Source organism: Periplaneta americana, chromosome 8 (genome assembly GCF_040183065.1).
Source record: "Periplaneta americana isolate PAMFEO1 chromosome 8, P.americana_PAMFEO1_priV1, whole genome shotgun sequence".
In the NCBI taxonomy this organism is placed as follows: domain Eukaryota; kingdom Metazoa; phylum Arthropoda; class Insecta; order Blattodea; family Blattidae; genus Periplaneta; species Periplaneta americana.
Window position 1 is genome coordinate 48929772 of NC_091124.1, and position 72089 is coordinate 49001860.

Sequence of the window (72089 nt, forward strand, 5' to 3'; positions counted from 1 at the left end):
CAGACGCGCTGGCCGTTACTCCACAGGTGTGGACCTGAGCTATCAATTCGGACATATTCATTATGCAGTGTACATTACATTGTCTACAGCACATTAGCGTACAATGTAGAGAATGAAGTTAAATTTAAAAAAAATAATCATAATATGGATATTTAAACACAATTTTTAAAATGGTGGCCGTTCATTTCAATACAGGCTTCAGTTCTTTTTTGCATATTATCGCACTATAGACTATTGTACCTAATTCCAATTAGCAGTTTCGTCCTTCGTACTAGTAACTCATGTTGAAATAATTCTGTACCTACATTATAAAAGAGTAACTTACGTACTGTAAATTCAATTTTCACTTCTGCCGGAGCTGAAAAGATAAAATTAGTCAGAGATGGTATCTACTGTCCGTCCAAGTGGTTTGTCGCAGGGTCGTAGAAAGGAGGGAAATCACGTGACAGCTAATTAATTAACGAGGCCCTTTTATTTAAGTTATTTTAAACAGTTGTATAATATTACGTAGACGCCCAATTCCTAACAGAAATTAATGTTTTCAGAAAAGAGCTAAGACAGCCCAACCACTAGCCTTTACAGAGGGACGAGCAGAAGCAGATGGGGGAAACCGAGATGCGACGTAGGCAAACGGACTACAGTACCTGGTGCGAGAATATGATTGAATATTGAAAGCTCTTTCGTCACTTGGAAACGCGAACTTATTTCTGGAACGTACTATACTCACTAACTCAGTAATGTTTGTGTTTACTATGACCGTAAGGCGACTTCGATTGTATAGCTTGGTTCTGTGTTGAGAACGGTTGGAAGTTTACTAGTAAAGGGAGTGGGAGTGAAGCACATTCAAAAACTCAAGTAAAATAAAAATTGAAGTAAAAATAAAATTATATCCTTGTATGTAGGGTCTACATTACATGAACATACATACATACATACATACATACATACATACATACATATATACATACATTACATTACATTACATACATACGTACACACTTACACACATATAGTACATACATGCATACGGATGATAAAAGTGTGGTAGTGATTGTGATAATTATTTGAGGTAACGGATGATAAAAGTATGGTATTGGTGGTGATAATTATTTTAGGTAAGAGATGATAAAAGTGTGGTAGTGATGGTGATTATGGTTTGAGGTACAGCCAAAGCCAGCATTTCTGGGGCGAATCCTTCAGTAAAAAGCCAGTCAGCGAGCATTTGTTGCCAATGCAGCTGAGAACGGTACCGCCCAAATACACGTCACGTCAGCAATATGCCAATCAAAGTTTCCTGTTTTATTGCGCACTGACCTTGGCAAAGCGAAGATACCCGCATTTTGCGTTTCTGGGGTGTGTCCTTGAATAAAGTACTCAGCCATTAGCATATGTTACCACTTCGGCTGAGAGTTGTATCATCTCCAAAACAGAAATCACCTCAGCCATCTGTCAATCGCATTTGTCACCATAGTCTGCGGCAAAGATACTACACTCGCTCTGAACGTTCCCATTACTTATTTCACACGCCTTTTAACGGTGGCTTTGGTTATAACTAAAGATGAGGGATTTGTGCGGTTTGTCGTCAGGTTGCGTGTGCATAGACGTTATACAGCTGTATGCCCAGTGCCTGTGTTGACTTCCGACGTGAACAAACTACGCGAAGAGTACAGTCTCAAAATGAGAAATGCAACACTCCGTTAATGTCTAGCAGATGACAATTTACAAATATGAGGAATATGTAGAAACATTAGTATAGTTAGAAAAAGAAACTTGCCTTTATGATTCATCCATAGCTTCAGGGCCATCACAAGCCGAATTGCACTGCACTACTAACATTCTTAAATTATCGAATGTCAAACGTCGTCGTCGATCACTCAAACCGTTTTTGAACTGCGAAAAGCTTCTTTCAACGTCACAGGACGTTAAGTATACTATCCTATCGTCTGATAATTTTGCATTATTCAGCCTGTTACAAATTGTTAAATAGCTCTCATTTTTCTGGTATTTATTCTTTATTCGCTGTGTGCAAGGTCCTGCAGGTCCTTTCTTGATTTTTTCTGACACCTCTTTTATTATTGCTATGCCCTTGGATATTTCCAAACCAGATAGTCTTTACGGAGAATTGTCTGATTCGGAACGCGCTGCTTGGTATATTTTTCCAAAAATCCTCGAACGGAATATTTGCTTTAATCATCATCGCACATAAATCCTTAGCAAATTCTGATTTTGCATTTCATACTGATTTTGATGTTGAGGAAATCACCACCTTTAAAGCGTGTGCAATATTGTCTTTATGTTTTCTGCTGTTACAATGTCTTTCTACGTAATACTTCCTACATAATATTGTAATTTCATACTCACTTGCTGTACATACAATTGTGTTTTCTTGGATGCTGTATCTCCGTAACAAAGTATTTAATTTCACATCCTTTGTTTGCTTAGTTTCCGTCATTGTAGGTAACTACTGCTCACTACGTCCGTTCACCACTGCAGTGCATTGGACGCTGAACGCCTGTGTTCGTTCTGCGTTTTTATGATAAGACGGCAAGTAGGCAAATGGATAGCGTGTAGTTGCATTTCTTTTGGTTGCACTGGTCGTAGTTGTTCACCTGTCCGTCCACCTATGCTCCCTGTCGAGTCAACGTGTTTTTCGTGCTGCGCACAAACTCCTCATCTTTAGTTATAACTGATGGCAATAATGTGGTAGAAGTGTTGATAATGGTTTGAGGTGATGGTAATAATGTGATGATGGTGATAATATTTCGTCGGTGATGGAGATAATGTTTTGAGGTGATGGAGGTGATTGTTCGAGGTGATGATGATAATAGCGTGATGGTTATAGTGATAACGGTTTGGCGATTATGATAATGATTTCAGGTGTAGGAGGTAATAGTTTGAGGTGATGAATGAAAACGGTTTGACATGATGGTTAATAATAATGTGGCGGTGATGGTGATAACGGTTTCGTGATACTAATTCGGCGGTAATGGTGAGAATATTTTGAAGTGCTGGAGATAATATAAAAGTGTGGTGGTTATGGTGATAATGTTTTCGTGATTATGATGGTGATAACGGTTTGGTGATTGTGATGGTGATAATTATTTAGCGGTAATAATGGTGATAATGGTTTGGCGATAGTGTTGGTGATAATGGTTTGAGGTGATGGATATTTGTTTTTTTTAGTAGGTTATTTTACGACGCTTTATCAACATCTTAGATTATATGTGACGGATGTTAAGTATGATGGTGATAATGATAATGGTTGGCTATGATATCGCTGATAATAGTCTGGAACTGGTTACTAGATATGTGGTGGCGACAGTAATATTTATTGTGTGCCTTTTTTTAGTAGGTTATTTTACGACGCTGTATCAACATCTCTGGTTATTTAGCGTCTGAATAAAATGAAGGTGATAGTGCCGATGAAATGAGTCCGGGGTCCATCACCGATAGTTACCCAGCATTTGATCATATTGGGTTGAGAGAAAACCCCGGAATAAACCTTAACCAGGTAACTTGGCTCGACCGGGATTCGAACCCGGGCCACCTGGTTTCGCAGCCAGACTCGCTAACCGTTATTTCACAGGTGTGGACGTGCCGGTCTTAGTGGTAATGATGTGATTATGATGACGAAAAAGGCATAATGGTGACAAAGATGGTGATAATAGTGGTGCACCGGTAATGATGTACATTAGGCCTATTTTTAGTGATGGTTGTAATGGTAATGGTGATAGACAGTGGTGATGGTGAAGATGTTGACAGTGCTGAGGTGACAATGGTGATAACGGTTATAATGATGATGATAATGGTTTAATGGTGACAATGGCAATAGTGATGTTTGTTTTGTCAGTGACGATCACGACAATGAAGGTGATAATTATATTAGTCATGACTCATGATAATGGAAATGACAGTGATGGTGGTAATGAAGAGGACGAATTTCTTTACGCGAACAAAAACGATGATTCTCAACAAAATGCATGATCTCCGTTAGTCTACATCAGTGGTTGCCAAACACCACGAAATTGTGACGTAATAGAAATGCAATCCACACACCACTATAGTAGGGAGAGGGGTGAAGTGGGTGTCTCCTCAGGTAATGTATGAATGGCAATGCAGAGACGGACTGTGACCAAAAAAAAAAAAAACATATAATATTCTTCTTCTTATTAACTACACATACTTTTTCTGTGTTAACTTTTATCCTTCTATTCATTATTTTTATATTATTAATAAAATAAAATATATTTTCTTATTTACCATAAAAAGAACGTGTATAACCCGTCTGAAAAATCATTGCAGACGGCAGGTAGAGTAAGCTTGAACATAAACATGCGATCGATACTGCATTACGTCACCTTGTTCTGACGTACTATGCACAGCGCTGCAGTAAAGAAATGCCTCAGTTCAGTTCGTTCAGTCTGTTAGTCGGTATCGGAAGTGTGTGTGTACACAAGAGCGAATGGAAACTCCGCCGAGACACTCGTCACGCGAAGTCTTACACTCGCAAAGCAGAAATATTATATACAATGTGCTAAAATTTTGTAAAGAAGAGAAAAAGAAAGGTCTGATCATTCCATTAACGAACGCTGTGAAAAGAACAGCAACGGCGGTGGGGAAGAGTGAAAAAACAAAACATACTATAGCTAAGGAGGTGAGGAAGCAAAGCGCATTGGAGGACAATTTTCAACTCCTGGTGAAAGCCGTCCACATCCAAAGAAAAATTGTACTTGATGATTTTGAAAAACTGTGTCATCTGCAGAACTTTTTTGGAGTTTTATGAGAAGAGTAAAGAAATTCCGACTCTACGCAAGATTCTGAATGCTGTTAAGAAAAGGATACAGTTTAATGATGGAAAAGATACATTCTGGAGGCTGTCAGTTTTGAAGCAAATGACCGCACAATCAATAAGCGAAATCAGCAAATAAGTCTGGACAAAATGCTGCCAACCTGTTAAACATATCGAGACGATTATTGGCGTCGTGACGCGTTAATGGAAGAGGAAGTAGAAAGGGTAGTAAAAAATATAGGCATTGTGATTAGTGATGAAGAGTGTAAAGAAGATGAGATGGATTATGATAGGCCAGGTAGGAGCACATACACAGCAGACGAAGGCAGTTCAACTGATAGTGCAGATGAAATTGAGACCTCTGCCACGGGCATACATGTACTTCTGGAATAAAGTATGTTCATATACCGTACATGACAGAAAAAGTAAATTCAACTGTGGTATTGGTAATTGTATTTATGTTCATAAGAGCTGTTGATGTTTTTATTGTCAGACTGTACCAACATTTCTCAGGCTGACTCGCCACGCATCGAGACTGAGCGGATCGCATTCGCGACACACGAGCGCCCCCATCTGAAAACTGCAATGTTTCATCAGACGGGTTATAAAGAGTGCGTCAGAAAGAACGGATGGATTTCAAACTATCGATACGCAACGAGGAGAGAGATATATTGAGGGGGACCACGACTGTTGGGTCAGCCAGAGAATGCAGTTTCAGTTGAGAACATGGTGTTGGTCTGGTGTACAACGTGCTTTCATCGTAGAGACATTTTTGAAAAATGAAGAGTCTGTGATCGCCACTCAGGACTCATTTCGACATCGGATGTCACGCTAGGATTCCAACTCGGAATACAATTTTGCGGTGGGAGGCTTCATTTCGTATAACAGGTTCAACATTAAAGAAGAAATCACCTGGACGAAATTCTATTGCACTGAGATTGTTCGAGGCTACGGTAAGATCTCGCGCCCTGCGACTTCTTTCTTTGGGACCATTTGAAGGCATAAGTTTGTAAACATCGATCACATACACTGGACGAACTGAAGACAGCGATTCGTGAAGAAATCGTGGCAATTGCACCAGCTATGACTGTGAAAGTGATGGCGAACATCAGAAAACGCCTCGATGCCTGTATTGAAAGCCAAGGACATCATATGGATAATGTTGTTTTACATAAATAAACTGCATGTATTGGTGAATATGTTGATAACAATAAATTTTTGATTTGATGAATCTTTACAATTTTCTTGCCATGTGAAATCCATCCGTTCTTTCTGACGCACCCTGTACTTTACATCAGCAGATATTAGAAAAAGCCGATACTTTTTATTGTTTGTTTATTAATGAAATATTCAAATTACACTACATACGTCGAAGAAACATCGAAGTATTTTACCCCGATTAAGACATAGAAGCCGATACTTTTTGTTTGTTTATTAATGAAATATTCAATTTACAGGTAAGGCGTGGTACTCTTTGTAACAAGAAGAATAATGACAACGTGCATTGTTCTTTTATACTTCATTTAAAATTTTACAACAAATTAAATATCTCATATTTTTTCCATCTGCACAAAAGAAATACTGTTCCTCCCATGCTCCTTAAAATTAAGTTTTTACATATTATCTGTTTTCTGTTTTGGAAAAGACATCGAAACATATTATCCTACACATTCGTCACATTACATGTGTACATCCGTCTTTACTTATATCGAAGTGAAGACTGTAAACAGAGGGTGGGGAGTATAATACCATGGTTACGCTTGAGTGGAGGCAGGGGCATGTGTCGCGACACAGCTTTTGGCGATCACTGGTCTACAATGTTTTAATGTGTACAGTTTTAGTCGGTGTTACTATACTCACAACCTCCTGGTCGCAAAGCTAGCCCAAATCAATATTATATTACGTAAATGCATATTCCAATAAATCAGGAGGCCAGTACCCCAATATTTATAGTCTCTGCTTGGTATTCAGTGCGGGCTCTGTAGAACATAAACACGTGATATGTGAAGTAAGAACTGGAAGGAACTGTGGGGTAACCGAAGAATTTTTGTGTTCGAGACAGAAACAAATCGTATTTCAAGAGTTTAATAGCGCTTGTTCCATTCATTTCATTGCATTAGACCTTATAAACATTTTACTCTGAAAGTAGTAGTAGAGGAAGTGTTAAGGTTGGTTCACAATAAACCTGGAACGGAAACGACAACGAGAACGAGAACGGAAATATTGTTAAAATAAATGTATTTAAGTGTTAGCGTTCGCAATTAACTATTATGAATACTCACACTTAAATACATTTATTTTAACGCTAGCCGTACCCGTGCGCTCCGCTGCACCTGTTAGAAATAAATATAAAGTAATTACATAATTAAAATAGGACATTTGATCCAGGCAACAACTTTTACAACAGGGCAAGATAATCTGCTTCGCTCATTATCAAATTTTCTTTTGCATTGCATTTATTGCATATACATTTTAAGTATTTTAACACGATTCAATTGAGCATAGTTAAAATTTGAATTATAAAATAATGGATTGCTAAGCTAACGTACTATTACTGCATACTAAATCAATACATTCTCGTTGTTCGTTAATTCTCTGAGATTAAAATGAGTGTACATAAATATTATTTTAAGAAATATAGAAAACGAATGTACAAAATAGCCTATCAAATTTTCTGTGCATAAGAAAGTATTTTAATCTTACCTGTCCTCGATTTACTCATACGTTACTGTAATAACATTATAGCATTATGTCCATCTAGAGAAACCACACTTTCCAATGGTGAAATAATAATTAATTATACAAATCGGTTAATTTAGCTTCTGATATCACTTCATACAAACACAGAAACATTCTCTATAGGCTATGTTTAATAGCTTTCGATTGTTGATGGCCAAGGCCCCTGTTTCGATTGTTGTTGTCCAAGACCCCTTATAGACGAAGTCATTTGTTCTTAATTCATTGCACCGTCTTAGATGGCGTTATTTTAATTTTAAAACTCATTTATCTCATTAAATATCAGTCCTATCAAAATTGTGTAAAGAATAAAACTTATCGGAAATCATTTTTAAAGAAACTTTTGTTATGTAACATTTTTCACAAAAATCAATAATAAGCGAGATATTTCGATTTATTTAATTCAGGTCCCCTTATAACCCCCCTTTTAAATAAAGTATTTTGAATGCCATATAGCCTAAAATCTAAGTTACAACGAACTTAATTTATATTCCAATTTTCATATAAATCGGTTCAGCCATTATCGCGTGAAAAGGTAACAAACATACAGACAAACATACAAACAAAAATTTCAAAACTGCGATTTTCCGGTTTCAGGGTTGTTAATTATATATGTTAGGACCAATTATTTTTGGAAAATCGAAAATTACCTGAAAAATTTAGGCTACAGATTTATTATTAGTATAGATTATTTATGTTCTCGTTATCGTTTCCGTTCCCGGTTTATAGCCTTTACAAATATGAAATAGGAGTACAAATATGAAATAGTGGGATATACGATCTGACACCTCTGGAAATAGAACTAAGGAAGAGACTAGTGAAGTTCGTTGTATGGAGTGTGGCATTGTACGGAGCAGAAACATGAACGTTAGACGAAGTGAAGAGAAGCGAATAGAATAGAGCTGGGGACGGAGCGAGTAGAACTGTTGAGTTACTCGGTTCTATCGGTTTATGTGCTTGGCAGCGGAGCACCGAAGTTACTCTGTTAACCGTAGCCGTTACCGGTCAGTTCAAACGTTCGAACAGAGTTCACGTGTTTTACTTAATTCTAGCAGGCAACAATGTTATTACCAGGGAACGGATTTATATGGACTAAAAATATATGAAATATGTAAATATATATGTAGTTATTTTTACCAAAATATGGAATTAAATATGGATTTTTACCAAAATATGGAATTAAATATGGACTTAAAATTATAAAAAAATGACTATGTACGTTAAATATTGGTACATTTTAATCAAACTAAACAAAAAATATAATGGACGTACCTTATCTTCCAATGTAGTTTCAACAAAACACAATTTTTATTGTCTGTTACCATAACAATAGGTTACAAACATTTCTTTCAAGTGCTGAAAAGTGAATCTTCTTCTATTGTCTCTGAGGATAGATTTATACTGACTAAAAGAGCGTTCGACGTCACAAGAAGTAACTGGTACATAATTCAATTTCACAATGTCTGATGGGGATAAGTCCAAGTTAATCTTCACTGTTGATTCACCACTCATCACAGCAACAACCTTTTGTAGTTCTTCATATCCAGGGTTTTTTGAAAGTACAGTGTCCACCTTAGCTCTTACTGCATCTGCAACTTTACCTCTACCACGATTCAGTTGTTCCACAGTACTATTTATAATTTCAAAACTTTCAGATAGTGAAAGGTGCCTATTTTGGAGACTTTTGAGCGTTTTTATGATGCATGAAAATGTATGCTGAATGTGAGCTAAGTCATTCTTCACACTTATGTCACAGGTAACTGTTTTCGCAGTATCAATTGAGACTGCATCTTCAGAGTCCAATGCAAGGAGAACATTGTTAATAGAGTCTATATGTTCGGCATAATATTCAACTGCTTCTAGCCATGTACCCCATCTAGTTAAAATTGGCTTTGGTGGCAATGGAATTTCAGGGTACATTTCTTTCAACACGTTAACTCTACTGGGAGCTTTGAGAAATACTTTTTTCACTGATGAAATCAACAAATCTACTTTAGGGAAATTGTCTCTGACCACTTCTGCCACACGATGAAATGCATGCGCCACACAAGTAAAATGAGTCAATTTAGGATATACAACAGATAATGCTTGTCCAGCTTTGACCATATAAGGGGCAGCATCGCTAATAAAGAATAACACATTATCGTACATAATACCCTTTGGCCACAGGATACCCATAGCTTCGTTGAACAGTTTAACTATAGTTTTGTTATTGCACTTTTCTAGAACATCACAATGTAAAAGAATTCGTTCAGAATATTGTTCACTTAACAAACCGATAACTACATTACCAACAAGTCTACCTTCTTTGTCGGGAGTCTCATCAATGGAAACCCAAATTGAACTATCTTTAATTTCATCTATTATCTTCTGTATTGTCTCATCGTAGATGGATGGAGCATACGTCTTCCTAAGTGTTGACTCATCCGGGATTGTATGTTGAGTATATTTTTCAAGGAATTCCCTGAAGACCTTATTCTTTAGTTTGTAGAGAGGAATATCAGCAGAGATGAGAGAACGGCACAGGTCGATGTTAAACTCAGATCTTACATTCGATGTTGTTGGTTGTGTTAAAAACAATTGTCTCTGCTTGGAATTTAGTTGTTTGTTGGCTTGATGTTTACTAGTTGTAATGTGTTGTTGCACCAGGAACTTTTGTGTAGATGATACTGCACACTGACACAAATTACAAAATAATATTTTATTGTCAGTTGATAAACCATCTTCTTTAAATTCTGAAATGTAACTTGTTAGTTTTGATTTTAAATTGACTGAATGACGTACTTTTGGCATATTTACCGTCTTTATAGTATGATTTACAAAACTGAACCTATGTGTACTCTGACTGGCATTTAACTGTTGAGCTGCACAACTGAAGTCTGTTAAAAATTTTAAATTAAATTAATACAGTTTTGTAACTTACTTTCCCATTGTTGATAGGACTGCTAATTTTCAAATAACTCTGATGTTAAAGGGATTACTGAACATGTGTTTAAATCTCTATTGTTGAAATGTATTTTTAAAAGTTAATGGAATTTTGTTTTGTTTTATTGTTAAACCTAATATAATATGGACTGTTTTATATGAAATATGGAAAATATATGGAAATTAACGAAAATATGTACTAAACTCTAAAATATGGAAAAATATGGAAAATAAAAGTAGGATTTTTCAACCCTACACATTGTGAAACATAAAGATAATGCAAAATATAAATTATATTAGCTTTATAAGTAAATATGTATTTACATATAAATCCTTTCCCTGGTTATTACTGTTGTATTTAAATATTTTCTGCTGCAGGACAAATTATTTCCTTATTCCCAAGGCGGGCTGAAAGGCCTCTAGTATTGAAGAGGAGTTCATCCTATTATATGACCTGTCAAGTGGGCCTAATGAACACTGACAATCTGACCATATTACTCTACATAATAATAATAATAATAATAATAATAATAATAATAATAATAATAATAATAATAATAATAATAATATTATTATTATTATTATATATTATTATTATTATTATTATTATTATTATTATTATTATTATTATTATTATTATTATTATTATTATTATTATTATATTAGAGTGTTTAATTAATATTAACATATGTTAAAAAAGGAAGTGCATTATATTTTTCTTCTATTTGTGTTTATTGGATTTGTGTTACCTCATCAGTCATCATTTTATTTGTGTTTATGTCTACGAATTATGTTACCCAATTACTTTAATTTATCAATAATATTACTCTTCACCAAAGAGAACATGGTTGTATTGAAGGCTAATAATGTTATAACAGTAAATTATGCAACGAGCCTATAATGAAGGTAATTAAGAAGTGAGTATGGATATTTATGAAACGGGCGCAAGCGAGTTTCATAATTTTCATACGAGCTTCTTAATTACCATTATAGGCGAGTTTCATACGACTTTTTATGCTCGACCATATTTCTAACTTGATATTATTAATTTTATTGTATCTGACCTGGAGAAATGTCCCGTATGTTGTGAGATGTGCGCAGACGCGAAAGTATTGATTTTTTCCGAGGAACAGATGTCCACAGTGACCTTGCTAGGCCATAAGAACCTACAGAGATAACATTGAAATAAAATTAGACATTGAAAAACGAGATGACAAATTGAATTTATTTGAATATTATTTACAATTAACGCTAATTATTATAGTAACAGAACATAACCTTCTGCGACAGTATTGGATTTCCAGCCTCCGTGACTTTTCGCTAATTCTCTTTCGATTGCATATCCGAGAATAATCGATACTTGCGGTTTTATAACGGTAGAAAGCTGACCTGTCATTGGCTGAACAGTTGTAACCTGAGTCGTCATTGGCTGATAGACCTGACCTTTAATGAGTAGGTGTACTTTAATGACATGCATTAAAGGTCTGCTACCAGGTGTATAGTTACTACATTTCGGCATGGTCGAGCATAAAATAAATAAACATTATGTTCTTCAGTTTAAGATTCCATGTTTTATTGATTATTTTATCCACTTTCCGTAATAGTAAATAATTCTGTGTGTTATTTTTAAATGTTTTAGGCAGCGCTTCATGGAGCCCGTTTCTTTATATCTTCTTTTTTACTTAGCTGCAGCGTTTAACGTTTACCTCACATGTTAATTTATTAGCTGTTAGTATTATAAATTATTTTATCAATTTTATTTCGTCTGTCATATATAACAACACTGAAAGTTAAATAGGCCTTTCATACAAAATAACTCCGCAAATAATTGTAATCACGCAAATGAAATTTGCAACCGCCATTTTGCAATGAAGAGAAGCACTTTTTTCTCGTCAATTGGCAACGCGAAAGCGCTTTACTACAACGCTTTTAAAACACGCTTGGTTTCACTTTCAAAGCATGTTCTAAAATCGACTCAATCTATCCAAATTTTAAATCTGCCGCCACAAATTTATACTCGGTGCTGTACTCGGTTCAACCGAGTAATGACGTCACAGTAACTGCTCCGAACCGAACCGCTCCGTCTCCAGCCCTAGAATAGAAACATTTGAAATGTGAATATGGAAAAAACTGGAACGTGTGAAGTGGGAAGACAGAATAAGAAACGAAGTTGTGCTGGAAAGAGTGGATGAAGAAAGAATGATGCTGAAACTGATCAGAAAAAGAAAATTGAGTCTCTGGCTGAGAAGAAACTGCCTACTGAAGGATACACTGGAAGGAATGGTGAACGGGAGAAGAGTTCGGGGTAGAAGAAGATATCAGATGATAGACGACATTAAGATATATGGGCCACCGGCGTGGCTCAGTCGGTTAAGGCGCTTGCCTGCCGGTCTGAAGTTGCGTTCGGGCGCGGGTTCGATCCCCGCTTGGACTGATTACGTGGTTGGTTTTTTCCGAGGTTTTCCCCAACCGTAATGTGAATACAAGGTAATCTCTGGCGAATCCTCGGCCTCATCTCGCCAAATATCATCTCGCTATCATCAATCTCATTGACGCTAAATAACCTAATAGTTGATACAGCGTCGTTAAATAACCAACTAAAATAAAATTAAGATATATGGATCATATAAGGAAACAAAGAGGAAGGCAGAAAATAGGAAAGATTGGAGAAAGCTGGGTTTGCAGTGAAAGACGTGCCCTTGGGCAGAACACTAAATGAATGAAGACACAAAATGATCTCGCATTTGATACAGCATCGTTAAATAACTGATATGGAATAATTCAAGTGTTCGGCAAAGATTGTGGTTGGAGTGGCAGCAAAGCTCTGTTCAATTGGCACGGTAAGGAGAAGTAGCTCGTAACGTTGACTGTTCTGGGAAATGCAAATGCCTGACAAGGCAAGGGTCAGCCTTCGCTGAATAGTGGCTACTGACAATTGCGTTTCACGGTCGGACGCCTAGAGAACGCTCTGCTACTGCCGCAAATAAAGAGATACACTTCTTTCATCAGGAACCTCTTTGAATGGGAGCTCAGCGCATGGACATTTCTTTTTTGTGAATCGTGTTTCATCCCGCGTAACAACATTGTTATACAGCAAGTCTAAAGAATATCTCGGCCTCTTTCGAGCAGGCTTCTCAGATAACTACAGCTACTGCAAGTGGCTATGGATCTTGTGACTGCAATTTTTTTTCTCTCTCTCTCTCTCTCTGAACGTGATTCTTTATTCCTAAATTCCCATTTTGTCTTACTTTCCTACCGTTATTTTGTCCCTTTTCTTTCTTTCTTCGTTTATTACATATTTATTTCTCTTGCGTTCTGTCCGATTTAATTAATTTAGAAATCTTCTCACCATTCGTGAGCTGCCACAAGGGACAAAAAGTACTTAACCATATAAATGTTTACAAGTTCAGTGAACCATTAATTTTGTTTTAACAATGAAACTCCTACAAGTACATAGCTGCAAATACATTTTGTGATTGGTGGAAATATACCTAGTTTTAGAGAGGCAAGTGTTACAAAAAAGTAAAGAATGCTGATGAACTTGGTTTCTTTTCGAATATAGGTGATGCTTCAGGAGAGCAATTGATCCTTTCAATGTAGCTAAAGTTACAATCGGAATAATAGATGTAGGTTTCCAAGCCACTTAAACACATCTTTCATGAAGAGAGTAGCGGTACCTCTTGCTCCAACCAGAAGTCCGATTACTTCAAGCTCTTCTAGCTGGTACTTTCGGAGTTATTTCTTTTAATTTTGTCTCCCTCGCCCTGACGTTTGTTTTTTTATTTTTTCTATCTCTCCAACTTTTCTTGTATTTATTTAGTGGGTTATTTTACGACGCTGTATCAACATCTAGGTTATTTAGCGTCTGAATGATATGAAGGTGATAATGCCGGTGAAATGAGTCCGGGGTCCAGCACAGAAAGTTACTCAGCATTTGCTCCTATTGGGTTTGAGGGAAAACCCCGGAAAAAACCTCAACCAGGTAACTTGCCCCGACCGGGATTCGAACCCGGGCCACCTGGTTTCGCAGCCAGACGCGCTGACCGTTACTCCACAGGTGTGGACCTTTGCTTGTATCTTTTTCATTCTCTCTCTCTCTCTGACTTTCTTTGGTTCTTTTTTTCTCTGACTTTTTTCCTTTCTCTGAATCAGTCCTCATTTCTTTGCTTCTCCCTTTCTCTCTGTGTTTTGTACTTCCTTTTTTCTCTCCCTAACTTTTTCTTTCTTTGTTTCTTAATTGAATGTGCGCATGCAAGAAGGTGACTTTTCCAAACGGGCGAGTTTCCAGGAGAAGGTTAAAACTGATTTGTATTCACATGTCTTATTGAACCATTTCTTTATTACAACATATCAATAGACAATGATAATGCCAGCCTTTCTGAGGTATTACAAGCAATGAATTTTATTTGCCTTAAGTATAAATAAAATCAGTTTTAATCTTCTCCTGAAAACTTGCCCTTTTGGAGAAGTCACCTTCTTCCATGCTCACATTCAATTTCACTTTCACTTTTCCTTTGTTTGTTGCTTCTTCCCTCATCATGTCTTTCTTTGCTTCCTTCTCTCTCAGTCCTTCTTAAGAAGCTTCTTTTTCTCCGAGTCCTTCAATGTTTCTTTCTTTCCCGATAAGTCTTCCTTAGTTTCTTCTCTAAATCTTTCTTAATTTCATTCCTTCATTCTAACTCTTTCTTAGTTTCTTTCTGACTTTTTCTTAATTTCTTTCTTTCTTTCTAAGTCTTACTTAGTTTATTTTTCTTTCTTCCTCTCTGACCTTTTTTAATTCAATTGTTTAGACCTTCCTTAGTTTCTTTCTTTCTCTCTCTCTGTCTCTCTCACTCTCTCTCTTTCTTCCATTCTTCCTTTCTCTATGAGTTTTTCTTAGTTTCTTTCCTTCTCTCTGATATTTTCTTAGTTTATTTTTCTCTCAGCATTGTGATGGTAATTTGAAGAATTTCGCCTTACATTTCAAGAAATTAATGCACAAAGAAACTTGTACGAAAATACTCGTCGAAATGAAAAAGGGACTTCAAAGATATGTAAATTATGATGGACAACTAACAATTTGGGCATCTTCTCTGATAAAAGTTTTAGTGTTTTTGTACTGAGTTCTATTGGTAAAAGGTATTTTTTTAAATTTATTTTGTATTACTATATGAGCAAAATAAATAAAAAAAAATACCTTTCACCAATAGAACTCAGTACAAAAACACTAAAACTTTTATCAGAGAAGATGCCCAAATTGTTAGTTGTCCATCACAATTTACATATCTTTGAAGTCCCTTTTACATTTCGACGAGTATTTTCGTACAAGTTTCTTTATGAGAGTGGTGACAGGATTTTTTCTCGTTGCCAAACTTTCAGAACGGCCCCGAGGTTCACTCAGCCTCCTATAAAATTGAGTACCGGGTCTTTCCCGGGGGTAAAAGGCGGTCGGAGCGTGGTGCCGATCACACCACCTCATTCTAGTGCCGAGGTCATGGAAAGCATGGGGCTCTACCTCCATGCACCCCAAGTGCCTTCATGGCATGTTACGGGGATACCTTTACTTTTTTTTTACTATATGAGCAGAACGAATAAAATATTACATATATAACCTAAAAATAAGCTAAGCATTTACTATCCACTTACTTTTGGTTTATCTGTATAACAATAATTAAAGAAATTCAGATACGCTTTAATATTTGTGTGGAGCCGGGAAAAAGGTAAACAAATGCAGTGTCGCCCGTTCTTCCAACAGAAGTTATGATGTTCAAACCAAAAGGAAAAGGAAGTATTGTTAGTTTAGTTCATGGAAACGATCGAGCTATTCCTGAAATGAATAAATTCCCCAGTCTTTGAATGTAGCAGAACTTCATATCTTATCACATATAAATAATATATTTTTCTTCTTTGAATAGAACCTTCAATGTGACAGTTCACACTCTCAATTTACATTACTTCGACTTTTGCTTTGGTTCAACACTAAAAGCGTTTGAGAACAGAAGAAGAACTTCGCACGTGAAATAATCTTTGTCTAGAGAACGGTTTGTATAGTAAACACATGTCTCTTCACACCTCCAGGAATATCCGTGCTCCAAAAGAAATGTGGGCGCTGGAAAAGGAATTTGATTATTTATTATTGATAAAGCTATTGGTTACGTCACTTTCTGCATACGTCCTTTAAGCGGACGACACAGAATCTAGCGAAAACAAGTCAGCTCGGTATCCTAATTTTAAACCTATCTGCGTCATTGAAAAATAAACATACTTAACCACTGAAGACTTCTGGAATGACCATCCAAGGTAGGGGATGTGAACAAACTACGCAATTTAAATACCTTGTTTTGATTTAGTATAGTTCTAACTTTTTGGGGAGAAGGGGAGGAAATCGCAGAATCACTGCATTATGAAAAAATTAATAATAGTAATAATAATCTTAACTATAAGGATTAGGTCTTCAAAGTTTATGTCGTCTATTTGGTCTACCTACATTTCTATGTCCTCTTAGTTCATAGTCAAATATTATTTTAGATAGCCGGTCGTCATTCATTCTTGATATAATGTTGATACCAATTGGACGGAGTTTCGCAATAATAGACCAACCGACAATTTGAAAAAAAAAAAAAAAAAAGAGAGAGAGAGATTTGCACAGATCTGTTGATGGCAGGCTAATTTAACTCGGGAAAAATAAAAAATGCTGCTATTTATAAGCAAAAAGTCATTTATTGCATAAAATTCATTTATTTATTTTGCTTTGAAATATTAGTTCAACTGCTGGTCTCTTATTAAAAATTGGTTAGCGTTTTTTTGGTATGTGTTATTTTTTTGTAATAGTATGAATGTTATAATATTTCTTGAATAAAATGTTTTATTAAAAAATACAGATTTATTTCAATTACCAATATCTCGAAAGAGATTTTTGGCTTTTGGTCTATTATTGTAACTCCATCCAATTATGTTTTTGTTGTATTTTTTTTTCAGTCAAATTGAAAACATTTAGCTATTACAGGATATTTTCGTTCTTTTGATGAACTAAAAATGGGAGACCAACAACACTTCGAAGGAATTTCATTTCACTGATTTCAATTTTTTTTTTTTTAGTTGCCGGTATATGGACCAATTTTTTGAAACATAAGTTAATAGTAGGACAGCTAGCATTTTATAAAATTTTAGTTGTGTTGAAGGTTGTGTTTATTTAATAATAATAATAATAATAATAATAATAATAATAATAATAATAATAATAATAATAATAATAATAATAATAATAATTTCACGGGCGCTTTCCGTGTTTTCCGCGATTGGACCCCACATTTACCTCTATTTTCTTCCAACAGAGGGTATTATCATCAATGCTCAATTTGCCGAATGGCTGTCATGTAAGACGACTATTGAAATGTCGAAGCGTGGTGATACATTAATTAATTGATAAATAAGTTAATGCTCAATTATTGCAATGAACTGAGAAACTTTGGCCCTGAATCTCCTTGTCCAAAATAATGATAAACACACATAATACATACCATATTTCAAAATGATAGTAACACTTCCATAATTATGATTATCTTAGTAAAAAATTAACATGGACACGTCATTTCATAGCGAAGCTTTAAAAGTTTCGGGAAACGTATTATTTCTGTTGCTATGGAATACATCGTTGAAAAATAAAACTGCAACTCGACAAAATAAATCTGTAGCCTGCGAAAACAAATTAAGTAACATGGTACAAATGCTGCTTCTTGTACTTCATTCCATAATGTTTGACAGGCGACGTAAACATTTTCCGCAAAGAGAGAGAGCGAAAAGTAAGTATAATAAAATTTACTATTGAACTAATGGCAGAGGTCTTATTCTACGCTTGTCTTGAAGTTAGCTGATCTGAAGCGTTCTACCTCTGCCTATCGTCCTTGGCCTCCCACATCACCAGACTTGATACGATGTAACTTCAGTATTTGGAAGTATGTAAAGGGTACAGTTTATGTGCCACTTACCCCAAGACCTTAAAGAAGTAAGACATCGGATCATTGCTGCGATTGCATCCTTAAATAGAGATATGTTGGAAAGAGTGTAACAAGAATTTAACGATCGTGTCAACAAGGGGTTCTCACATTGAGTATTTATAACATGCCAATAAAAACTTAGAGAGTTTCTTAAACAAATTTTATGCACCAAGTTATTGTATTATTAACACTCACATTCATTCATACAATTTTCTGCTCAAGGGCAGGTCTTTCACTGCAAACCCAGTATTCTCCAATCTTCACTATTTCCCGCCTTCCTTTTAATCTTCTCATACGCTGCACACATCTTAACGTTTCCTATAATTACATATTTTTTTCTTCCCCGAACTCTTCTTCCATTAACCATTCCTTCTAGTGTATCATCCAGTAGGCAGTTTCTTCTTAGCCAGTGGGTCTAACCCAGTCAATACTTACTTAATAGTTATTAAATGATTGCAATTGAATTTCTGAAGGGAAGCATTATAACCCAGCACTGTTACCTTTCAAGATTTATATTATTTCAATGTACCGAAGTACATATGATATTTCCATGCAGATATTCTGCGTCATCATACGATGAAAGAGTAATGGAACGGAGAAAAATTCTCTCCGGCGCCGGGATTTGAACCCGGGTTTTCAGCTCTACGTGCTGATGCTTTATCCACTAAGCCACACCGGATACAACCCCGACGTCGGACAGAATTGTCTCTGATTGAGTTCCAACTCTTGGGTTCCCTCAAGTGGCCGCCCTCTGCACTACGTCATAGATGTCTATGAACATAGGACCGAAGTCCACACATGTGCTGAGGTGCACTCGTTATGAGTGACTAATTGGCCGGGATCCGACGGAATAAGCGCCGTCTTAAATCACTTCGTGATTTACGCATATCATATATTATTTCACTGTACCGAAGTACATATGATATTTCCATGCAGATATTCTGCTTCATCATACGATGAAAGAGTAATGGAACTGAGAAAAATTCTCTCCGGCGCCGGGATTTGAACCCGGGTTTTCAGCTCTACGTGCTGATGCTTTATCCACTAAGCCACACCGGATACAACCCCGACGTCGGACAGAATTGTCTCTGATTGAGTTCCAACTCTTGGGTTCCCTCAAGTGGCCGCCCTCTGCACTACGTCATAGATGTCTATGAACATGATGAGCAGAATATCTGCATGGAAATATCATATGTACTTCGGTACATTGAAATAATATATGATATGCATAAATCACGAAGTGAATTAAGACGGCGCTTATTCCGTCGGATCCCGGCCAACTAGTCACTCATAACGAGTGCACCTCAGCACATGTGTGGACTTCGGTCCTATATTCATAGACATCTATGACGTAGTGCAGAGGGCGGCCACTAGAGGGAACCCAAGAGTTGGAACTCAATCAGAGACAATTCTGTCCGACGTCGGGGTTGTATCCGGTGTGGCTTAGTGGATAAAGCATCAGCACGTAGAGCTGAAAACCCGGGTTCAAATCCCGGCGCCGGAGAGAATTTTTCTCCGTTCCATTACTCTTTTATCGTTTCAAGATCTATTGCGCTAACCCTCAAGTTCGGTGCATTCCCAAATCCACACCGGCTGACTACATTCAGGTTCGCTGCGTACTCAGGTTTCGAGCAAGCAACCCCAGTCGTCCCTAGGCCAGCCCTTTCAGTGTGCTACCAGCTGGAGATTGGGGAATGCTATGGAATGGTGGCGGAATGGAGAAATGTTGACGGAAAGATGTACATGCCTAATATGGAGAAACGGGAAAATCCTGAGAAACGAGAAAAACCTCAACTGGAACGTTGTATGCCACAAGTGTCACTGTTTAGTTTTAGTGAGAAATCCCAGGTCTGAATTGGTATAAATCAAATTATGGTTTAATTAACGACGCTCGCAACTGCAGAAGTTATATCAGCGTCGCCGGTGTACCGGAATTTTGTCCCGCAGGAGTTCTTTTACATGCCAGTAAATCTACTCACATGAGTCTTAAGCTCACTTAAATGCCATCGACCTGGGCCAAGATCGAACCCGCAACATAACGACTACGCTACCGAGGCCGACGAATTTATTTATTTATTTATTTAAGTTTAAATGCAGAATAAAGAATATAATTACAAAACAAACAAGAGAAATAGAAATAAAATAATACAAGCAATATAAAAAGAAGATACAGTAGTATTAACAAAATTTGAGACCGAATGAGCAGCGCTCGTGCTCGGTCGCAGTTCAGATATAATATTAAAATAAAAAAGTAATAATAATATAAATAAATAAGTAAAATAAAATAGGAACTAAAATATAATTACAGCGGCAATGGAATTTATAATATAATATTAACACTAGAGAAGAATAATATCGCACGTGAAAAGTAGGTCTAATATATATTTCAAAATTATAGAATACAAATATAATATAGGTTGATTAATTCATCCACATAGGCTATAAATATATTTAATCAAATTGAAGATATTAACACGTTTCTAATTTTCTTGTTATATGTTAGTGGGTTACATGTTAGAAGTTCTGGGTGTAATTTAGTTAAAGCATTGTACAACCGAGGGCCAAAATTTATGCTATGCTTTAGACCAGCAGATGTGAGACATTTAGGTTCTACTAATGTTGAATTAATATTTCGCCTTGTGTCATAATTGTGTGTCTGTAATGCAAACTTATTACGATTTTTATGATAAAATTTTAACAGCGTATACTTATAAATTTGTTCAATATTAAATACATTAAATTCAGAATAAATTAATTTATTTGGATAATCGAAACGTTTCTTCAAACAAATTTTAATTATTCGTTTTTGTAATAAATTTAACGGACTAAGATTAATTTTTGTACTTCCACCCCAAACAATTATACCATACTGAATGATAGACTGAATAATGGCCAAATAAACATTTCGTAGAACTCTAATAGGTAAGTAGCATCGAAGATTAACGAATTTATAAATTGTTTTACGAAGCCTCTTACAAAGATAAGTAATGTGATGAGGCCATTTTAAATTCTGATCAATAATGATACCCAGATATTTGACATACGTGGCTTCTTTCAAAGGTGGACATTTACAACTTTTGGGATCTAAACAATTTTCACTGTGTATTATTAGTCTATATTTATCGCTAAATTTTAAATTTTGAACACTGGCAGCTGTTAACGAAAAAGGAGCTAAAGTTGATTTAGATATATTTAAAGAAAGGAATTTGGAATTAAGCCATTTTTTAACAATGTTAGCACCTATATTAGCATTTCTATATGCTTCCTGCCAAGAAAAACCACTGAAAATAACTACTGTATCATCCGCATATGAATATATAGATCCATTAAATTTTTCTAAATTATTGTGTTGGCATATTTCTAAATATTGGTGTATATAATAGTAGGTGAACTTTCTGGTCGTTTATCCTAATCACGATTATTATATGTACTTTTATCATTGAAATTATAAATATACATTGTAATACTACAAATTGTTAGTACATATTTTACTCATTTTTCTGAAAATGTCTTCTTTCTTCCTCATTCATATTTGAACGGCTCAGAGCCAAAGGCGACCAACCCACAATTTAGTATTGTTCATTATTAAGCATTTTTTTCCAAAACTATACATTTTTTGTTATAGATTTATGATATCTTTTTGTATTTATTTAATGTAAACCAATTAAAATATATTGTGAAACCAATCATTTTTGTCAGGATCCTCTTAATATCAACTCTTATTTACTCATTTTGTAATTGTGGGTTAGTCGCCTTTGGCTCTGAGCCCTTCATTTAATCCCCCTTTGTGTGTATGTGTATATATGTAATTTTCCTCAGTGTTGTATAGTTATAATTTACATTTGAATTTGTAATTCTTGTAATTTGTAATATTGGTTCACTTACCGCTTGCATATTCATTGAGTGTAACTTCTAGCCTTATATTTTTTGTAATTATTATTTACTATGTTTGAATTATTTTACTCAACTTGTGCTTGTATGACTATATAAATTTTTTATTAGTGTTCTTTAAATATTAGTCTGTAATTATTAACTTGTAATACTGCAAATTGTATCAGCTTCTTTTGTTTCTGGCTAAGTGGAAGAGAAGGCCTGATGGCATTAACTTTGCTTGCATAAATAAAGAAGTATATTATTATTATTATTATTATTATTATTATTATTATTATTACATGACCCATGCCCACATCTTATGAAAATACTGTAAAACTCAAGACAAAATGAGGGAGATAAGCCTAGACTTCCCTACCGATAATAATGAAGGGTTCAGAGCGTATTGGGCCAAGCGCCATATATTAAACACGGAGAAAACAAGGGTTAAAATTAAGCGATTACCCTAATTTCATTAAACATAGAGCAAGTAATATAAAGTAAAACTAAATGATAATTAAACTATGACATTCACTTAATTTAACACTTGCATTCTCCGTTTTTAATAAATGGCGTTTGGCCCACTATGGCTCTGAAAGTTTCAATTGAAGTTGAGCCCAGTGGACTTGCAGATCGAAAAGCACGTGAGAGTAGTAGAGGACAGAACGTTTATATTTAAGGATTTATTGTGTTCGAGACAATTGGCTTCCAAGTGAGACTCTAGAAGCCTCGATGGGCGGTAAGGCGTTCTCTCGAACTACAGGTTGTCTTGTCCCCTTGAGCGTTGGTTCGGCCTCTTTTCCATGTCCTGACTAAAGAGCACGTGTTGTCCCACGCCGCACCCAGAGCTCAGATCCTGCCTAATCAAAATTTATTGCATTCTCAGCTATTAAATCCTTTAAAAATCATCTTAAAACCACTTTAATTTTTTTCATAATTATTATTTATAATTTATACAGACAGGTGATCAATTCTATACGATGACAATATCGTAATAGGGGGGTAACTAAGGCATGAGAGTAGCCTATATGATACCAAAGAGGTCAAAAAGAAATTCTTACCAACTTCTAGGTATGACTGATTTCTTAGGTTATTATTATTATTATTATTATTATTATTATTATTATTATTATTATTATTATTATTATATTGAATATATGAATATATCTCAGGAAGATATTTTATCAAGCGTTTCAGTTGTCTTTCGATTTGCACATTTCTCACACCCGATCCCAATAATGCCTTGTTCGAACAATTCCTTCACACAACACTACACTATAATGATGATGATAATAATAATAATAATAATCATCATCATCATCATCATCATCATCTACCTGTCTGTCTCTCTATCTGTCCGTCCTTCCATCCGTCCTTCCATTCGTCCGTCCATCCATCCGTCCGTCCGTCCGTCCATCCATCCATCCATCCATCCATCCATCCATCCATCCATCCATCCAACCATCTATCCCCCACCCACCCACCCATCCACCCACCAATAACTTATTTCTATTATTACTTCCACGAACTATTTTCTTTCATAGACATTAATTTTCACAATTTAGCGTTGGCATCACTGGTCGAGTGAACCAGGAAGGAAAACTATGAAAATAAATCCGAAAATGGGAAAGCTCCTGTAGCATTGTTATTGTCTCATAATATTTAAATAATCATACACATTGATTCAGCTCACTATAATCTACAATAATATACCATTTTTATAATGCTATATTAATTCTTACCTCAAATACAGGCTAAAATGTTTCTTGAGGAGCGGTCACAAGAGAAAGAAAAACTTACTGGTCAACCACCTTCCACCGAACAAAAGCTTCTGCAGTCGATTGCTTCTATTCAAAAGGCGGATAGTCAACAGAATTGAAAAGAAGACATCTCCTGGCACCTGTTAGTTATTTCAAAAACTTAAAAGTCAGAGACCACAACTCCATGGCAGTCAATTGAAATTTTATCACGGGATTAGGGGTATCACGGAATTAGGCACCTTTACCCTACAGTAAATCACCCAGGGTCCTAGGTTTAAAATTGTTTAACAATCTACCTGAAAATATTAAACAAATCAGAGAGAAAAGAATATTTAGAAAATTGGTGAAAGAATATTTAGTCACACTATGTCCTTATGATAATAATGGTGTCGGAAATGTTTTAGCAGAATGTATATTTAATATTGATTTTTTGCTTGATTTTTAGTCATATTTTATAGTGTTACGGTCTTACTAATAAAATATCTATATACAGACGTTTAACTTTATACAATGAGTAGCTCGTTTATAAGTCGTGTGTAAATTCCTTACTAATAATCACCTAATAATCACTACATACGTCGTGTATAACAGTATAACTGTTACACAGCTACGTCATAGTTTCGTCATTACTTCATTACGAAAGGTAATAGAACATCTGAGGTTCTTTATTGCATCCGGTAGAGCGCTATATTGTGGCGTGTTTAGTATCGATAGTACAACTCTAATCGATTACCACACTATATTTTGGTCAAAGAGTACAAGCTACAGCAATATTATTCTAATTGTTCTGTGCTCTTTGGTTTGTTATTCTGTGGTTACAAGATAACCATCATCATAAAATGACAGTCGATACGAACAGCTGTTAGAGGGGCGGCCATTTTTTCTCTACATACAACGCTTAAACAAGGGGTTTCGTGTATATAACTACTGCAAGCAATTCCTATTGTATAGTTACAGCCTGTTTATACATCCATTGCTTATGCATGGTTTATTAGTAACGTTTTCTATCTCAACTCTGCATAAGTCTCGTATAAAAACTATACATGGTTTATTAGTAAGACTGTTAGTATTTTAAAACTGCGACTTGTCTTACAACCTTTGGTTTTTTAAGGGAAAACTCCACTGAAAATCATGAAAATTTTCCAAATTTTTTTTAGCTATTTAACTTATTCAGAATTTATATTTCTATACCCCAAGTGGATTCAGCTCAATTCTGATTACAAATACTCGTATGTTTACACTTTTTAAATTAAGGCTGGAAGGGGGCGTGGAATTTAAAGAGCTGTCAAAATTGTTTTTCATCGAAGAATTCTTTTTTTAAAATTTCTGATTACAAATCTAGTAACTTTTTGTTGGCTCCCTGAAGTTACTAGATGAATATAGCGGAGGAGAATATTAATTTACATAAATATTCATTTTATTTTCAAATCTATTTTTCTGTGCTCATTTTTGTTGATTCAACACCAACTTTCTTATGCCAAATATTAATCAATCTGGATGAAATTTTTACTGCAAGTATTTATAAGGTAGCTGCATGTTTCTATGCATTTATTTTGTGAGAAATACTGCTAGTTTATTTTATTAAAGCCTTGGGCAGAAAACTGTATGAATGAATGTGAGTGTTAATAATACAATAACTTGGTGCATAAAATTTGTTTAAGAAACTCTCTAAGTTTTTATTGGCATGTTATAAATACTCAATGTGAGAATCCCTTGTTGACAAGATAGTCAAATTCTTGTTACACTCTTTCCAACATATCTCTATTTATGGATGCAATCGCAGCAATGATCCGATGTCTTACTTCTTCAAGGTCTTGGGGTAAGTGGCACATAAACTGTACCCTTTACATACTTCCAAATACTATGCCTATCCGTAAAGAAAAAAGTAAAACATATTCGAAATGATCTAAAAGTTCTTCAAAGTAATAAAAATGACCAAAATTGTCAAAAAAAAAAAAAATACAAAAATGACCTATTAGTTCAAAAACGTCAAAAAATGCAATATCAGAAATAACTTTTTACGTTGAGATTAACATAGAAAAGATTTTTACATTGATAGGCATCGTCCTAATGTGAAAAATAAGAAGATAACTTTTCATCAACATCCCTCCTCTCCTACTCATTACACTTTGAGGACGACCAGTTAATACTTGCGTAGGAATTAAAAAAAATAATAAGCCAAATCATTTAATAATTAAAAATTGTTACTCTTTAATATTGTGAAATTCATTGTGGCTCTCGGAAAATTACTATTTCTCAGTTTTGGCTCTCCTGTAACTTCTAGCCAGTACCACTGCTTAAGATAGATTCTGGTTTTATTAAAAAAAAAAAAAAACACACACACACACACACACACACAAAGTCTCATAAAATATAATTTTGCTCATATTTAGCAGAAACACGTACACTTCGCTTTTCGTACTCCATTTCTCATTTTATTGTGGTTTGAAACTAGTATAATATAACATTAACATGCCTTTAAATAAAAAGTACTTAGTTTGACAGCATTTGCACACATTTCGCATTTATCGTGACTGCGAGAATTTACCATGTCTAGTGAATACGACAGTCCTCTCACAAGATTGAGCAGTAGAAGCCGGAACTGATCCCTGAACTAGACTTTGATTTGGAGAAGGAGAAGAAATCTAGCGTTTAAGAGCTGTGAAGGGAGGGAGGTTGTGTCAAGTTGAATCTTACTCCAGAGACTGGGAGACGTGTGTAAACAGGAATCGTGTCGCACGAGTCCCCGTGTGATAGTTAAGGTTGTGCTGCACATGGACTTTCTATTTATAGCAAGTGTACAAACAATAGAATCTCGGTCAAGTGGTTGGTGGCGACACACGGCTCGCCATGTTGTTCCGCTTGTTACACGGGCGCTGAGGGGGGCAATCCATTTTACATGCTGCATTTGAAGTATGCTACAGTAACAGCTTCTAACACAATTTTATTTACTGGTAACCAGCTGATTGTAAGGTGCACTCAGAGAGCAATATTACCAACATTTTCACGGTGTAAAAAGCGATGGAACACAGGTACAGGATGTTTCACGAACATCGTGCAATACTTTAGGAACTGTTCAGTCACGAAGCTTGAGTTGTGAGGGTGCTTGGAACAATAGACTGTGGAGGTACTATTTCGCATTGTCTGTAATGAGGCGATAGTAGCGATCCTAGTGATTAGCAACTATCTATGGATGCATATTTACTATAGTAGCCACGTTCAATTAGTAGGCTAGCGGTGTCAAAGAGGACGGAAGCTTTGTAGTTTCAATAATTTTAATTATGTCGCGCAGTCCATTGTCGTCGTCAAGTCTTTTGAAGGCCGCTCCAATACTCCACGCGGAGTGTATAAACCAGAGTTGCAAATTTTAGCAGTGTGTCTTGTTCTACAAATCAAGATTTCAGGTGTAACTCCCTGTAAAGTTGATTTGAATAATTTCGAGGGAAAAATTGTTCCGGAGCCGGGTATCGATCCCGGGACCTTTGGTTTAACGTACCAACGCTCTACCACTGAGCTACTCGGGAACTCTAACCGACACCGATCCACCAGTTCACAGTGAAAATTAATTATATTACAGTTCTTTAAATAATTAATTTAAAGTAAATAATCTAAATAATATAAATAATCTTCAAATTAATTCGTGCTTTGAGCAATTAAGCCTAGCCCATATCCATGTTATATTAATATATAGCAGCAACAAACAAGACGTGACAACGTCGCATTTTCATTTTATTATCGGTGCATGCAATAAAGACCTACAAATCTGCCTAATAATTAAACTAGGCAACTTTACGTATTGAGCTTCGTGACTGTATATACTAGACTGTGATAATACTGTGAAGAGAAAGAAAGCGAGAACACAAATTTTAAAAATTTAAAAGACAGAGATGTATGTTCATTGAAATTACACTGAAATATAAATCAGTTATACTCACTTATAAACTGACTTTTAAAGAAACCAGATGTTCATTGCCGCCCTCACATAAGCCCATCATCGGTCCCTCTCCTGAGCAAGATTACTTCAGTTCCTACCATCATATCTCACCTACCTCAAATTCATTTTAATATTATATTATTATTAATATTATTATTATTATTACTATTATTATATTATTATTACTTACTTACTGGTTACTAAGGAACCCTGAGGTTCATTGCCGCCCTCACATAAGCCCGCCACTGGTCCCTATACTGAGCAAGATTAATCCAGTCTGTACCAGAGCAGTGTATATTGGAGAATACCGCATTCTTTTGATCCGACAAATGCCGACGTGGCGGCCATATTTACTCCTGTGGAGACTCAGTACACCGTAAGACTTGCGTAGGAACACAGGTTTCTAGTGTCATTTTCCATCGTTATCATGAAGAATGCCGTGTTGTTGTGCAGTTAATCAATGTGTAATCAATTGCTGTTGTACTGAATTAGCATTACAGCTTGTTGTCTATGCGGGTGACATGAATATATTAGGAGAAAATACACAAACTATTAGGGAAAATACGGGAACTTTACTGAAGCAAGTAAAGCGATAGGTTTAGAAGTAAATCCCGAAAAGACAAAGTATATGATTATGTCTCGTGACCAGAATATTATATGAAATGGAAATATAAAAATTAGAAATCTATCCTTCAAAGAGGTAGAAAAATTAACATATCTTGGAGCAACAGTAACAAATATAAATGACACTCGGGAGGAAATTAAACGCAGAATAAATATGGGAAATGCCTGTTATTATTCGGTTGGGAAGCTTTTATCATCCAATCTGCTGTCAAAAAATCTGAAATTTAGAATTTATAAAACAGTTATATTACCGGTTGTTATGTATGGTTGTGAAACTTGAACTCTCACTTTGAGAGAGGAACAGAGATTAAGAGTGCTTGAGAATAAGGTTCTCAGTAAAATATTTGGGGCTAAGAGGGATGAAGTTACAGGAGAATGGAGAAAGTTACACAACGCAGAACTGCACGTATTGTATTGTTCACCTGACATAATTAGGAACATTAAATCCAGGCGTTTGAGATGAACAGGGAATGTAGCACGTATGGACGAATCCAGAAATCCATATAGAATATTGTTGGGAAGCCGGAGGGAAAAAGACCTTTGGGGAAGTTTGCGATTCTAAACAATTAGTTGAGTTTCTAGGTACAGATGTAAGTAAACCCGAAACAGAAAGATCTAGTGAAGATGAATCTGAGCAAAAGAAATTAATATAGGCTAAATTTTAATTTAACTGAAAATGGAAATATTGACTTGAGTGAACAACAAGCTCTTTACTATTTGTTGGGATCAGTTTTGTTCAAAATAAAACAAAATAAGTTGTATAATATTTGTGAAAACTGTATTTCATATCTAATAACTGATAACAGGGATGAATCTATAAATTTTATTAGCATATTAGTGACTCTCAAGTCGTACATGGAAATGTCACGTATACCCTTATAAATTCGTGTTTGATATATTCTAAATCCAGAAAAATGTGAAACGTTGGTAGAAAGTGTATTGACACTAAAGGATTTGAAGTCATTATTCATTAACACTTCACCTCATACGTTCCCAATTCGTTATAATATATTTTAAAAAGTCTTATCACTATTTCAGGACTAGAATATATTTATTGTTAAGAAAATTGTTCTGTTATAGCAAATGCACGACAACAATTTGCTAAATTTGGCGGTCGAAATGTTGGCGTGAGAATTGCACTAGAACATTGCTGATGGACATAACATAAATAATAAAGTGTTATCTCTCATGAGTCATTTCGCTATGACAATAATGTTTATTAATTCTTGTCTCCTGTGTTCAATAAACCACAACAACATGTATGATATCGCCTTTAATCACCATCGTTCTAGCATTACTGCTTACGCTTCTGTGCCGAGCAAGGAGTAAATATGGCTGCCGCCGCCGAGAATGCGGTACTCTCTAATATACACTGCTCTGGTCTGTACCATCATATCCCACCTCCCTCAAATCCATTTTAATATTATCTTTCCATCTACGTCTCGGCCTCCTCAAAGGTCTTTTTCCCTCCGGCCTCCCAACTAATTCTCTATATGCATTTCTGGGTTCGCCCATATGTGCTACATGTCCTGCCCACTTTAAACGTCTGGATTTAATGTTCCTATTATGTCAGGTGAAGAATACAATGCGTGCAGCTCTGCGTTGTGTAATATTGTTAGGTTTCGTAACAAGCTGTTTTCAAGGTGATGGATTGTTAGCCCTTCGCCCAACCCCAAAGCTGGAGGACCACCCCTTATCGGCTGTCCACAACTGCTTATTCAATATATTCGCAGCTACCCTGCATATCTGGAGGCCGTCTCCTCTATCCGCAACCTGAGGACCTGAGGACCCACAATACAAATACAATTATTATTATTATTATTATTATTATTATTATTATTATTATTATTATTATTATTATTATTTTCGTATTCCTACGAAGGACATGAGAAATCACAAACTCTTCTATATTAGAAATTCTAAATCTTCCTCGCCGGTCTCCAGATGTATTAAAAATGCTAACTTACATGTAGGCGATTTCGATCCATTCAATGTATAGAATTATTAGAATATGGCAATGTCTTTGCTAATATTATTTGCATAATCCTTATACACAAATTGGTAATACTTTTGTAAGCATCAACACCTTTCCATAAAATTGTTATAGTATTAGACTAGAAGGCATTTCGGAAGGCGGTCAGCTGCTATATGCGCCGTAGCATTTCTGGTATGAGATGTCACAAGCTTGTACAGTAGAACCAATCAGAATCAGTATGTAACAATTACTTCCCGAGTTCGTTTGTTCACGTGTGAGTGTTTCAATACATTGAATAAGTAAAACTAACATTTACTGCGTGTGTGTAAGATAAATAAATGGAAGAAGAGACTGTAAAAAGACAAGTATTGCACAGGCAGAAGCGGAAAATACTGTTAAGGCGTATAATTATTTTAAAAACGTTGACAAGCAGAACGCTGCCGGCCATCTTGATGCTGGGTGCAACATTGCCAACGCACAACAAACGACTGCAGAAGCATGTGGTGTGGGATTGACAACAGTGCAAAGAATATTGTTAGTGAAGGAAAGAGGGTTTGTTTGGTGTCATGCTTACAGTAATCAACGGATAAGGTCATTATTGTCTTTTAATAATTTAAATTCTCTCCTGCGCTATTTGTATCGCACATGCACGTGAAGTACGACGTGGCAATGTTGTACGCTGCCTTGCCCTCTCTATCTGTCTCTCTCGACGCAAACGCTAGCAGACTACCGTCTTCCGAATTGCCGTCGACTCTAGTTCTTGTAAATTAATCATTGTAATAAATGTTTTTCATTTTGTTGTTATCTCAGTTATTTAATTTGTACCATAGTTGTTCATTTTAATGTATTAATTGTATCACTGTGCTGGACTTTTATTGGCCAATGGCTCTTGTCCAGCACACAAATATCAATAAATGAACATATAAATTATTATTATATTATTATTATTATTATTATTATTATTAAATAAAGTAACTGAAATAGACAGAATGCTCTTTATTTTCTCTATAATTAACACATAGTTTTGTGTTGCCTATCTTTTTTAGTTTTTATAAATTTATAGTGAGAGGAGGGAAATTAGGGTTATTCACAAAATAAAAACTTACATGTTCCCCTTGCTTGGTAGTACATTATGAGGGCTAATGAGTGCAAAAATTACCTATTAAATGCTTATATTTACCGTTTAATTGTGTTCTATCATTTATTAAAATTTATGTTAATAAAGATTAGTACTCAATTTTAAGCTGAAAATATATTTTGAAATTAGGAATTATTTACTGGAATCTAGGAAAAAATATAAGTAATTTAGGAATTTTTAGTCTAAACAGTTGGCAACACTGACTGAGAGTTATTATGAATGCAATAGAGATTGTCTCAACGTGCTGGACGATTCAGAACAAAATGAATGGAGGTAATGAATCCAGCAATTTATCATCACTATAGAAACTTGTAAATATAATTTTTAAGATAATCCGCAAGATTTTTCTCGCAGTGATATTCATTCCCTAGAAGAGAGGCTCCTAATTACAGAAGAGAAAAGTAGCTATCATGTTTGAATGTTTTCAAATTGATTTATACCTAAATAAACCCCATACTTTTATACATAAAAAATAACTATAGTATTATTTTCTGTAAGCTTACTTCTTAACAAATTTCGAGGAATTTGAAATCTCTCGTGACTTTTAATAACCCTATATACAGAGTGATTCACGAGAAAAGGCAAAAATTTGGGATGTGAATTCTGATGTCATTCTGAGTCAAAAAGTTAATATGAATATGGGTCCGTTTTCAAACGGTTACGGAGATATGGCTCTTTGATTTCACAAAAACTTCTGGGATTTCATTGTACTAACTCGCATTTAGAGACAGATAACGAACAAATTTAAAGTTTATATTCACGTATGCATAAATACCTAATATTCTAGATGTCGGGGTCGTTGTTTTCGCACATTTTCAAAGGTACCTCCTACTGTTTCAATGCACTGTTGCGTTCGGGTATGAATCGCGCTCATCCTTCGGGAGAGTTGCAAGTGGCTGTTCTTTATGCGGCGTGCAGCATCCAAAATACGGTGGATTAGCGCCTCTCTCGTTTCCACCTTCCTTTGGTATACCAAGTCTTTCATTCAACCCCATAGACTGTAAATAGTCTACTCTTCGATATGGTACTCTTCTGTTCGGAAAGCATCGTTCATATTCAGCGACGGCACGAAGGAACTTCCATCGCACAAACCATAAATATACACAATATCAGCGTATTCTGCAGTCGAAAATTTATAAGGCATCTTGAAAAACAAAACTTAACACTTCCGATAGGTAGCTGATTGAACTGCTGTGAACTGATAAGCGATAGTCTATTTGTGTTATGCGCGGGTTCTGTGTCATTACATCAGATAAAGGCAGGCGATTGGACATTTGTAATGCCCCATCACGCAGCTTGTGAGGTGAATGAACTTATCCACATCGGTCACAATGGAGATTCCAATGTTATGTCATTCATTGCGATCTGTAACCTTGTCTCACATCTCACGTCAGCAGTATATGGTAACGTCTGATTCACATTTGGGCAAGACGTTTTACCAAAAAAAAAAATGCATCTAGCTTCGCCATCGTTCACCCAAAAGGGACCTATGTTTATATGAACTCTTTCACTCAAAATGGCCTAAGATATCGTATACTAAATTTTTTACCTTTCCTCGTGCATCACCCTTTATATAAGATTGATCAACAGAAAGTTGTATTCTAAAATTAAGTTATCTGAACTTTTTAATAAACTAATGTCTAGAAAATAAATCACGTTTTTACAGTAAAGTAATGTGGCTTATTTAATTTCATTTCGAAAGTTACTTTTGACTTTTCGTTTTCCGATCTTCCATGAGAACTTTGGCACCTGACTTCCACAAATACATCTCCTTATTTACAAACAATTTGCGATTATATGTTGAGACTTTCCTTCTGGTATTATTAAGAACATAAACAATTTACTTTTCAACAATCCTCTATCAATAATGAGTGCCTCAAAACCTCTCCTTCTTGGCTGAATATTTAGCCGCTAGCCTTTCTGCCTTCCAATGAGGCGACCCAGGTTCGATTTCCGACTGGATCACGAAGGAATTTGTGTTGGAGAAAGCGGGAACGAGGGATTTTGCTCGGGGTTCTCCCATTTTCTTCCTCTTCCTCCTTCTTCTCCTCCTCCTCCTTCCCCTCCTCCTCCTCCTCCTCCTCATCATCATCATCATCATCATCATCGTCATGTAATTAAGTTGATATGTAATTAATTAAGGTGATATGTAGTTAGTTAAGTTGGTAATAGTTTGGTTTAATAGAAATACTTATGTTAGGTTTACTTTTGCTTATTTATTTACTTATTTATTTATTTATTTATTTATTTATTTATTTATTTATTTATTTATTTATTTATTTATTTATTTATTTATTTATTTATTTATTTATTTATTTATTTATTTATTTATTTATTTATTTATCTACTTATTTATTTATTTATTTATTTATTTATTTATTTAAATCCACCACCAACAGAAGCAAGCTTCCAATTATAGGTGGCTTACATTGATATCTATACAAAATACATAATAATATTGAAGGCTTTATTATAGGATAGTTTTTATTTATAGTCCTAGGTTTATTGCATATATTTATTTATAGTTAGAATTAAATTTACGTTTATTTTATTTTTTATTGCTGTAGTTATTGTAAATCTTATTAATAATTATTGTAATGTTATTATAATTTAATCTCGAAACTCATGTCGCATTTATAGACTTTGAAAAGGCTTTCGATCGAGTAAACAGAAGAAAGCTATGGTTTATAATGAAAGAACAAGGATATTCTCAGCACTTAATAGATGTAGTGAAAAATATGTAGGCTATATAAATTCTAAAATAATCATTAACATAGGGGATGACAGAACAGAAGAAATAATAGTAAATAAAGGAGTTAGACAAGGGTGTAGCATGTCGCCAACCCTTTTTAATATTTATATGAATGACATTATTCAGTAATGGAAACTCATTATTAACCCAGGCATAAAAATAAACAGAGAAAGGAAAATAAATATTTTATTATATGCAGATGACGTGGTTTTAATACAGAAAACCGAAAATGACTTACAATACTCTCTCCATATATTAAATCAGATAGCGAAGAACTACAATTTTAAAACCTCGAAAAGTAAGACTAAAATAATGGCCTTCTTGGGAAAAATGCAAATGAGATCAAAGATTATAATTGATGAACAACCCTTGGAGCAGGTGTCCAATTATAAATATTTAGGTTGCGAAATGAGTGTCTACTCATAAAATTTAAAAGACACTAAATTGTCCAGATTTAAGATGATATGCAGCACCATCCATAATACATTAAGAAATAAAGCAAGAAAAGAAACTAGAATGAAATTTTACAAAACAATGGCAGTCCCAACGTTATTAATTGGAAGTGAAGTCTGGGTAAGTTCGAACAGTACAAAAAGAAAAATTCAAAGTGCAGAAATGTATTTTCTAAGGAGAACCAAAGGTTGCACACTAATGGACAAAGTTAAAAATGAAGAAATTAGAACAGAATTGCAGACAGTTTCTATAAGCGAACAAATTGAAAGCTACCGTAATAATTGGTTATATCACGTAGATAGGATGAGCAATTCGAGACTACCAAAATTACTGTATCAATACCGACCGATTGGAAGAGGGAACGTAGGACGACCAAAGAAGAGATGGAGAGATATGCTGTGAGGACGGAACAGGCATTTTGCCTATACCGTGAAGTGCAGAAGAAGAAGAAGAAGAAGAAGTAATGTTATTACTGTATACTATATATCATTGCCACCGGGTGTATACTCAATTGTAGTGTTAATAATTACATACATACATACATACATACATCATCATCATCATCATCATCATCATCATCATCATCATCATCATCATCATCAGATTTCACCGATTCTTTACAATCACTCTCACTATGCGAGGTCTGCACCCAGGCCTCCAGAAGGAATAAAAAAAAGATTGAAAGTTGTTTAACAAAGACTATTAATAATAATCAGTCACTCTTTTGCCCTAGTCTGATTCCGTCTGTAACTGCTGAGCTAAGTTAACAGGATCGAGGTTGATCCGTCACATTTGTTTCGCCACGGCTGTAATGTTTAGACAATTAAATTTGAAACTCGAAGGTTTCTTCAGCAGTTTAAAATCGAGAGAAAGTGTTTCTGAACCACGTTTTCCAAGCAAAACACAGCATTCTATAGCACAACGTTGTTGCTCCACTGATGGAATACCTAATTGCTTCGCCAATCGAAAATGGTCATATCAAAATGACAATTGCTCAACTTCAGTAATCGAAAAACAAATGAATACAACACAAGCAATGTAAATACATGCGCTACTACATTTTAAGGATCATTAATATTTTAGTTTTTAATTCCCCATACTAGCAACGCGGCCAATTCACTGAATTTTCAAACGACCCACGAATATAAGACTTCGGCAATACCGATAATTCTATTTCAGTGCGTAATTTCATACATAAAACAATAGGAAAAGCCAATAATGACATCAACAGAAATGAAGTCGTTGAGAGCAGAGAAATACATGGAGAAATCATAAACAAATTGGAAACCCACACCGAGATTAACAGACAAAAATTAAATATGTGTAATTGTAAACAAAATTTGATGCAATATAAATGATTATTTAGAAGTTACGAAGGTTTCAGAAGTCATGAAAGCTTGTCAAGAAGTAAGTTTGCAGAAATAGGCCTACATTACAGTTCGGTTATGAATGAATAAGGTTTTTGTCCACATGAACTTCTGTTTAAATAGTTTCACAAGGCTATTTTTGCTATGCTAATTAAATTAAAGAGTTTCCGAGAATGAATGGTGGGGTTTTACGAGTTCACTGTGAAGCATGTATTATGTGTAATGGATCGAAAGCGCTTGTAATTAGTTCAATAACTCTAAAATAATATTAGTAAATTTCAATATGATTAACATTACCAGTACGACAGACGTCTAAGCGAAATTCAATTTCAGCCCATACTCTGACAAGCACATCTGGCGTAATGCTTGTGATTACTTGTCTGATTCTCCGTTTTAGATGATTAAGATTCTCATTTCTTTCACTATAGTATTCATTCTTGACATAGCCCGAAAAGCAGACTGAAGTCCAATGGAGTAATATCCGGACTTCTAGCGGGCCATGAGATGGATCCATTTCTGCCAATCCATCGGTCTGGAAAACGATGATTTAACTCTTCTCGGACATGGTTTGCGAAATGGGACGGTGCTACATATTGTTGAAAGATAATTTGCAACTCTACTTCCATTTGCTCGATTTCAGGAAATATGAAATTCTGTAGCATGTCCATTTATGCGATGGAGTTGATGTTTTTTTTTTTAACAAAAGAGAATGGACCAAAAGTCTTGTTGTGCATTAGGCCGCACCAAACGTTGACCTTAGGAGAAGAAATTTATTTATCTTCATAGTTTTTCTCATCCACGTCAGGATCTTGGTGGTGTGATCGGATTGACATTATGTTTTTATCTTCTGTGATTACTTACGTGAAAGTAACTAATTGAAGAGATGAAATTATAGTCACACAGACGAAACTTTACAGGAGAGTGTATTGAAGGTTTAAAGTCCAATGCTATTAGGTGTGGTATCATAATTTCTTAACCATATACTTACATCACTTGTTGAGTAATTTTTATAATATTCTATTGGTAGCTTCCTCATATGTATAAGAAATGAATTCGCACAAAAAAACCTTTTTTAAGTGTGGGTTTAGACTATCTCATTCTCACCCCTTCATTTCATTATCAAAAATCACTCTGAATAAAAAAAAATAATTTCTGCACAAATATTTGACATACAGTACTTACATAATTATTATCTTAATAACAGCCTACTTTCAACGTACCTACTCGAGTTATGAAAGTCTACACAAAATTTTCAGCTTTTTAACATAATATATTTTTAAGATGTGAGCACTCATACATGAAGATGCATTTTTTAATGTAGTTACGTAATAGCTATTAGGCCTACTCAGTGCCATAGTCAACAGCATTATGTTTTGGATTAGAGTTACGAAATGATCAGTGATTACAGTCTTCATAAGTAAGGAATTTTCTCACGAAATTGGAGCCAGTGTATGGGACCAGTGCCCACCCAGCATCGCGATGAATTTGAGGAGATACGATAGGCAGGAAACACCAGATTCTGCAAAGCAGATTTAACGGCTGAAAGTATTATACTGCTAATCACACGATACCCCCTATTAGTTTGATGATCGTTCATCTCTGCTGAGGAAATGGAGCCTGTTGTGAACTGGACGACTTTGGCCCTCTATGGACTGACGCGCCTAGATGTTGTGTGCTACGTGGTAGGGATTAAATTAAGAAGTACCGGTACTGTATGTATCTAAAAGTTAAGTCTCACGTCTTAAAATATTCTTAAATGATTCTTTATTACAAATTACATCAAATTACGGTTGTAGTTTTTTTTGAGCATTTAAATTTAAATACTGGTAAATGATTAATGATTTTTTCCATGCGTCCACATACTTCCTCAGCAAAACTGAGCATAGATAATCATTAACTTATACATATGACTACAGTCTTGAAATTTATATTTTCCCCGCCATTCATAAAATATTTTGATATGATACCTCTTGCACAAAAGGGGGGATCTATAACTGAAACTTAATTAATATATTTCAGTATTATTTGTATTTATCCTGGTAATAATGAACAGTTTGATTCGTAGATTTGTTTTTCAGCATTAACTTCCCATGATTTTATGAGAAGATTCGAAGAGAACGGCAGTTACGTAGACTTTCGGCCCCCCCCCACTACCATTAATGCATAGCACAATGTCAATACGACGGTTACTGTCGTCTGCGATACATCGAACTTTTCTGTTGATTTTCGAGTTCGTCTTTTTTTTCTGGTTATTATATGCTTATTTAAGTTGTGTTAACTCTCGCTAGTGGTTTTATATTTTATTTTATGCGTCTTAGTATTTATTTTATTATTGTAAATATTTTTGTTTTATTACTATTATTATTATTATTATTATTATTATTATTATTATTATTAATGAATTAATTTGTATTACTATCTTTGTATCATCTCCGTCATGGATATTCTATTATTATTATTATTATTATTATTATTATTATTATTATTATTATTATTATTATTGTTACTATTATTTCTAACATCAACTTTATTATTGATCTCTTTAAAATTTATGTAGACTACTGGACTGTACCCGAACACGAGCATATGCTCATTTCGGGTATATATTCATAAGTATCATTTCAAATGTAAATTGTGAATAAATTTGAACTTGAATTTGAAGTTACAATGATGATAGTGATTGGAATGGAATGGGTGATGGGAATTGGTGATGATTATTTTGATGATAACCATGATGATCTTAATGATAATACAATTTATTTGACTGCACATGTCTGTCGTATTTTTCTTGGCAATATTACAAATACTTTAAGAAATATTGACTTACTGTGAATAAATTTACATCTATAAAGTATTAATATAGTACTATTTTTCTACGTATTATTTCCAGAGATGTCAGCTTCATAGCCGATGTGAATTATCGAAATCTGAATAACCGAAGTCCATAAATAACAACGCACGAAGCTCTGGAACCCATTTGCAGATTAGGAACAAAATAGTGGGGCAATTTTAGTACAAAGAAAAGCTTTAAATCGTATTGAATAATATGGCGCCTTCCAAAGACAGAAAATCATGCACAATGTTTGCCAAATAGCGGAAGTGTAAATCCAATTCCTGACAGCAAATTGTTGTACTGGGAAATGGGAGCTTATTTGCTAGAAACGCAGTTTGCTGACGAGGGGGAACTGAAATCTACGACACCTACAAAAATATGAATATCTACAGGTCTTGTACAAAAGTTCGAGACGCCATACTGGAAGACACTGCGTAAACGACGCCCATTTCCACGGTCTGCGGTCTGTTGATTCTTTTTTCGGACTTGAGTCACTGACCTGTCGAATTTTGCATTTTAAGAAAGGACAAACTGCTATCATTCGAGAACGTACATCTTCTCTTTGGACTATTATTCTCGACTATGTTTACAGCTTTCTCTACATCCCACTCAAAATCTTTTTCCAAATTTTGAGATATTGTTCCCACCTACTTCTTCCCAGTTCCCAGTTCGTATACCTCAAGAAGATGGTTTCTTTAAGAAAGCTACGAGTGTTTATTACTTTCACAGATCTTCAACACATAACCTAGGGTGCTATGCATAGACATTTCGCTAGCCCGCGCTACGAGCGTGCTAAACTAGCCCCAGGTATCGGCTGTTTACTTGTACAGGATTCATATCATATCGTATCGCTAACACTGGTTTATGAATACGAAAAACGTTAGTTCGCTGATCATCCACCGGAAGCCCGCGCTAAGAATGTCTATGAATACGGCCCTTAATGACTAGGGCTCGAAAATTGAAGACCTATAAATTTTCTAAAAATACCTTTAAAAGACTTAAAGATATCCTAAAAAGGACCTGGAGACTGAAAAAAGGGAAGCTAAAAGGTCACCCAAATTAATTATTAATTTCAGTTTTAACTTACAAACTCCTTACAAAGTTTGAAGTCGAAATAGTTAAAGCGGCCAGTAGGCTGGTCAAAAATAACGGGATATTTAGTGTTTTTCGCGGAACAAAATGCTTGGAATCTGAAAAAGTCTTTGGAAAGTAAAACTAGACAACGTGTTTAAAAATAGTTGGAATTGAGACTAGACTCTGCGGATTCTTGAATTGTAAAAATAGCAGTAAAAATGTAGTCGAAAGAAGGTGAAGTTGCAAAAAAAAAAAAAAAAAAGCCATTAAGATCTTAAAAAAGGCTAAAAAAAAAAAGAACCAATAAGCCAAACGAACGCCGAAAAAGGCACAAAAGAACAAATAAAACCCACTATTTTCTGACCTACAATGACCCAAAATGAACATATATTACGTTGGGCTTCGTCTTCGGACACTCGAAACAAAAAGTATTTTGCATCGTGCATCGTGCCTGAGGCATAATACCTAAGATTCGCGTTACGGAATGCACGCTGGCTCGAGTCATCATGGAGGAGGAACTTTCTCATAAAATTTCGGACAGTGTATGGTTTTTATATTTTTTTATTTTAGTAGGTTATTTTACGACGCTTTTTCAACATCTTAGATTATTTAGCGTCTGAATGAGATGAAGGTGATAATGTCGGTGAAATGAGTCCGGGGTCCAGCACCGAAAGTTACCCAACTTTTCCTCATATTGAGTTGAGGGAAAACCCCGAAAAAAACCTCAACCAGGTAACTTGCCCCGACCGGGAATCGAACCCGGACCACCTGGTTTCGCGGCCAGACGCGCTAACCGTCACTCCATAGGTGTGGACGACAATGTATGGAACCGGTGCCCACCCATAATTGTGATGCATTTGGAGAGTTACAATAGGTAGGAAAATTCGGTTACGGCAACCAGCTATAACTGCTGGAGAATCATGGTCCTAACCGCACGATACCTCTGTCCTTGTTGGATGATCGTTGACTTCTGATTAAGTGTGTGCCTTAAGACCAGCAGTCGGCTGGACGGCCCTGGTTCTTAATGAGCTGTTGCGCCGCGGAATTATTTTTATTAATATAGGCCTACTTCTCAACAAAGTTTCCAGATATTAAATTGTTTGTTTAATCTAGAGAAAACTGAACACTTCAAGGTACAGCAACATAAAAATGTATAACTATTATATCGGTTGGATGTGCAGGCAAGTGGATAGGAAGTATAGGCTACTATTATTATCATATTTTATTTAATGACACTCCGCAATTGCAAAAGTTATTGAGTGTGGAAATTCAACGAGGCCCAGAAATGGCCTCGAATTTTATCCGAAGTTCCATGTCACGTGACATAAATCTACGACAGGGAATTCTCTCACCTAGGAGGAAGCCATTTTAAGGATTTTATCGGCCTTTAAAATCCAGAGCTGTCGAACGAGTTTGAACACGCGTACCTCGGATCCAGCAACCATCATGGTAGCTTACAAAACATACCACATATTAAGAAACAGACAGATAAGTTAAGCAGGTAGGTAGATAGACAGACGGGGAACATATAGACAGAGATAAATGAACAGACAAGACAGATTAGATTAACTTACACTAGACTAAACTAGATTTAGATAAAATAGACTAGCATCTACTAGACTGGGATAGACAAGACTAGATTGGGATAGGTTAGACTAGGGTATATAAGACTAGACTAGACTAGACTAGATTAGAATAGACAAGACTAGGCCAGAACAGACAAGACTGGACTAGAATAGACTACACTGGCATAGACTAGATTAGAATGGACAAGACTAGAATAGACTAGGAAATACTACACTAGACTAGACTTGGATAGGTTAGATTAAATTGGAATAGTCTAGACTAGACTGCGATGGCTGAGTGGAAAAGAAGGTCTGATGACCTTAACTCTGCCAAGGAAAATAAGAAAGTATTATTATTAAAATTATAGTCTAGACTAGACTAGGATAGACAAGACTAGACTAGGACAGATAAGATTAGACTAGGATAGGCAAGACTAGAGTAGATCAGGATAGACTACACTTGACTAGGATAGACTAGAATAGACAAGACTAGAGTAGGGTAGGTAGGCTGATTGGTAGACGGGCAGACAGGCAGACAGACAGGCAGGAAGAAACGGGCGGACGGACGAACGAAGGGACAGACGGACAGGAGAGTCAGACAGACGGACGGACAGACGAACAAAGATAAGCCAGTTAGTCTAAGTAATAATTTACTCTGCATTATAGGAACATTGATATAATTCGTACGTACGAGTACAATTTAAACTGCTGAGTATGAATGTTCATGAGGAATGCCAATAATAATTTAGCTAGGATGAGATAATGTGGAAGACAATGTTTGGAATTAATTTACAGATCTATGTGTTGAGCCGTGAATGATCACAGATAGAAATGTCGAGCATTTATTTTCCAACAGCCTGACAAAGCTATTCCAGTAGAGATTTCAGTTATTTTTGGAAGCTATTGCTACTCGCAGTTCCGCATAGTTCGTAGTGTAAGCTAACTTTTGGTAACGGTATTTAATATTTCCTTCGGAGTAACTATTCGGGCATTATTTTCTAAGATGATTTCGTGTTCATTATTTTGGAAGTTTCCCTTTAGAGATATCCTCTATATTAGGCTTAATTATAGAGATGGTAACAGATCAACGTTTGAAAGGATGATGAAGATTATAATGAGTGATGATAAATAAATACAGACAAAATTAAAATGAAACAAATGAACCGATAAAGTGTTTATAAAATATTTTGACGGATGTAATTTTTATCTACCAAATAAACTTTGGAGAGACCAAACGCTGATCCAACTCAAAAATCGCTTTTGCTACTATCACGGCCACTCTTTCAACCAAAAAGCTGATTCTACATATTCTATGAGTTTGTAGGAAATTGAATTCTTCAATGAAATTGCACTAGTACCGTGCTTGTAACATCCGCATTCTCTTTGATCCCGCACACAAGCACCTTTAATGAAATTGGTCATTGTTGCTTCTGCCATGACTCATCAAATCGTTGATACATCATTGTGGCAGAATGACTACCGGTAAATACGTCCATCTACTTCAACTTAGAGATGAGCTTAAACGATATTTTCAAGTATCTGTGACAACTGTGACTGTGACAATTAAATATCTGTGACTTTTATCTGTGATTTTGTCACACCGATATTTTATATCGATAAGTAAGCACAATATGCATGAATTACACCAATATTTTGTCACACCGATAAAAACTAGCAGGAAATATTGAAGAGCAATGAAATGTGAATGCGATTTCTCTATACGCGCCACACATCAGTGATTTATATGGGAAAATCCAACAAATAAATTATGTACATGTACCATTAATAAATAAATAAATGTCAAAAGTTAACAAGAGGTTATATTATAAATATTGAATCAATTGATCATTTTTAAATGTAGTTGGATATGGAGAAATTGAGGTTATGTGATTATGCTAATCGTTTTAAAAATTGATCATTTTTATTGTATATAATATAATGGATAATTATTTTAAGTCGTGCATTAACATTATAATATTCAGTCATAGAATAAAAATTAACGAAACATAAGTATTCGGAAAAACATTGGAAAATAATTACGAAACAAAACAGTTGTTCAGATAGGATTTTACAAAAGATAAAGTGGTACTGGTAATCAATGGTATTATTTAAATCGTGTAATCACTGCATCATTTATAATAAGACGGTAAAACTAGCGCTGAAGTAGTTTTTGCGATTTCGGACGTGAAAATCGTTGCATTTCTAAGGAATTTTTGTGGAGATGCAGTTGTTCGGATTAAACTAGCGCTGAGGTAGTTTCGGTGATATCGGAAGTAATCACATCATTTATAATAAGATGGTGACACTAGCGCTGAAGTAGTTTTGGCAATTTCGGACGTGAAAATCATTGCATTTATAAGGAATTTTTTGTGGAGATGCAGTTGATCGGGTTAAACTAGCGCTGAGGTAGTTTCGGTGATATCGGAAATAAAAATCGTTGAATTTGATTTTTTGTGGAGATGCAGGTGATCGTATATGCAAGGCATAGCAAAGCCTAAACTAACCAAACCTAATCTGTCACAGATTCGTATATGTAAGGTGTATGCGCGGAGTACGAAGAGAACTACCTCAACGCTAGTTTAGTTGTTGATCATATATGTCTAGGCATAATAAAAGCTTAATCTAACCAAACCTGACCTGTCAGAGATTCGTATATGCAGAGTGTATAAGGGTAATACGAAGAAAACTACCTCAAGGTTAGTTTAGTCAAATAAGTTGCCCACCATATTAGCCAGTTTTGTCTCGTTCGGTTTTAATACTATAGGTACTGTTGTCGGCTTCTGAGAAATGCTTCGAAAGTTGGGAAGAGCATAACGTTCAGTAAAATTATTAAGATAATGTTGTAGGTTCCTTTAACTATTCTGTTTGTAATTAAAAGTATAACTGAAAAAAATATTGCTACTGCGTAAAAATTGAGTGGAAAATACATATAAGTTAATATAAATTCACAGTTACATGAAAATGTAAAGATATCGGAGAATGCATAAAATATTTACAAAACATATATAGGCTACAGACTAACTATGAAAACAAAAATTTCAGACTGATAATTATATTATTATAATGCCGCTAATAACTTTGCAACAAATCATCACTTTTCAAAAAATAATATTGAAGAAAATATCACGAAAAAATAATCAAATGTCACCGCCCGATTGCTGTTACTGCATCATGCGAATGCGCAAACCCACGACGTAGAGGAGAAAGTTGTGAGAACGTCACAGACTCCTTGTTCCTAAGAGATAAGAGTACTGAATCGATCACTAGTGATATTTTAGTCACAGACTACTGAATACGGAGCAGATTTCGGTAGCGATATTTTGTCACAGATATTTCGCATCATCAGTCACAGGTTCATCTGTGACAAAAAATACCTGTGACAAAATATCGGTTTGTGAAGTATCGGCCATCTCTACTTCAACTTATGGACAAGAATATAGTGAGAAATTGTGAAATGATGGTAACGAAAACAGAGATTCGTGCAGAAATCTTAGCGTAGCACACAACGAACTCCTTTTCGACACACTGGGGTTTGTTTACAGATATCCGACAAACCCTCTAGTCATTCGTCCAACGGTGCAATCATTTCTATTTTAATGTTAACGGCTTCTCTACCAAAATAAGTAAAATGTCTTGGGCTTCATCTTACATTTATGAATTAGAAGTTTGCGTGTTCTGTTTTCAAGTTAGTAATTCCATTTTTCATGGGTCTGCCTACGTCTTCTTTACCCGATGGTTTGCAGTTCATTGTTAATTTTGGTTTTCTTGTTTCTTATATTATTTTGGTATGTTGAAACCAATAAAGAAGTTGATATTTTAATTTCTTATATTTCCTACCTACAGATGGGGACAAATTACTAAAATAAACATTAAAGACCTCATGTGTAAAGTGTGATCTGCTGTAACAAGTTATACAGAGTGAATCGTAAGTACAGTGGAAGCTCTTAAGTTCAACAGAAAATAAGTTCGACATCTCATAGTTCGACTGCTTACGTAGGAGAATTAGACAAGCCCCTATACGGACACTAAGAAATGGGTTTGCCATTTGAATGGGAATTGGTTTTGTGTCTTGTAGTGATACTTTTGTTAAAGGAAAACAGAATATTTTATTGATCAGAATATCCATATTTAATCACTGATTTTAAATTAATGAACTCTTCTTTTTCTATTTGAGAATTGTACTGTTTGTGAGACGGAACTGTCGAAACCCACTGTGGAACTAGAAGCGCATACACAAGTCTCGGGGCGGGCAGGAAGTGCAAGTACAGTACTGTATTCGTTGATGGATAACCAATAAGAATTTGTATTCATTTCACCTGCCACACCCATTACCCTTATTGGACTGAACTTTCAATTCTGTTAAGTCGAACTTAGGAGAGTCCTCTGTAATTTCATTATTTTCAGGAGGTATTCCTTGAGATATTAGAAACAAAAAAGTTCAATACAATTTTGTTCGTTTTTTGCTTTATTTTCGAGATAAAAAATGTTTTAGCGTGTTTTGGGAAAATCATTGATTTAATTCCCAATATAGTCAGTCAATTTAAGATAATATTGTATTATGGTAATACAAATAGAAATAATTTTAGTTTTGCCCTTTACATATGCAGAAATTTGATCCGAATAAATGTAACATTTTAAATTCCTTTTTAGGACGAAAAGTTACATTTGTTTGGATCAAATTTATATACATTTGAAGGACGAAACTACAATTCTTTCAATCATTTATTATCATAATTAAATACAGGAATTTACCCACAGAGACTACAAGGTTAGGTATGCATAGAGTGTTTGTTGTTAAAAGAGAGAGCGTAGCTAGCAATGCAGGTGCATGAGTACCTGTTAGGGAACTCTGCCGTGGTATAAGCAGGGTGAGGTTGTAGCTTTATATGGTTAAACAATCAACGAATCGCAGTGCAATGTAAACAAACCAATTGCCTGATCACAACTCTGAACCCTACGTACAAGAAACATATCCTCATTCAATTGCTGCGATACAAAACACATTTAAGTTGTAACCTGGCCATACCTCAGGCTTCACGTCATTCATGACGTAACGACAGTCTAAGTAAAACTAACCTAATATTCTCATGTTGTGGTGTTTTGTTAATATTATTGTATCCTCTTTTTATATTGATTGTATTAGTTTATTTCTATTTCTATTGTTGTAATTATATTCTGTATTCTATTCTGTACATATAGACCCTAATAATAAATTCCTACTTTTAATCATAATACACTGTTCCCGGTCCCTTAACGACTGAGCTTATTGGGAATTAAATCAATGGCTTTCCCTAAATACGCTATGAAATGTTCCATATGAAACAATTTTTATCTCGAAAAGAAAGCAAAAACGAGCAAAATTGTATTTATTTTTTTTTGTTTGGAAATATCTCAAAGAATAACCTCCTGAAATTAATGACATTACTTACGGTTCACCCTGTAAAAAAATATGGTTGATTGTTTTTAAGAATCACCCGTTAACTTATTTAGAAGCTTCCTGATCTGTTTACTCCGTTTTCAGTTGTGAACATCGTACAACCAAAATATTTCTAAACAACGTATTTCAAATGAAGAACATTACTATCTACCGATGTAACTCAGCGATAGGAGCGTTTCTTTGCTGATCCTGAGTTGATCTCGGGCGCGAGTTCGATTCCTGCTTGGACTGATTACAGGTTGGGTTTTAAGAGGTTTTCTCAACCGTATGTCGAATGACAGGTAAGCTATGGTGAATCCTCGGCCTCATCTCGCCAAATATAATACAGACCTGGCATGTAAGTTGCGCGAGAAGGGAAGGGTTAGACCAGGGATCGTCAGCACAGAGCACCCTGGGGCTAGCGTCCCTTGCCCACGGAAAACTCAGTGCACCATGGTGCACTCGTAGCTGCTAGCGGGTATGCTCTCTCTACCTCTTCCTGCTGCACGACGGTGCACACGGGACGACACCGCTTACCCTTTGCACATTTCAGCGAGTGCTGACGACCACTGGGTTAGATGATCAGAAAAAGAGTTTGTCGTGTGAGGGGTGACGGTCGTTTATATTACACGAATCTACAGACACGGAAGTTCAGCTTAGACTAAAAACGTATCCTTCCCCTTCATATTCACTGGTGATATCGATACGGTGCATGATAGGGTCACGGGACAGGTCTTACCTCGTGTACTATACCATCTCGCTATCACCAATTCCATTGACGCTAAATAACGTAGTACAGTCCTCATTTCACGAGAAGATCCGAGCAAGGAATGCCAGTTTTCCCCCACTCTTATAACCTATTCCGACATGGAACCGGCCGGCCATTCACTGAGCCTTGTTTGTCCCAGCCGGCCAATAACACCACTTCTCCTCTTACCCCGCAAAGACCATACTCCCCTAGCAGAGATCCTCTCGTGAAATTCGGACAGTAGCTAATACAGCATCATTAAATAATTGACTAAAAATGTACATTATTTATGACTAATTAATTATCTGTTAAGTTATTTAAATAAACAATTTTTAAACATCACTATGTTAATATTAAACTGTGATAGTATTAATACCATCACAGTAAAGTTTAAAAGTTGTTTATTTAAATGGCTTAACAGGTTATTAGAGATAAGTAAGTATTAAAATAGTATAATTAAAAATAAAGAATTATTCATGATTCTTTCTATCTGAACACCCTGGCCGTATGGCGCATGTATCGGCAAGTTTTTTCACATTCGTCAGAGGTTGCCTCCAAAAGAGTGATATTTGACCCGGATTTATTGTTACTTAATATTCGTGGTATTTCTTCAAATAAGATTAACGATATTGAGATTGATTTTTTATCTGATGCCAGTAATTTAAAATTCTTATGTTTCACTGAAGTTTGGGTCACTTCAGATTCCATTCAATCATGTAATTTTAATAACTTTACCTTGTCTACTTTTTACTGTCGGAATGAATTTTTACATGGTGGAGTTGCTATTTGGACTAAGTTGGGACTGGACACATGTGTTATCGATTTAAATGCTTTTTGCATTGATAAACATATTGAAATTTGTGGTCTAAAATGGTTAATTAATGGTGTTTCTTATATTATTTTGGTTTGTTATAGATCACCTAGTGGTAAACTTAATATATTCTTCGATGGTATTTACAATGTTTTACATAGTTTATATACACCAACTGTAAATATCATTTTATGTGGAGATTTTAACTTGAATTGTTATCAGCCCTCAAAAGATTTTATTGATTTTAGTAACTTGTTATCTGTCTTTGGCCTTACGCATAGAGTTCAATGGCCTACGCGTGTTTCCGAAAATAGCGCTACTACGATCGATAACATTTTTACCAAGGTTGATGCTAGGGACACCTGCTGTGTCATTGACAACACGTTTTCTGATCATCGTACTATTTTATATGAATTTTATTGTAATGATGTATTTAGAAATAATTCTGTATATCCTAAAAGAATTTTTAATTTAACCAATTGTGAGAAATTTTTAAATATGGTGGCTGGAGAGGATTGGATAGATGTCTTTGAACTATCACATTTCTATGATAAATTTAGTTATTTTTATAATGTATTAATGTATTATTTTAACATATGTTTTCCTGTCAAATTCTGTAAATCTTCTGAATCCTCTAGATACTGGGTTAACAACGAAGTTAAATATTCAAGCATGTATCTTAAGAAATTATTTTTTCTATCTAAAGTTTACCCGGAATGTGATATTGTTTATAAAAATGCTAAGCGTAACCATAGAATATTGGTTAATAACACCAAACGACATTACTACAGTAATATGTTGGATAATGCACTGAATAAAGGTAGTATGGCTTGGAAAATCATCAGAAAGGTAACAAATCGTCAAAATATACATGAAAATATTTCTCTGAAAATTGATGATGTTATTACGAAAAATCCTCAAGATATAGTTGATAATTTCAACAAATTTTTTAAAGATGCACCAGCACAAGTTATCTCTCACTTAAATGGTTCTAATTTTGAACACAATGCTAGTAATTTTAAGTTTACTGACAAATCCATGTATTTGAGTGAGTTTTCAGAGTCCGAAGTTCATAAAATTATAAAAACTAAACTTAAACGTAAATTCTCATCCGGCCCTGATGAGTTTCCTTCTATGTTAATTATTACAGGTAGTGAGTTCATAATTAAACCACTTACATACCTTATTAACATGTCCTTTTGTTCAGGTATATTTCCAAATGAATTAAAACTTAATAAAGTTATTCCAGTCTTTAAAAAATCTGATAAATTGAAAGTGGAAAATTATAGACCCATTGCAATTGGTAATACTATTTCTAAGGTTTTTGAATATTGCATGCTAGACAGACTACTCAAGTACCTGGATCGTTTTAATATTTTAGTCAATAATCAGCATGGTTTCAGACCCTCTAAGTCCACCAATACTGCAATCTATAGCGTATTCAATGAAATTACGTCTGCTCTTGATAATGGTAAGCCTCCTGTTGGAATTTTTTGCGATCTTAGCAGAGCTTTCGACTGTGTGAATCATAACCTTCTTCTGGCTAAGCTTGAAAGATATGGTATTCGTGGGATAGTTTTAAAATGGTTTGCCTCTTATCTTCAAAACAGATATCAATATGTGGAAATACTACACAAGGATCATAAAATAAATAATTTTACACATAAATATAGATCCAAAAATGTACATATTGATGTGGGTGTTCCTCAGGGCTCTGTTCTGGGCCCTGTATTGTTTCTTTTATATGTAAACGATTTACCCATGTATGTAAGAAATCATTTTATGTGTATGTATGCTGATGATACTTCTGTCATTGTAAAAGATGGAGAGGAACTGGATTTAGAGACAACCTGTTGTGACCTGTTAAAAGATCTCAAAACATGGTTTGATAGCAATCTGCTTCACTTAAATGTTAATAAGACCGGATATATTTACTTTCACAATTCTCAAAAGAGAAATTTGAAGGACATCAATATTTCTATTCAAGATCAATACTTATGTAAATGGGAAACTACTAAATTCTTGGGCGTTACATTTGATGATTGTTTGTCTTGGAGACCCCATTGCACAAGTTTAATTTCTAAGCTCAATAGCATTTGTTATCAAATCAGAATTTTGAGGACGATAATAAATCACGATGTTTTAATGTCTTATTATTTCGCACACGTCGAGTCAAGGCTTTCATATGGTATTTGTTTTTGGGGATCTGGAACCATGCTGAATGATATATTTATTGCTCAAAAGCGTATTGTCAGATGCATAGCGGGTGTTGACAGTAGGACCTCTTGTAGGGAACATTTTTTACAATATAATATTCTTACTGTTTATGGTTTATACATTTTTAATGTTTTACTACTAATTTATAAAAATCTGTCTGATTTTCATCAAAATTGTGATTTCCATACCTACGACACTCGTAACAAAAATAGTTTAACTATTCCAGTTCACCACCTTACAAACACTAGTAGAACATATATGGTCTTTGGTATTAAAATATACAACAGTTTGCCTGATGACATCAAATATACAAAAAATTCTCTGAAATTTAAGAATTATGTAAAAACGAAATTAATAAAATTGTGTCCCTACAGTCTTGAGGATGCACGCATGGGCCGTTGAAATGAATAATGTTTTTTTTTTTTTTTTATATATTTGACTTATTTTACACTAAATTGTAATTGTACATATTTGACCATGTCTATGCATACATTATGCCATCGACAATAAAGTTTTATCTATCTATCTATCTATCTAAAGTTATGAAATATATTTATTTAAAATTTTAATCTATGACTTATCATTCTTATTTCAAATTAACATTTGCTACAACATGTTACTAAAAGTAAAAAGTATAAACTTTCCGCCTGTACGGCATCATCAGATACATAATTGTTTAACGATATCTAACATAAGTACAATGTAGAATGTATTTATTTGTAATGGAATATTGATTTGTATATTGTATAACAGCAAAATGTTTATTTATTTATTTATATTTATTTTATTTATTTATTTACTTATTTATTTTTTTATTTACTTATTTATTAATTTACTTATTTATTTTCTTATTTACTTATTTATTTACTTATTTACTTACTTTTACTTCCTTACTTATTGACTTACTTACTTATTTAATTACTTATTTATTTATTTACTTATTTACCGTATTATTATTTACTTATTTATTTATTTACTTATTTACTTACTTATTTACTTACTTTTACTTACTTACTTAATGACTTACTTATTTAATTACTTACTTATTTAATTACTTACTTATTTAATTACTTACTTATTTATTTATTTACTTACTTATTTACTGTATGTACTCATTTATTTACTTATTTATTTATTTACTTACTTACATACTTATTTACTTACTTACATACTTATTTATTTTCTTATTTACTTATTTATTTATTTACTTATTTATTTATTTACTTATTTACATACTTATTTACTTACATACTTATTTACTTATTTATTTTCTTATTTACTTATTTATTTATTTACTTATTTATTCACTTATTTATTTACTTACTTACATACTTACTTACTTACATACTTATTTACTTACTTTCTTATTTACTTACTTACATACTTACTTACATACTTATTTACTTTCTTATTTACTTACTTACATACTTATTTACTTACTTTCTTATTTACTTACTTACATACTTACTTACTTACTTTCTTATTTACTTACTTTCTTATTTACTTACTTACATACTTACTTATTTACTTACTTTCTTATTTATTTATTTACTTATTTATTTATTTATTTCGAGACCGTTAGAAATATTCGTTAAACTGAATTAAAGTACCAGATAACAATTAGTACTTACGATATTATTGTTGAAAATTACGGACGCATGGACAAATAAATGAAATAAATGGATTAATTCGACACCCTGTAAAGTCCACGAAGTCAGAGGTTCGCATATGACACTCTATCCATACAATGAAGAAACTGTTAAGGAAAAGCCAAGTTTTAATTGAACGACTAAGAAAACACTTGAGAATCACATACTCTTATCTCAACCCCAAAGAACAGCCATCAACTTGTTAGAACTTTCACAAGATTCTAACCGTTCTAAACCTGCTCACAGAACGTATCAAATTCCACGGAGGAAGACTAATAGGAGGTAGGTAGATATCCCATTTAGGCGCCAAGAAGGCGTAGTGTAGTAGAGTTTCATAAATTCATGTCTTCGGCATTAGAATGAGGTGGGAAGGTTAGCACAACGTTCCGATCGCATAAGACTAATAAGGAAACTCTTAATGAACGCATGTCAAAACCTTGCCTCAAACTGTATACACCGAGCTCCATAGCAGATTCAAGTTTGATTGAGAAACTATAGAAAAATTAACTTACCCACCCGGTCTTAAGTAGATAGTGCCCATTCAGCTGGGTTAGCGCACTGCATCTCAAGTCACGTGACAGGGTAGGGTTCACTGAGGATTTGTCCAAATACGCGCAGTTGTTTCTCAATGTAGCATTTGAAGGGTGTTTTCCCACACTTATATTTAATATGGGTAACTAATTGTTTTCGTATTTGTTTATCTGCTGTAAAGATATATGTGCAGAATTTTAGAGAAAGTTTCAACATAACCTCATGAACAATTCCCTTGCTTTCCAGTAGATTTGAAGAAAGCACTCAATGATCCACAGTTATGCCATAACTGTCCTCAACTTCACAAATTAAAAAACTTATTTATCTCTAAAAACTTATTTAATCACTGAAGAATAAATAAATAAATAAATAAATAAATAAATAAATAAATAAGTAGATAGATAAATAGATAGATAAATACATAGATAAATAGATAGATAAATACATAGATAAATAGATAGATAAATATATAGATAGATAAATACAGAGATAAATAAATAAATAAATAAACTTCTGCCAGAACATGGTGCAGAATTTAGCTCTGTTACGAAAATGACATACTCCATACTGACATTTTGCACCCTTCAACTTTCAAGTAAGTTTCCATTTCAAGCATTCCAACATAACTGTCATAGTGTCGAAAGTGAAGAGGTGTACTTCCAATTTTCAACTACTACGTACAGTAGATCATATTGTGCACATGCAAAACGGTAACTTAAATTACTTATTTAATAATATTTTCTCGTCTTATTGTAACTTCAATTGGAAACTGATCCTTTGAAAAGGTGGAAAAATTCAAATAGATCTATCTTGGAGCAACAGTAACAAATATAAATAACACTCGGGAGGAAATTAAACGCAGAATAAATATGGGAAATGCCTGCTATTATTCGGTTGAGAAGCTGTTGCCATCTAGTCTGCTTTAAAAAACTGAAAGTTAGAATTTATAAAACAGTTATATTACCGGTTGTTCTGTATGGTTGTGAAACTTGGACTCTCACTCTGAGAGAGGAACAGAGGTTAAGGTGTTCGAGAATAAGGTGCTTAGGAAAATATTTGGGGCTAAGAGGAATGAAGTTACATGAGAATGGAGAAAGTTACACAACGCAGAACTGCACGCATTGTATTCTTCACCTAACATTATTAGGAACATTAAATCCAGACGTTTGAGATGGGCAGGACATGTAGCACGTATAGGCAAATCCAGAAATGCGTATAGAGTGCTAGTTGGGAGACCGGAGGGAAAAAGACCTTTGGGGAGGCCGAGAGGAAATGGGAGGATAATATAAAAATTGGTTTAAGGGAGGTGGGATACGATGATAGAGACTGGATTAGATAGGGACCAATGGTAGGCTTAGGCCTATGTGAGGACGGCAATGAACTTCAAAAGTCATTTGTAAGTAAGTAAATAAATAAGTTATATTAACTTCTTGTTATGTTAAGAAGAGTTGTTTATTTTTTAATTTCAGTATGCTGTTAGTTGTAATTTAGACCATTGTTATTAAATGTTGTTATCTAAAGAAAAGAGTGATTATTTATTTACTAGGTGTACATCCGCTCCCATACCTGACCCGACATGTAGGCTACTATTTTCCTTTTCGTTATTTTCCAATATGATTTTCAATATGCCTTTGCGAGTAATGGAGTGGGGTATAACATCCCGAGCCGGGTACTCCCCTCCCCAGTTTCTAGATAACAATATTCATCTTGATATTAAATCTAATTTCTTTGTGAATGAAATGACGTTTTTATTCTAATGCAATCTTTATTATGAGAAAATTCGAGCTCTTTCGTAACTGCCATCAATTTTCGATACTCTACTATACTAATTTGGAATGATTTTATAAATGAAAATGTTCTGCAGTTTGTTATACGAGGCGCATCCAGAAAGTAAGTTTCCCGATTTTTTCCCCTTGAAAGTAAACGTAATTAGTCATGTCAATTGCGCATGCGTAACAGATCTATGACGTATCAATCATATGCCAGCCGGACAAGTCCCGCCTGGTGTCAGTAGCATGGCAGCAGTGGTCCGAAATGGAAGCTCTTATTCCTTCTCCCGCCGCCTGCGAGGTTCGGTCGGTGATAAAGTTCTTTAATGCACAAAGCATTGCGCCAATTAAAATTCATCAGCAGCTCTGTCGGGTCTATGGGCCGAACATCATGAGTAAGCAGATGGTGCGTCGCTGGTGTAGGCAGTTTTCCGAAGGTCGTCAAAGTGTCCATGATGAAGAGCGCAGTGGGCGACTGTCCCTCATCAATGATGATCGTGTTGAGCTGGTGCGTCAGTGCATCGTGGAGAACCGTCGCTTCACGATTACGGAGCTGAGCAGCCATTTTCCGCAGATATCGCGATTCTTGTTGCATGAGATTGTCACTAAGCACCTGTGCCAAAAAACCTGACACCCGAACACAAAATGCAACGTTTAGGAGCAGCACTGACATTTCTGCAACGGTATCACGATGACGGCGACGAGTTCCTCGACAGGATCGTCACAGGCGATGAGACTTGGATTTCGCACTTCACCCCGGAAACCAAGCAGCAGTCAATGCATTGGCGGCATAGTGGATCTCCGGTCAGGACGAAATTCAAACAGACGCTGTCGGTACGGAAAGTGATGTGCACGGTGTTCTGGGACTTCCTTCCAAGAGGTGAAACAGTGAACGCTGACCGTTACTGCGAAACACTGAGAAAATTGCGACGTGCCATTCAAAACAAGAGGCGTGGAATGCTTACTGCAGGTGTTGTGCTCCTCCATGACAATGCTCGTCCACATACGGCTCGGCGCACAGCAGCTGTTTTGACGGAATTTGGCTGGGAGTTGTTTGATCATCCACCCTACAGTCCTGATTTGCTCCCAGCGATTTTCACGTTTTCTTGCACCTCAAGAAATTCCTGTCCTCCGGTGAGCGTTTTGGCAACGACGAAGAGCTGAAGACGTCTGTCACACGCTGGTTCCATTCACAGGCGGCAGAGTTCTACAACAGAGGGATACAAAAGTTGATCCCACGATACGACAACTGTCTCAATTCTGATGGTGGCTATGTTGAAAAATAGCTGGAACATTGCTGTACCTGTTGCCAATAAATGTTTTCCTGAAAATGTGTGTTCTTTTTTTTTAAAATAGGGAAACTTACTTTCTGGATGCGCCTCGTATTTTGCTTAGCAGAATCTAGGAAGTTGACTGCTCTTTTTGTTTATATATTACTAATTGTATTCGATTCCAACAGTTTTCAATTTTGTTTTTAATTAATGAGGACATTTTACCAAGTAACAAAAGTCACCTGGAAGCAGATAAAGACTCGAGCTGCAGGCAAAAGAATCTGGGGAACTCTATGCCAGACCTCGAAACCTCAATACAGAAGAAAACAGACGAAACAAGTAGGTGCAAACTTCTTCAATGATTATGCGATCCCTACTTATACATATTCGAATCTATTTGTTTTGAAAGAACATCAGTCACTGATTTTCCAAATTCCAATTTTTTGTTATTTTTGCATCTCTAGACACAGATCTATTTATTGATGTTGAAAGGGCGTCAAATAGTTGTATGCAACGCTAGAATACTTGGACTCAAAAACTGACATTGGTTTGAAAGGGCATCAATCATGGACTCATGTCATTTTAACACTTTAGATGTCACCAAGATTACTACAAGAAGATGCCACTTTCGATCGAAAGCGAGCATAATCCAAGGAAAGAAATATATTATCTGTTTCACTTCATATTTCAGAAGAATAAAAAGGGTCATGTCAGAGATCACACCACTGCCAATGGCCTCTACGTCCACCATTTTTCAGACGGCACTCCAGAGACATCATGTGAGCCAGCCCACACAGAGAACGTCATATTCAGCTGGAAAACGACCTATTAAACTAAGTAAAATGAACGTAAAACTTTTTGAAATCCTAAAAATTTTACGGTCTTACTAATAAAAACTCTATATACAGACGTTTAACTGTCTTATACTTATACATACAATGAGTAGCTCGTTTATACGTCGTGTGTAAATTCCTTACTAATAATCACTACATACGTCGTGTATAACAGTATAACCGTTACACAGCTACGTCATAGTTTCGTCATTACTTCGTTACGAAAGGTAATAGAATATCTGAGGTTCTCTATAGGATTCGGTAGAGCGCTCTAGTGTGGCGTGTTAAATATCGATAGTACAACTGGCTCTAATCGATTACCACACTACATTTTGGTCAAAGAGTACAAGCTACAGCAATGTTATTCTAATAATTCTATGTCATTTTAACACTTTAGATGTCACCAAGATTACTACAGGAAGATGCCACTTTCGATCGAAAGCGAGCATAATCCAAGGAAAGAACTATATTAACTGTTTCACTTCATATTTCAGAAGAATAAAAAGGGTCATGTCAGAGATCACACCACTGCCAATGGCCTCTACGTCCACCATTTTTCAGACGGCACTCCAGAGACATCATGTGAGCCAGCCCACACAGAGAACGTCATATTCAGCTGGAAAACGACCTATTAAACTAAGTAAAATGAACGTAAAACTTTTTGAAATCCTAAAACTTTAACGGTCTTACTAATAAAAACTCTATATACAGACGTTTAACTGTCTTATACTTATACATACAATGAGTAGCTCGTTTATACGTCGTGTGTAAATTCCTTACTAATAATCACTACATACGTCGTGTATAACAGTATAACCGTTACACAGCTACGTCATAGTTTCGTCATTACTTCGTTACGAAAGGTAATAGAATATCTGAGGTTCTCTATAGGATTCGGTAGAGCGCTCTAGTGTGGCGTGTTAAATATCGATAGTACAACTGGCTCTAATCGATTACCACACTACATTTTGGTCAAAGAGTACAAGCTACAGCAATGTTATTCTAATAATTCTATGTCATTTTAACACTTTAGATGTCACCAAGATTACTACAGGAAGATGCCACTTTCGATCGAAAGCGAGCATAATCCAAGGAAAGAACTATATTAACTGTTTCACTTCATATTTCAGAAGAATAAAAAAGGTCATGTCAGAGATCACACCACTGCCAATGGCCTCTACGTCCACCATTTTTCAGACGGCACTCCAGAGACATCATGTGAGCCAGCCCACACAGAGAACGTCATATTCAGCTGGAAAACGATCTATTAAACTAAGTAAAATGAACGTAAAACTTTTTGAAATCCTAAAACTTTAACGGTGTTACTAATAAAAACTCTATATACAGACGTTTAACTGTCTTATTCTTATACAATGAGTAGCTCGTTTATAAGTCGTGTGTAAATTCCTTACTAATAATCACTACATACGTCGTGTATAACAGTATAACCGTTACACAGCTACGTCATAGTTTCGTCATTACTTCGTTACGAAAGGTAATAGAATATCTGAGGTTCTCTATAGGATTCGGTAGAGCGCTCTAGTGTGGCGTGTTAAATATCGATAGTACAACTGGCTCTAATCGATTACCACACTACATTTTGGTCAAAGAGTACAAGCTACAGCAATGTTATTCTAATAATTCTATGTCATTTTAACACTTTAGATGTCACCAAGATTACTACAGGAAGATGCCACTTTCGATCGAAAGCGAGCATAATCCAAGGAAAGAACTATATTAACTGTTTCACTTCATATTTCAGAAGAATAAAAAGGGTCATGTCAGAGATCACACCACTGCCAATGGCCTCTACGTCCACCATTTTTCAGACGGCACTCCAGAGACATCATGTGAGCCAGCCCACACAGAGAACGTCATATTCAGCTGGAAAACGACCTATTAAACTAAGTAAAATGAACGTAAAACTTTTTGAAATCCTAAAACTTTAACGGTCTTACTAATAAAAACTCTATATACAGACGTTTAACTGTCTTATACTTATACATACAATGAGTAGCTCGTTTATACGTCGTGTGTAAATTCCTTACTAATAATCACTACATACGTCGTGTATAACAGTATAACCGTTACACAGCTACGTCATAGTTTCGTCATTACTTCGTTACGAAAGGTAATAGAATATCTGAGGTTCTCTATAGGATTCGGTAGAGCGCTCTAGTGTGGCGTGTTAAATATCGATAGTACAACTGGCTCTAATCGATTACCACACTACATTTTGGTCAAAGAGTACAAGCTACAGCAATGTTATTCTAATAATTCTATGTCATTTTAACACTTTAGATGTCACCAAGATTACTACAGGAAGATGCCACTTTCGATCGAAAGCGAGCATAATCCAAGGAAAGAACTATATTAACTGTTTCACTTCATATTTCAGAAGAATAAAAAAGGTCATGTCAGAGATCACACCACTGCCAATGGCCTCTACGTCCACCATTTTTCAGACGGCACTCCAGAGACATCATGTGAGCCAGCCCACACAGAGAACGTCATATTCAGCTGGAAAACGATCTATTAAACTAAGTAAAATGAACGTAAAACTTTTTGAAATCCTAAAACTTTAACGGTCTTACTAATAAAAACTCTATATACAGACGTTTAACTGTCTTATTCTTATACAATGAGTAGCTCGTTTATAAGTCGTGTGTAAATTCCTTACTAATAATCACTACATACGTCGTGTATAACAGTATAACTGTTACACAGCTACGTCATAGTTTCGTCATTACTTCGTTACGAAAGGTAATAGAATATCTGAGGTTCTCTATTGCATCCGGTAGAGCGCTCTAATGTGGCGTGTTAAGTATCGATAGTACAACTGGCTCTGATCGATTACCACACTATATTTTGGTCAAAGAGTACAAGCTACAGCAATATTATTCTAATTATTCTGTCCTCTTTGGTTTGTTCTTCTGTGGTTACAAGGCAACCATCATCAAAAAAATTACAGTCGTTACGTACAGCTGTTAGAGGGGCGGACATTTTTTTTCTCTATATACACAACGCTTAAACAAGGGTTTTCGTGTATATAACTACTGCAAAGCAATTCCCATTGTATAATTACAGACTGTTTATACGTCCATAGCTTATTCACGGTGTATTAGTAACGTTTTCTGCCTCACCTCTGCATAAGTCTCGTATAAAAACTATGCATGGTTTATTAGTAAGACTTTAAAAAGCTATACCTTGTATAACGGACGGAACCGTTTCGGCACTAGTAGCGTGTCCTCGTTGGCGTTGTTGGACTACTGACACGATGCCGTCCATCGTACAAAGATATTACCTTTTTAACGATTTTAACATTTTTAAAGTGTTAAGTTTTTAAAAAAAAATATGTGTTTTATAACAAGCGATAAAGTGAACAGCAAGAGAAATAAAATTAATGATTTTGTAAGATTGAACAACTTTGTACTAGAGGAGAAATCTCAACTTTTTCATTATATTTTGAACTGAGCAGTGACAACAGAAGTTGGTAGACTAGGATGATATTAGTGTGTTATTTAGAAGTTGATTTTATACAAGAAAAACCATTTTGTATGCATTAATATTTTCCACAAGTAATTGACTTAGATCTATTGCAATAAATAACCTAATGTTCATGAAATAAAAATGATGTTTGAGAGGTTCAGGAGTAAACCATGGTAAGTGACGTTTCAGTGTTTGGAAGTTATTAGGTTGCTGAACATATTTTATACCTGCAACAGTTTGTATAGTTACCAGCAAAGTAGAATCTGTATACTTCTGCTATCTCTTGAGATGTTGAAAATTAACTACTCCATTAGACGTAGAATGTAGGATACCATATTAAACGCTGAATATATAATTTTTTGACCAAAATGTCAGTTACCACGTTTTACGCCCGTGCTCCTCATTTAATTGTTTCATGCTTAGTATTCTCAATTTGTGTTAAAAAGGCATAATTTTATAAATAAAAAAATTATATAAAAATTAAATAACTAATACAACATTGCGAAGTATTTTCAAAATGTCTTGTCCGTGATGAAGAAACAGAAAAATAATACAAAACAATTTTTAAACCTCTCTTTCAATTACAGTAGACCTAATATCGTTTTTTGTTGTTTTTCTAAATTTACGTTAATTGACTGATGCCCTTTCAAATATATATTGTTCATTTTCACTATTACATTTTCGTCTTTTTTTTTCTTCTTTTTTTCATTTCATTTATTATAGGCCTATTCTATAGATCTTATATTAGCAATGAAGCTTTAAGATGTGGAACAAGTCAAAATTTTACAAGTTTACAATAATTACAATTACAATTTTTACAAATTTTTACAATTTTTACAATATTTCTACAATTATGTAATTTTCTACAATTTTCTACAACTTTTTACAATATTTTGGCGAGATGTAGTGAGATGAGGTGAGGCCCGAGGATTCGCCAAAAGATTACCTGGCATTTGCCTTATGTTTGGGGAAAACCTCGGAAAAAACCCAACCAGGTAATCAGATCAAAGGAGGTGAAATGAAGTGAGGCCGAGGACTCGTCATTAAAATGCCCTTGCAAAAAAAAATATATTCATTTTCAGTATTACATTTTCGTCATTAAAATATCTTTTAGAAATTACCCGTGATTCAATAACGCGTCTTAATAATGTTTGCGATGTTGACCTATAAATTCAATCTAGTCATTATTCTTCAGTTATTTATGAAATTGCTTTGGATGAGAAAAGTTTTATAAAACATCTGGATGAAATATTGAAAGAAAAAGCCATGCAGAAGTGGAGCAGACGTCAGAGTGCACATTTGCACGAACCTTCAACGTCGCAGAATAATTGTGTGAAGGAAATAAACCTATCGGGTGTCACAGTATCTTCGAAAAATATGTAGTCTCCCCTTTTTGGCAAGTATTTTACCCACTTTTAACGGTGCGTTTTTGTGTGCGTTCTCGCTTGGCTGAATCACAACAATCCGTTTTCTCAAGAAATCCGCTCCCCCTTCCAGCAGGAATAAATGCGATGAGACACTTGTATGGTCCACATGCAATAAAACAGCGCCCTGACAAGGGACTGTATTACAGAGGCCGTGGTGACGCAAAATTCTACACGAAATTTATGTCACGGACGAAAAGAAAGCTTATCTCACATTTTCAATCCAGTGCATGACCACTCCTGATTACTGTAAAGAAGCAGTTGGTACGACTGACGATGACTGTGCTAGATCATCATCATCATCATCATCATCATCATCATCATCATCATCATCATCATCATCAATCTTCTTATTTTTCCCGTCTTCCACCTTCTTCTTGCCTTTCTCTTTTTGGAAACTTCTTTCCTCGTTTTTTTTGTATTATTCGTGTCCATATTCTTGCAGAAATTATAATTTATTCCCTTGTTCTACTTTTGTTTTCATTTTCCTTAACTTCATTATCCTTTATCATTAAATTTGTTCTTGGTTTCACCGTCCTTGTTCTCGGTTCCACTATCTTTTCCACTTTCACTTTCCTTCCTTTTGGTTTTCCTGTTTTTTCTTTTGTTTTCATCGTCATTCCTTTCGGTTTCATCTCTCTTATTTTTTATTCCAACGTCCTTTCTTCTTGATTTCTATTTCATTGTCCTTCCTTTTGATTTCATCGCCCATTCTTTTTTATTTTATTGTCCTTTCTTTTTGATTTCAAAATCCATTTCTATTTCATTGTCCTTCCTTTTGATTTCATCGCCCATTCTTTTTTATTTTATTGTCTTTTCTTTCTGATTTCATCGTCCTTCCTTTTTGATTTCATTGCCATTTCTTTCTGGTTTCATCGTCCTTCCTTTCTGATTTAATCGTCTTTCTGATTTCAATGTCCTTCTTATTTCATTTTCTATCCTTTTGATTTCATCGCTCTTTCCTTTTCATTTCATTTTCTATTCTTTTTGATTTCATTGTCCTTCCTTTCTGATTTAATCGGCCTCTTTTTTAGATTTCATCATTCTCCCCTTTTGATTTCATCATTCTCCCATTTTGATCTCATCGTTCTTTCTTCTTGACTTCAGCCTCCTTTCTTCTTGATTTCATCCTCCTTCCTTTCTGATGTAATCGTCCTCTCTTTAAGATTTCATCATCCCCTCTTTTTAATTTCGTTGACCTTCTTTCTTGATTTCATCATCCTCCCATTTTGATCTCATCGTCCTTTCTTCTTGACTTCATCCTCTTTCCTTCTTGATTTAATCTTCCTTCCTTTCTGATTTAATCGTCCTCTCTTTTAGATGTCATCATCCCCTCTTTTTAATTTCGTTGTCCTTCCTTCTTGATTTCATCATCCTCCCATTTTGATCTCATCGTCCTTTCTTCTTGACTTCATCCTCTTTCTTTCTTGATTTCATCATCCTCGCATTTTGATCTCATCGTCCTTTCTTCTTGACTTCATCCTCTTTCTTTCTTGATTTCATCATCCTCGCATTTTGATCTCATTGTCCTTTCTTCTTGACTTCATCCTCTTTCTTTCTTGATTTCATCATCCTCCCATTTTGATCTCATCGTCCTTTCTTCTTGACTTCATCCTCTTTCCTTCTTGATTTAATCTTCCTTCCTTTCTGATTTAATCGTCCTCTCTTTTAGATGTCATCATCCCCTCTTTTTAATTTCGTTGTCCTTCCTTCTTGATTTCATCATCCTCCCATTTTGATCTCATCGTCCTTTCTTCTTGACTTTATCCTCTTTCTTTCTTGATTTCATCATCCCCTCTTTTTAATTTCGTTGTCCTTCCTTCTTGATTTCATCATCCTCCCATTTTGATCTCATCGTCCTTTCTTCTTGACTTCATCCTCTTTCCTTCTTGATTTAATCTTCCTTCCTTTCTGATTTAATCGTCCTCTCTTTTAGATGTCATCATCCCCTCTTTTTAATTTCGTTGTCCTTCCTTCTTGATTTCATCATCCTCCCATTTTGATCTCATCGTCCTTTCTTCTTGACTTCATCCTCTTTCCTTCTTGATTTAATCTTCCTTCCTTTCTGATTTAATCGTCCTCTCTTTTAGATGTCATCATCCCCTCTTTTTAATTTCGTTGTCCTTCCTTCTTGATTTCATCATCCTCCCATTTTGATCTCATCGTCCTTTCTTCTTGACTTCATCCTCTTTCTTTCTTGATTTCATCATCCTCGCATTTTGATCTCATCGTCCTTTCTTCTTGACTTCATCCTCTTTCCTTCTTGATTTCATCTTCCTTCCTTTCTGATTTAATCGTCCTCTATTTTATATTTCATCATTCTCCTTTTCTGATTTCGTTGTGTCCTTCCTTCTTGATTTCATCCTCCTTCCTTTTTGATTTCATCGTCCTTTTATTTATTGTCTCAGAGCGGGCCGATTCTCCCGAAACGGTTTAGTGACTTATTTCAACAGTTGGCAGCACTGACTCATGAGGCAGACGTCCACTCACCACCCAAACAAGAATCTCTGTATCAGCTTTACTTATTATCTCACACAGAACAAGATTCTAAACAGTATTCACACTGTAAATTAATAAGAGTATTGTGAAGTATTTAAAAAACAGCTGTATTTGCTTCATCCAACTCATTCCTCCTGCAAACAATGATGATTTTCACAAAGAAATGAAGACTATTTCCACGCGATACCAGTTCTATTAGCTACTAAGGGATTATAAAGTAACCCATGAGATGGAGCACCTTACAAACCAATGTCGATAGGTCTGATATTAAATATTTCCTAAAATTGGCCCGATTCGCCCTCTGGACCAATTCGCTCCCTCTTATCCTATTATTATTTTCTTAATGACCTCTTTCACTAATATACACTTGTTATTTTACTTATTTTTATTACTAATATATTGCTTTACTGCTTTTTGTTCTTCTTCACGTGTTCTTATCGTATTCTATGCTGCTCTTATTTCTTTCCTACTTGTTTTAATTTTTGTTACCTGATATTGTTGTTGCTATTACTGTTTACATTTCTATCTTCCATATTTTGCAATAGCCTGCTTGATTTCAGATGTTGGCAAGACTGTCAGAGACTTCAAGGATTTTTGATACCATTTCCAGACAAGGTATTTCACATGAGAAGATCTGAAGGTAGCGAACGAGCATTAGATTATGAAGAAATGATAAAATAGTAGTAAAATAAGTGCGATCATCTAGAGCAGGCATGTCAACTGATGCCCATACGGGCAAGCGCGCGCTTTAGAGCTCAGGAGAGCCTGAGCGCTTTACAGCGGAAAGGAAAGAGACAGACAAGAGAGGTAGTATATGCCGCTTGGTCGAGCTTTATACAGGGATGGCCAGCACTGATTCAATGAATAAAGGGAAGAGAACTTATTAAAACTGTATCCATGTTAATTTTTAGATTTTTCTGAGAAGTATAAGTGCATTAAAGAATTTAAGTTTCAATTTTAATGCTCATTTTTCACGGGTTTTATTTTTATTCAAAAGCAGTATTTTCTCAACTTTTTACAGAAAGGTGAAATTTTCAGATAAGTATGTTTATTTATTAGCCTTATAGGCACAGAAACAATGTTTTCATAAATGTAATCGTAAATATGTATTACTGAAGATACGCATTGAAAATTTTGAAAATATTCGCATGGAAAATGTTTGTAATAAAATGAATTAATAAAGGAACTACTGTTACATCATAAACAAAGATATGTGCCCATTTGTTGTAAAAACGTCATATCTATAGCTTCAGCAGGTTTCGAGAAAATAATTTAATATTCTGATGATAGGAATTTGCGCACCAATATCACCTTAAAAGCATAATGCGATAAGGGTTTTGTTATATAATATTAGTTACAGTTGAAACACATATCTAGGTAACTTTGCTTTGTACTATAATATTGTTTTGATTAGTTTAATGATTACTTTTATAAGGCTAAAGATACCATCAATATCAATTCCAACTTACCAAGTCGTACTTAATTTCTTTCTTGGGATATCATTTTCTTTATAAATGATGTTTCATTCACTCAATATAGTAAAGTTTTACTACTATGAAATTTATATGAATATTCCTTCTTAACTCTTTATTATGTTATTAACTGTAATATTAAGAAACTGGTGTTAGTACTTTGTTTTGCGGACAATATAGATAATATCAAACAGCAAATAGCCATATAAAATAACGACATAAAATTTCACGTTTCGTTTGAAGTTTGTATACCACTGTTTTCTTAATCCAACAGGCTACTTATTTATACTGGATGTTCATTTCAAAGTGTGTCATGACGTCACTGTTGTGAGTCAGCGATTTGAAGCGAGTTTCAGCTTTTATGTCAGAGAAGTTTCCTATTAATCAAGACGTTCAATCTGAACTTGAGAACGTGTATGGTATAACTTGAACGTCGTAGCAACAGATGGCGGTCTATACGGTCTGTGTGCTACCATAACCTCTTTCGAACTGTGTTTTGCGCGGGCAAGTCGTACGCAGGGTATTTGTTATCATCGGTTGCGTACGGCAACATTCCACAACACAAATCAAATGCTCCGTGTCCATGTTGACCGTCGAAGTTAATGTCAACAAATACATAAGTAATCGTCTTAACCCTCTCCCCATATCCCGACAGTAAGAAAAAAATTCAACCCAGTAAGTGTTTCCAAACAGTTCACATTCCTGTCACTACAGGCGTTACCGTACGTATCGGTAAGTACTCTTCAGAATGAACGCCGTACTTGCTAGGCAACTTCTCTGCTTATAGGTAATACGCCTTTGCGGAAGTGTAGGAAGATTGAATTCTCTAGGCTCATCGGCTAGCCACATGACGGCATGCAGCGAGCCATGACTAGGCCTGTGATATTGGAGCATGTTTACAGTGAAAGAAAGCCAATTCACTACAGGATATACACAGAGTACGTAAGTGTATGTGTGTACGGAGAGACACAACCGCCGCGGTATAGTTCATTCAAGTGTAATACAAACTGTCGTGAAGTGTAGTGCGCTCCGCAGTATGACTCAGAAGAAACACGTCTCGAAACTAGAATATTTAGTTTCACAGTATGGTGCAGTTTGCATTCTAAATAAAATCTGTATTGTAAACTTTGCAATGTCAGCATTATATCTGCTAAAAACAAGGAATATAATGTTCAAAGGCACGTAAGTACAATGAAACATAAACGGCTGGAACAAGGAAATGAGCAGAACGTTTTTCCAGCGTAAAGAAGGTGATAGAGATGTTCGATAAGAATGATGCAGCTTATATAGATAGGTGCAATTATCAAATATTGAACAACAGTGTCATTTTATTGTATCAAATTTTGGATTTATTCCTCATCCGATTCAAAGTTTAGAAAAGAGTGGAGTTAAACTGGTGGAACAAATTTCAGTAATGAATAATATTGTGTCTAAACTAAATAGTACACAAGACGACGTAGGCAACAAAATCTGAAACAAAAATGAAATATGTATTACAAAAAATAATGGGTTCAGTTCACTCTGCCAGGTAGCTAGTTTTCTATCGGGTGACAGATACACAGTAGATAATTTAGATGTCAAATATGTCGTTTCGCAGCTTTTCTGCATTCAAATCCATACTAGGCAGTAGTAGACACTCATTCGTTTTCGAACTTAGAGAATGCATATTGTTGTTCACTGTAGTTACAAACTAAACACTCAATAGGCAATATATCTAAGCCCACGTGTGTTGAATGGAATTTTCTAATAGTTGAAATAAGTAAAAATAAAGATAGAAAGTAATTCAGAGGGATGTGCGTATTATTTTATTCTGCAGACTGTATATACAAGACTCTGTGTACCTATATATTCTGGAGTGAGTTGGCTTTCTTTCACCGTAAACATGCTCCAATGTCACAGGCCTAGCCATGACACACTTTGAACTAAACACGCAGTATACACAATCCTTCCTCCTTCCATACCTAGCGCTTGATGCCCGTGCACGACGTCAAGGTCAGAAAAATGCGCTTGCTTTGACATCACTGATCTAGAGAAATTCGTCACGGCTACATCTCTGTGCATTGTAGCATTCTCTCCTGGGCTCTGCCGAGATTTCACAGTACAGTGGAAGCCGATGCACTAGCCACTCATTTAACGCTGCACTGCAAGGATCTTGATTTCCAGAGTGTCATCAAGGCGCGGCGGTAAAGTTTGCGCGATAATCACGTCTACAAGGCAGCCAGCAGCATGTGTTGCGCGTTCATTAAAAGTTTTCGAATCATTAATGAATTTCAGCTGCAACTGTGTGCTTGTTGTACAAATTATTCCTCGTGGGAGGAAAGATAAAATTTAACCTCACTTCGTGTTAATTTAAAATACATTAAACAGTCGCCACATTGTTCATTTCACAGCAACGGCCTCTACCAAATTGGTTCCATTTTTACAGACTCACAACGCCAGGCGCGCAGAGAAAAATTTTCCAAGATTTTGACGGGAATAAACGTTTTAAAAGCTTCCAACTCAGCCTAGAAATACTTGCACTTTAACAAACCAAATGCCGAGGCTGTCGACAAATAATGGGCCTGTAAGTATTTGCTTATTAAATTATAATTTTCTGCTGTATACCATGTTCAGAGTTCTGTACAATGTAATTTTAAGCTATGCAACAGCTTGCAAGAAGACCACTTACTGGCAACTCCGTCAATGAAAGATGGCGGCGTAACTCCAACTAGAATGCATACAAGACTGGATTTTTTATTAATACAGGCCACTAGGTACAGGAGATTTTTAAAGTATTTCTGTAAGTTAATAATAATTAAGGAGCGGATTCCTATGTGATTAAATATTATTTTTGCGTGTGATAAAACACAATTAACAAAGTTAAAAATTCCGAACATGAAGTTTCAAGTTTAAAACCCGAATTTTATTTCACAAAAAACACATATTATCACAAAATAATTATGTAAACACATATTTTCAGGAAATCTATTATAAACACATAAATCTTGGAGTTTTTTTACTTAAATAATTTTTTACAAGAACTTTTAAACATTTTAAAACTAAATCAATTATGTCATTCAGAAGTACGTTATCTTTTTAAGAATTCTTGGTTGCTTCGTGTTTCTAAGCGCTGTGTGGTGTATCCGTGATCCATTTTTGTAATAGTATCGCCACAAGTTCTGAGAACTGCTAGGCAACATATCAGTGTTATTATTAGAGAATAAATTAACATGGAAAAGGAACAGATAATCAGGAATATTTATTGTTGCTGAAGATGATTTCATTCAACTCTTTGTTTGTGAAACACAACAGATTAGAGCTCGGGTATGAACATTATTTAGTTTAAACAAATCTCTCGCCTCTCGCTCATGTCCATCAAGTAAGGCAATACATCTCGTTGTGATTCCCTGTTATCGGCTTCGTCAATCGATATCCTTCAAGATATACTGAAAGATGATTGTTTAAAAAACGATTTGGCTTTCCTTTTACCAAATCTAAGCTTTTTCTGTGACACTATAAAATAACTCGAAACATCCAAAAACCTGTTGTCTGGTGCGTGCCGTGAAAATTAAACTAGACTCGCTACCAGGTTCAGAAGTACAAGTACTAAGGGACAAATTCCAGAATGTGTTTGGGAAAAACAGTGGATATAAAAAAATGTGTAAAGTTGCTCAAGTATTGGAGGATGTGCCTGTAGGTGAAATTGACGGTGTATGTGTTTGTGACATTCCTCTCTTTAAATATGTACGTCTGATGTCCTGTGATGTGGAAAGATCGTTTTCACAGTATATGTAAGTCGTTGTTCAGAGATAATCGGCATGCATTTGTGATGGAGAATTTGGAGATGACCTTTGTTGTTCACTACAATTCTCGGACAACTACTAGCACTCAAGTGTGGTTGGTGAGTACCTAGTAACTTTTTTTTTTCCAAACTAAGTAAAGTATTTTTGTCATATTTAAAAAAGAATATATTTTTTTTATTTTTAGCAAATATGTTCGTACTTCAGAATTGTGTAGTAAATATGCACTATCTCTAATTTGAGAAACAATGTTCAAATATTAAAACTTACTTATACAACAACAAATTCCACAATTTAGGACATCTGGCCGACATCTTCGGCTGAACGGATCCAGAATACAAAGCAGAAATTAAATTTAAAATAAAATACAATATAATTTGCGGAGAGAATACGAAACAATGATACATTTAAAAATAAAGTGCAATTTGATTTCGGAGAAACATGAGATGAAAGTACAATGAAGAGTAATGAAATGAAGTAAAAAAAAAAACATTACGTAGTGTTGTACAAATGATTGTGTAAAATGGATAATGAAACTCTCAATACCATTAGACAAATTTTGTTAATGTCCTCATTGGAAAATTTAAGAGAAAGGAGAATTGTTTTGGTTAACTTAAATGAAGTTCTAGCGCCAGAAGAAGTCCTTTCACTTCCCATGTATTAATATTCATTTTGTATCTCTCACTGAAGTGAGGAATACATGGATTGTAAATAGACTTCTTTTCATCGTTAACGTTATTGGCTTGTTGATCATCCTTCTCAAATTTTAATTAAATAGTCAAAATGGAGCCTATTAAAAATTCAGTGGGAAAGCGTTTTCCACCTAATTCTCATATTTCTGAAAATGTTTTTATGATTATTTTTTCAATCTATTATTAAATATTGTATCCATAACATGTACCAGAATCAGTTTTCTTACATGAAGAGTTTGTATAATATACAATATTTCATCCTAGAAGTTACAAAATTCATTATTCACTAAAAATAATTCTTTTTTTTTATATTTGTGTTTCATGTATATAATAGTTTTAATGTATCTTTGTTTCTATTACATTTAATATGTATTTTATGGTTTTTTATTGTAATAATTGTAATTGTAATATAATGTATACAGTATTTACATTTAAATAAAAATAAGCTTTGAAATTAAAAAAAAAATCACATAAATACATAAAATACTCTAGTACAGTGGTCGTCAGCACGCGCTGAAATGTGCAAAGGTTAAGCGGTGCCGTCCCGTGTGCACCGTCGTGCAGCAGGCAGATATAGAGAGCATACCTGTTAGCAGCTACGAGTGCACCATGGTGCACTGAGTTTTCCGCGGGTAAGAGACGCTAGCTCCAGGGTGCTCTGTGCTGACGACCCCTGCTGTAGTACATTTTCTATACATAAAATTTAAAAATAGATCGAAAAAAATCATAAAATATATTCAGAAATATGGAAAATATGTGGGAAACGCTTTCCCATTGCATTTTTAATAGACGCAATTTTGAATATTCAATTACCGCTAACTATAAATTGCATATTGTTTCATGAAGTACAGGCAGTGAATATTTAGCATAGTAATTCTGAGTTTAACATAATTTCTGGTTTCTAAGAAAAAAGTGTTTAATTTTGTTCTTATTTACAGTGCGCAAAGGTGGTTGTACCCCCATACATGGTACCCATTTTATAGGTGGCCACTGGGTAAGTGTGGATTTTCATATGCTGTGGAGTGAGAATGCACCAATCGACGAATTTCATGGTGTTAGAAATTAATTTTCTGTGTTATGCAATTCGATGAACCATGAAGTATTTTCGTTTTTTTTTTTTTTTTTAATCAACCGACATTTTCTGCCGAGATATCTTCCTAACCGGAGCAGTGACTGTCTCTCTACTAAGAGGATCTAAATTTGTAAGATCGTGCAGAAAATGAAGAAAATTTTAGAAATTAAAGATAACTCTTTTAACCCCTTTATTTATCATGACTGTTTGCTGACTATGATCCATATGTTTTTCTGAAGAATCTTCGAAGGGATATTGAGCGTATTCAAAACAACATATCCTGCACTGTCATGAATATATTTATCATAATGATATTAAAATTTATGAGCCTTTTCAAGAGTATATGGATTTAAATGTTTTATTAATAAATCTATTGGCAAGAATTACAAATCAGTTTTCTCCCATCTTGAGCAATCACAACTGTTCTGTCAGTATCTGCCAGTATTATTGGTATTTCGTTTATGTATGAATATAAAATTTGATGTGTATAATTTATTATTATTGTTATTATTATTATTATTATTATTATTATTATTATTATTATTATTATTATTATTACTATAGCAGTAAGTGCAACAATTATCGAGCGATATAATTCTTGAATGTTGAATATTGCATATAAAATATATTAAACTTTATGATTAAG